The sequence below is a fragment of the Lepidochelys olivacea genome (assembly GCF_965140295.1).
Source record: "Lepidochelys olivacea isolate rLepOli2 genome assembly, chromosome: 7".
In the NCBI taxonomy this organism is placed as follows: domain Eukaryota; kingdom Metazoa; phylum Chordata; order Testudines; family Cheloniidae; genus Lepidochelys; species Lepidochelys olivacea.
In genome coordinates this window covers 111,908,538-111,980,626 of record NC_140417.1, presented here as the reverse complement: position 1 = coordinate 111,980,626, position 72,089 = coordinate 111,908,538, and the positions used below count along the sequence as shown (strand labels likewise).

Sequence of the window (72,089 nt, the reverse complement as noted above, 5' to 3'; positions counted from 1 at the left end):
TGGGATCAGAAGTAGAGAGGAGGAAGGGAGGGTCATTGTGATACTGTGGAGACAATATATTCCAAAGTGGAATCCACTTTGACAGGTCTTTATAGGGGTTCTTTACAAGAGGATGAATCCTTCATCCTAGGATTTCACATCATACTTTGTAACCAAGAGTCTTGGCAGCCATACTACATATGCCTGAAGTTACCCGTTTTAGGAGATCTCCCAGACTCTTGAGCTACAATAACATCTTGCAGGAGGGGATTATAAAACAGTGTTCTGGAGCCTTTTGGGCTCTTTGTGAGAAGGCCTTGAAGACATGACTGCCTTCATTTAGTGGGTCCTCCTCTTCCTCTCTCTCTCTTTCAGTGGATGTCCCCAAAGTTTCAGTCTTCGGCTCTCTGCTCTTCTTTCTCTACACTGTATCTCTAAGTCCTCTTATCCGTAAGCATGACTTCAAATGTCATTTTTGTACTGACAATTTTGAAAATCTCTCTCTAATGAAGACCTGCCTTCCTCCGTCCATTTCCACATCTTAGCCTATCTTTCGGACAACTCTTACTGAATGTCCAGCTGACAACTTAAGCTCAATACATCCAGAACTGAACTTTTAATCTCCCTCCACCATGCCTTCCCCTCTCCTCGATTTCTCAACCACCATCATCCTCCCAATCACACAGGCCCATAATCTGGGTATAATCATCAACTCAGCCCTCTCTAGAAGTATACACCTAAGCCATGTCCAAACCTTGCCATGTTTATCCCCATATTTCAAAAATTCAGCCTTTTCTGTCTGTCCAGACAATCAAAGCTCTTTTTCAGACCCTCATCATTTTATATCTTAACTAGAATACTCTCTGTGAAAATTTTTTTCAAAATCATAGAATCATAGAATCATAGAATATCACGGTTGGAAGGGACCTCAGGAGGTCATCTAGTCCAACCCCCTGCTCAAAGCAGGACCAATCCCCAATTAAATCATCCCAGCCAGGGCTTTGTCAAGCCTGACCTTAAAAACTTCTAAGGAAGGAGATTCTACCACCTCCCTAGGTAACGCATTCCAGTGTTTCACCACCCTCCTAGTGAAAAAGCTTTTCCTAATATCCAACCTAAACCTCCCCCACTGCAAATTGAGACCATTACTCCTTGTCCTGTCCTCTTCTACCACTGAGAATAGTGTAGAACCATCCTCTCTGGAACCACCTCTCAGGTAGTTGAAAGCAGCTATCAAATCCCCCCTCATTCTTCTCTTCCGCAGACTAAACAATCCCAGTTCCCTCAGCCTCTCCTCATAAGTCATGTGTTCCAGACCCCTAATCATTTTTGTTGCCCTCTGCTGGACTCTTTCCAATTTTTCCACATCCTTCTTGTAGTGTGGGGCCCAAAACTGGACACAGTACTCCAGATGAGGCCTCACCAATGTCAAATAGAGGGTAACAATCACGTCCCTCGATCTACTCGCTATGCCCCTACTTATACATCCCAAAATGCCATTGGCCTTCTTGGCAACAAGGGCACACTGAAGGTACTCAAATGCCTTAAGACTCAAAAAGTACTCAAGTGCCTTAAGACCTGAAGCCCACTTACTTTTAATGGGATGTCAGCTTCTGAATCACTTACATAACATTTTTTTTTACTCCTCCTCTCTGGCCTTGATACCAAACTCATTGCAATCTCATCTCTACCCCCTTAAATCCTTCTGCTAGTATCATCTTCCTGACTTGTCACTCTGACCACCTCACCTCCCTCTTTGTATCCCTCCATGGACTGTATCCACCACTGCATCAAACACAAACTTCTTGTTATTGCCTTTGAAGGCTTACCATTTAGCTCCACCAGCTTTCTGAGCCATCAGATGGCCTTCATTTTGCCAATGATGTCAGCCCTGACTGCCCACTTGGCCACTTCTCTGCACTGTCCCCCATGCTGCCCCTCCATGAATGTGAAAACCTCCTAGTCAAAATCCCTAAGGCTACCACCTTATCCTCCTCCAAGTCCCTTTGCAAAACTGACCTCTTCCATAATGCACACAGTAAACTACAACTTGATAACAGATAGGGAGGTGACAAGCTGTGATTACTGCTTTTTACTGGCTCTGAATTGCCTACACTCTATTTTTGTCACTCTTACCCACTCTGAACTCGTTTGTCTTATTGACCTACTGTATACTGTCTTTTTACTCTTTGAGAGGAGGGACTGTCATTTTCTATGTCTGTATAGCATTTAGCACAGTGGTGCCCCAACATGGCACTACAGCAATATAACTGTTCATAATAAATAATAAAGCTGAGTTTCCTCCCCCCAAGCCACAAAGGGAATTTTTCATGCCTCTATGAACTGAAGAACATCATGAGGAAAGAGAATCAGCTTCTAAATTCCATCATCTTAACCAAAAGTATTTTTAAAATTCAATAAAATAAAATAATAAACCAGAAACTTTTCAGCATAAACGTAATGCAACTTTTAAAAAGCTATTTACAGTGGGACCTATGCATCTAATATGATGGAGGGAAAGAGAAGTTTGTTCCATTACTACTCCAAATGACAAACAAAGGAATTCTGTAGTTGCATAGGACTGCGGTTTCACAATGTCCATCTATGGGATGTAGGGCTCTAGGAAATTACGTACACCATATAACTGACAATTATTGCTTTAAAAGTTTCTATGACTAGGCATGTGAGACTCTGTGGAGGCAACATCATGAAGAAAAAAAAATATTGATAGAGCTGACTGTTAGTATCAGTAGCAGATTAGTTAGCTCAATGCAAATATGATCTGAGGATTTATTGAGGACTAGCAGGTTTGGAGAATCTCTCATTTGCTATGTATAATTTAGGCCATCTTTTCACTGCAAAACCAGTGATCTGAATGTGGCAAGACAGGACTGGAGGAAATATATACAGAGTAGATCTGACCTGATTTATTAATCTGTTTTTTAATTTCTCTGACAAGATATTTTAGGAGAAAACAGGCTGAACAGTAACATATTATCATGCAGTAACACGTTTCAGGAATGACTTTAGAACTTCATCTTCCCAAATTTGTGTGAGAAAAGGCATGCCCTCAAACTGATATGCTTGGTACTGATATCTAGGCTGAGAGGAAATAAGCTGCCCCATTTCTAAGACCACCTGCTGGAGAACTGAAGAAGCAATATAGAAATAAGTTGAGGCTGTGTATCTTGTTTTCATTAATGGCCATGGTGACAGCTAAAAGAGGAGAGTAGATGACCAATATTCATTCACCCAGTGAGTCATCCAAAAATAAAAAAGCAAGACTTTTGTTTTGAGCCATAGGATCAGAAATAATATTTTTATATATGTGACCCAAGAGCTTCTTACTTCCAAATGACAACAGAGTGCGGCGGGGTTACAGGAATTTCCTGATTCCTGACACCAAAGAATGTCATGTGAGGTCTCAAATGAAAGCTGGTGTCACACTCATCATCAATATCATTGTGAAACATACAGATACTATTTCAGAGTAGCAGCCGTGTTAGTCTGTACTCGCAAAAAGAAAAGGAGGACTTGTGGCACCTTAGAGACTAACCAATTTATTTGAGCATGAGCTTTCGTGAGCTACAGCTACATCGGATGCATCTGATGAAGTGAGCTGTAGCTCACGAAAGCTTATGCTCAAATAAACTGTTTAGTCTCTAAGGTGCCACAAGTCCTCCTTTTCTTTATACAAATACTATGTAAGGAGTCATGTATCTATACTAAAAAATTATGTTCTTAAGCATGTAAGGTGGAAACAGGTCACCAAAAGGTGACATGTCTCAGACTGGTTCCCTCAGACAGGAGTTAAGAAACATGTATCTCTCTGTCAGGATGTAAATTAAACATTGTAAGCTAACAGAATTGATGTCCATTTACATATGAAGTAAAAGTTGAAGAGATATGAAGTCAACAGGAGAGCACATGGGAAAAAACAAGCCACGGGGGTTATCCTGTCCATGAGTAAAGATAATGAACTTCGGAGGTATTTCAAGAAGGCAAAGAAGACACCCTGTTATCCTGTACCTACAAAGTAAAGGACAGCATGTTTGAATTCATGAAAATGGGGTCTCAGCCAGCCTTGGTGGAAAATTCTGTAAAGAACTTTGGGTGAGATAAACTTCTTTCGGCTGGAGGTTAACCTGTTAATTAAGGTTAGTCTCTAGAAAGTGTGTTATGATTTTGTTTTATATGTAATCATGTGTTTCCAATATCCTTACTCACTATTTCTTGAATCTCAACTCTTTTATAGTGAAAACAAGAATAGGTTTATTATCAAGGTATTTACATGCTATGATGCTAAGCGAAGTGCTGATCCTGAGCTGAAACTTACGAGCTGATGTGTATTGCTCCTTTGGAAACCACAGGATAAGGGGCAAGATATTACAAATAATGATCCAAGGATGTGAGGATTCGTGTGTGCCTAGCACTACCTACACAGAGAGACTGAGACCTGCAGAGGCCTGGCAGCTAGTGCTTGTACTACCAGAAGCTGTTGATTTCAAGGAGCTGACCCACAGCAAACACAGAAAAGGCTCATTCAGGCTAAGGGCAGGTAGTGGTGAAGTGTCTCACAAACTTGGGGAGCACCACAAAGTAATCTTTAAATCACAGACTAGAAACTGTGTGGTTCAGGTCATCTTCTGGGATTTTAGGAGTCTGCATTATCTATTTGCTCCCCTGCCATACCCAAACACTTTTCTTCTTAACTGGTACTGCTATAGGCAATTAACACCTGCCTGTGACAAAGTATTAGCTGCTGGTATTCCATATAGTCATCATGTGCTAGGCCAGTGATACAGCTTTAGTGTAAACCAGCCCTCAGTCCGAGTAAGTCGACCTAAGTTACACTACCTCACTTACATAAGTTAGGGTTGACTTTCAGCAGTATCTTACTTAGGTTGACTTACAGCAGTATCTACACCACGCTGTGTCAATGGGAGATGCTCTCCTGCCGACTTACCTTATGCTTCTTGGGGAGGTGGAGTACAGAAGCTGGCAGGAGAGTGCTCTGCGATAGACTTAGGTTGTTTTCACCAGACCCGCTAAATCGACACCGCTGCATCTATCGCAGCAGTGCCGATTTAGCTGCAAGTATAGACAAGCCCTGAGGCTCATGAACTACAAGTGGCTCTTTAAAGTGTCTCCTGTGGCTCTTTGCAGCACATGACATTAAAACACTGTGATTTAATTATTAACCAATCAGAATGCTTTTACTATGTTATTAACCAATTGTAGCTGATAAAATAATAATACTTGGTCAGTCATTTTGCTGTGAGAATAATTCTTATACATGAAAATAGAAAATGAAACACTGAATTCACACTACTCTGGCTCTTCTAGGTAATGTTGATCGCTAATTTGGCTCCTGAACCACTGAGGTCTGAGTGTCACTGTGCTATGTCAGAGCAGATATTTCTGTTACAAGAGAGCAAGTTAACCCACATATGTCACCAGAGAGAATCACAACCTCCTTGGCTAAACTGAGGTAAATTAGATACACTTTCTACACTTTTCTTTTTGGGTAGGAGTCAATAAACCAAGAGCTGGGCAAAACCCAATACGTTTTTAACTGCTGTAAAATGGATTTTATAAAAGCTGAAGAATCTGAGTCACTTGGTAATAAGATCAGGTATCATTAAATGTGTTACTAGAATTCCTCAGCAGTTGCAGCTCTCTTGTGCTGCATTTTGTCTGAATGAATTGTCTTTCTGCTGAGCAAATCCACCTGAGCATTAACTTTTTTTCCAGTTAGTAACACACTGGTAGATTTAGAAAATATAATTCTGAGCAGTTTAGGATTCTTGATTTTTCTCTCTGGTTTCCTTCTTTTCCTCCTCAATCTACTGCTGAAGTACTTAACCATCAGTTAAGGTTTTCTGAGTTTTTACTGTTCTGCTCTTGCTTGATGCGCTACTTGGTAGGTGAAAATGTTTCAAAACTTTCCACCATCAGTTCTAAATTATAAACCACTACCTTAGATTCTCTGAAAGACTGATGATGTTCAATTGATTAAAGACTGAGATTTGACTCCAAGCACCAAATATCAGATTTGAATTGAAAAGTTTTGACCTACAGATTCTGGTGTTGCTTTTTTATTTGTATTATTGTATCACCTAGGAGTCCCAGCCATGGATCAAGATCTAATTGTGCTAAGCACTGTACAAAGAAAACAAAACAGTCCCTGGCACAAACATAATCTAAGTACAAGAGAAGAGGTGACAACAGATGGATACAACAGATGGAGGAGGAAAACAATGAGACAATATTGGTCAGCATAATAGGCCGCGGCTGCTTTTGTGTTTGAACTTTTCCATGACATTTTCGAAATGCTGTAAGTGAGCAGTCAAAATGGACATTGTTTGACTAAATGGATGCTGTCATAAATATAAAGGGAAGGGTAACCACTTTTCTGTATACAGTGCTATAAAATCCCTCCTGGCCAGAGGCAAAGTCCTTTTACCTGGAAAGGGTTAAGAAGCTCAGATAACCTGGTCGGCACCTGACCCAAAATGACCAATGAGGGGACAAGATACTTTCAAATCTGGAGGTGGGGACAAGTCTTTTGTCTGCCTGTGTAATACCTTTGCCAGGAACAGATCAAGGATGCAAGCCCTCCAACTCCTGTAAAGTTAGTAAGTAAGCTAGCTAGCTAGAAAATGCGTTAGGTTTTCTTTGTTTTGGCTTGTGAAATTCTCTGTGCTGGAAGAAATGTGTATTCCTGTTTTTGTGTCTCTTTGTAACTTAAGATTTTGCCTAGAGGGATTCTCTATGTTTTGAATCTGACTGCCTGTAAGATTATCTTCCATTCTGATCTTACAGAATTGTTCTCTTATCTTTTTTTGTTCCTCTAATAAAGTTCTATTTTTTAAGAATCTGATTGGGTTTTTTGGGTGTTAAAAATCCAAGGCTGGTCTGTGCTCACCTTGTTTATTCTCAAGCCTCCCCAGGAAAGGGGGTGTAAGAGCTTGGGGAAATATTTTGGGGAAATAGGAACTCCGAGTGGTCCTTTCCCTGTTCTTAGTCTAAATCAGTTGGTGATGGCAGCATACTGTTCAAAGACAAGGCGAAGTTTGTGCCTTGGGAAAGTTTTTAACCTAAGCTGGTAAAAATAACCTTAGGGGGTCTTTCATGTGGGTCCCCACATCTGTACCCTAGAGTTCAGAGTGGGGAAGGAACCCTGACAGATTCCAACAGTCTTGAGCTTTGTGGGAAGGAATCTTCATGCTGCCTGGAATAGTCATGGGCTTTGAGAATCACCTAATTTAGATTGTGATGATGGGTCAGTTGGAAGATGCCATTGTAAACGTTGAGTTTAATTTTGCACTTAAAGCAGAGGTTCTAAGAAAATTTAATCAGGACTCAAAGTGCTGTAATTTTGAAGGAAAATAGAGTATATGTTATACTGAATAATCTTTGAGAATGTCCAGGTAAATTAATTGGTTTTATATATACTCTCAACCTTAACTCCATTTTAACATAGGTTTTGTTGGGAAGTTTTACTAAATGGAATGAAATCGAAACAGTTAGAACTTTCTGTTTTCTGGATTAAGAAATGAGGGAGACATTGTCCAAAATGCAGTGAAATCAGAGGTAATCAGTACATTCCCACTCATCTATGTTTTCCATCTAGTCCAAGGGTGGGCAAACCTTTTGGTCCGAGGGCCACATCAGTGTTGCAAAACTGTATGGAGGGCTGGGTAGGGAAGGCTGTGCCTCCCCAAACAACCTGGCTCCAGCCCCCTGCCACTTCCTGCCCCCTGACTGCCCCCCTCAGAACCCTCCACACATTTAACCTCCCCTGCTCCTTGTCCCCTGACTGCCCCCTCCCAGCCCTAACAGCCCCCCCCGGACCCCACCCCCATCCAAACCCAGCCCCACTCTGTGTCCCAACTGCCCGACCCCTATCCACACCCCCGCACCCTGATGGGCCCCCCAGGACTCCCACGCCTATCCAACCACCCCCTGCTCCCTGTCCCCTGACCACCCCCTCCTGGGACCCCTTGCCCCTTATCCAACCCCCCTGCTCCCCACCCTCTTACCATGCTGCTCAGAGCAGCAAGTCTGGCAGCTGCACCGCGCAGCAGCATAGCTGCAGGGGACGGGGGACAGCGGGGGATGGACCAGGGGCTAGCCTCCCAGGCCAGGAGCACAAGGGCCGGGCAGGACGGTCCCAAGGGCCGGATGTGGCTTGCGGGTCGTAGTTTGCCCACCTCTGATCTAATCACACATGGCTTCAAACAATGGCAGATCCTCTGACCTCAGCAAATGAGAGTAATTGGATTAAATAAAGCTCTCTGAACACTTTGGAAATACATTTATTTTTACTGACAGTTTCAAGGCACATCAGTGGGGTGACATACAGATAAGGCCTCCATAAGAAAAAAATTGTATTTAAAATAGATGAGAAAAAATATAGCCTATAATACAACATTTGGTACTATAGCTATTCATGTCTGCTTCAGAACAATACTGAGAAGGGGGTCTGAAATCCTCTTGACGTTTATCAAGATCTAATATACCAAGATTATGGGTTCATGGTTTGTGGCAGGACAGATCTGAGAGTCCTTGCTAACAAAATTATATGCTCTAGATAAGAGATGCTTTGAGTTTGGTCATCAATTAAAGGACAGTTTAAGGTGCAGTATGGTCCCAGGAAGTCTTGGGTCCTGAAGGTGATCAAAACTCTTTAAACAGAGTAAAACTTGCCAACATACTGTTTCTGAAGAATTCTTTCATCACCTTTAACTCAGCTCCATGCCACCTCACAAAATTAGGATATTCTTGCACAGGGAGAATCCTGGGAGGCCAGAAGCAGCAAGCAGTAGGTATACTACCAGAGCACACTGAGCTACGTGGTAGTTATTCTCCAAGCTCTCAACATGGTCATTTTAATTAAACTAATCAAATTCTTGTAGTAGATCTGAACCTTCTCCTAAAATTAGATCATTCTCAGTCCTTGGTTGGTCAGACAGTTGTGAGTTGTTCATCCTGTCTAAAAATATCTGTCTGTTCTATCAAGTGATGCCCAATGACTGAATAATGGTTTCTCTAATATAAGTAAAGGTTGTGGCTTAGTTGTGAGGAGCTGATCTAGTTTCTTTTGGACAGTTTTAGTTTCTTGGCTACAAAGGAAGATTATCTAGAGATAATCAAAACTGAAGCATTCCAATTTTTACTCAAGGTTTCATCTGTTCTAAGGATACTTGGTTCCTGGTTTGAATCCTATCGCAGATAGAAACAAGCTGTTAAGGCTTCCCATATAATATTCATTACTGTCTCAAATTTTACATAAAACATTGGTGAATATATCCTGGAAGGTACTTTTGAAACTTTAGGTCTGCCAACAATAAGCAGGGAATCTCTGCCCAGAGATTCCTACATCCATCTCAAAGTAAGTAAAGACCACATGACAGTGCGTGTTCAGATACAGAAGTAACTCCTATTGGACGTGCCAAACTGCTAACTAATGATTTTGCCAGAATATAAATTCTACAACGAATTGACAACAGTCAAGCTGGAGAGGTTATGCACTTTATTAACCTCTCTACCCAAAAAGTGCTGAGATGTCATAAACAGCTCAGACAAAAACTTCAGTCTCATCCAGTGGAGTATGGACAGTCCAGACACTGCATTTGATCACATGTACAAATACCAAGAAGAATATATAACAGTGATTCGGGTCGGTTACTGGGGAAGGGGAAGCTTCTTGTGCACTAAGGCTGGAATTACCTTGAAGAGCAATGGTATAATTCTGCACAGATTGTCCCACCCAAACTCTTTTTAACCTGGCATGCTCAGCATAATCAAGCCATGTCTCTAATTAGACTACTCAGATACGTAAAGTTAATCATGTGCACGTATGCAGGATTTGCCCTTTCATTCTGATGTCTCTCTAGAAAGGGACAGAGTTTTTTGTTTGTTTTTTATTTGTACAGTTCTGGGAAACCCAATGGCATTTAACACACAACAGTCGCCTTTAAATTTAAAGTGCAGTCTTATTAATCATTTCATCAACTAGTTGCAAAAACAGTTATCCATAGAAACGTGATTGACTAAAATAACAGAATTTAGATGATCTGATTAAAAAAATCATTGACTTAAAACTTCTATGAAAATAATGTGTATACCTACTTAATTATACAGAGATAATAAAGATGAGGTATTCAAAAAACAGACAGAGAGAGAATATGAAACTGTCTGATTTAACTTTCAGATAGAGAGAGATGTAATGATTTCACAAGAAAGCAATACATTTGCTTTGCTATTCATTACCATTCACTTTTCTGTTACTTTCTTTCAATAATCTTTAAAAAAATAAACCAGAAAAATTATTTAGACACACTTCACACGAACAGAGAGCGGACATGCTGACGCTTCTGAAAAGAAGCAGTTGGGACACAAAGTAAATAATTGTTTATGTATCCAGAACATTTTATAATTCCAGTTTAATCTCGCTGTGATATTTTGCTCAAAATAAATTTTTTAATTGCTTTGCCTTTGCATTGAACCCCAGATGGAGCATGCAAAAAGTTATCTGTGCCCATGCAAGCCTTTGAAAATTGCATCATAAAAAAAGGAGTAATCCCTTATAAGCATAGGTTGAATACAGTTTGCAGGCTCTCTTTTAATTGCAATCACATTTTTTTAAACAGATGGAATCACAGAAACAGTATCTCCATCAATAGGGAGATTTTGATAGCATGAGTGACCACTGCCAAATCTACTCTGAGTAAGGTCTCCTGCACCCAAAAAGGAGTCATATCAAAAGGGAAAGGGCACAGTTTATGTAGACCTCAGGATTATCCTGTTGTTTCTCAGATTATCTTTTGCAATTAACAGATAGGAAAGGCCTTAACCAGCTTCCTCAGGAAGGCTAGATAAGTTTTCTAAGAGCTATTCAGATTTTTTTAAAGAGAGCTGGGGGGGAAGAACAGCTTCTAGACAAATAACTCAGATCCTTTGTATTAAGCTTACAGGTACATACTGTCTCATCCCCTACTAGGTCTCCCATAGAGAAAAGACATATTACTAAATTCAGAGGTTGACTCATCCATTGCCATTAAAAAACTTGCCTGTTTTACCTTAGTTGACCATTAAACGTTATCTTAGGTCTACAGTATTTGTGCTTTTCTGTACTTATAGAAAGAAATATATTGAATGCTGTAAATATTGATGTAAAATTTGTTACTTAAGAAGTTATAAATCAATTGGCAAATTTTTATGGGGGAAATATGGCATATTAGGCTATGAGATTAATTTGATGAAAGCCTTCAGCACAGACACAATTATTATTATAAAAAAATAGGAAATTCTTGTTTTTTGCATTCAAGTTGTTTTCATCATGCCAACTAACTCCTTTTGCTTTAATGGAAATTATGGGAAGGGTTTAAAAATTATCTAAATTAGTTCTGAATACCACTTTTGTTATGACTGTGAAAATTAAGATGTTTTATTTATTTTCTTTAACCATCTAATATGTATCATGTTGTTGGTGCATTTGAAGTATCAGAAAGAAGTTGGGCTTTATGAACTATGATAAAACATTTGAAAATCTTCTGAAATACCTTAGAGCAGAAGTACTCAAACTGTGGTCCGTGAACCACCAGTGGTCCACAAGCTCCATTCAGGTAGTTCGTGGATAGTTCCCTCTAAGGTGCGCGCCTGGGCGGCCACACATGAAACAGTGAAGGGCAACCCACCTAATTAGTGGAGCCGCACAGGCATGGCTCTACCAATTAGATGCCTGGACCCTGGAGAAGACACACATGTAAGGTGAGGTGGTGGCCTTGTGGGGAATAGGGAGTAGGTGGGAGGGGGCAGTGGGGTCAGAAGAGAGAGTGGGGGGAATTTGGGATGTGCACAGCTGTGGAGGCCAGACAAAGAGGCGACCTTTCCCAGCTCCAGGGCTGCGGCTGTCGGGGAGAGACCCCCTCCTTCCCAGCTCCAGCTCGGGGGTTGCCACGGCAGGGGAGAGAGGGCACATCCATCCCATTAGAAAGTAAGACTACTGATATTAAAATATGAGGTTTTTTGTAGAACAAAAAAAGTTAATTATTATTGAGGTGGTTTTTTTATATAGTGCTTTTATCCAAAGTGCTTTACAATAGTTAGCTAACAGTACAAACAACATTTGGAAAGATCACTACGTGGTCCACCGAGACCCTCAGCAATTTTCAATTGGTCCACGAAAAAAACAGTTTAAGAACCACTGCCTTAGAGAAGACAATGACAGATGCTGATCTAGTAATATTCTATAAAGGTTACTGTCAATTTAAATACTGAAAGCATAAAATGATTTTTATCTTGATGTATTAACATTAAATACATATTTCAAGACCCACTAGGATTTATATTTCATATAAAGTAAGGCGGGATTGTATAACCAATAGATGCTGAAAAAGAAACCAGATTTCCGGGGAAAAAACAGAGTAACATGCAACAGACAGGTAAAGAGGGATCAAAGAAATGGAATGGGGTTACAAAGGATATGGTAAAATATTTAAAGTTGCTCAATTTGAGTCATTAAACAAAATGAATATTTTCCTTAAGTCTGTTTTAATGCAAGCTTACACCACATAACAAAGGGCCCAATCCTGCAAAGTGCCGAGTATCCTTAACTCCCATTGATTTAAATGGGATTTAAGAGCTCTCAGTATCTTACAGGGTCAGAACCCACAATAACAGTATTGATGCTAATAAAAAACAAACAACAAAACAAGTGGTGAACCCATCTCTTTATGACTACCATAAGCTACAAAGAACTTAAGTTTCAAAATGATACCCTTCAGCTTTCTGGGACTTTCTTCTCTAGCCTTAAGGATAAGAACAGCCATATAGGGTCTCACCAATGGTCCATCTAGCCCCATATCCTATCTCTGACAGCAGACAGTACCAGAACTTCAGGGGGAGTGTATAAAACAGGGCAATTCTTTAGAGATCCATCCCGTCTTCCCCTTCTGGCTACTGGCAGTCAGCAGTTTAGGCTGCCCCGAGTATGAGATTACATCCCTGACCATCTTGGCTAACAGCCCTTGATAGACTTATCCTCCATGAATTTAATCTAGTTCTTTTTCGAAACCAGTTATACCTTTGGCCTTCACAACATCCCATGGCAATGTGTTCCACATGTTAATATTGTGTTGTGTGCAAGAAGTACTTGCTCTTGTTTGCATTAAACCTGCTGCCTATTAATTTCATTGGGTGACCCCTGATTTTTGTATTGTGGGAAAGGGTAAACACCACTTCTTCATTCACGTTCTCCATAACATTAATGATTTTATATAGAAATCTATCATATCTTCCTTAACTGAGTGTTTTCTAAGACGAATAGTCCTCATCTTTTTAGTCTGTCCTTGTATGGTAATTGTTCCATACCCTTGCTCATCTTTGTTGCCCTTCTATGAACTTTTTCCAGTTCCACTATATTTTTTTGAGGTAGAGCAACCCGAACTGGACACACTATTCAAGGTCTGGGCATACAATGGATTTATATAGTGGCATTGTATTTTTTGGCCCCTTCTTAATAATGCCTAACATTCTTTAGCCTTGTTGACAGCTACTATGCATTGAGTGGAAGTTTTCAGAGAACTATCCATGACAACTCCAAGATCTCTTTCTTAAGCAATAACAGGTAATTTAGAACCCATCATTATAGCGGGGTGGGGGGGGGTGTTGAATTTCATCTGCCATTTTGTCGCCCTTTCACCCAGTTTTGTGAGAGCCCCCTCTAACTCTTTGAAGTCAGCTCTGTATTTAACTATCTTAAATAATTTTGTATCATCCACTTCACTGTTCACTCTCTTTCCCAGATCATTAACGAATATGTTGACCAGCACAGCTCCCAGTGCAGCTCCTTTGGGGATGGGGACCCCACTGTTTACGTCTCTCCATTGTGAAAATGGACAGCTGATAGCTTCCTCAAACAACTGAGTCCTATCTACTGTGTACTAAAACCAAACTGTAGTTTTAGTTGTAGTTCCAGACTAACAACTAAACAAGTTTGCTGCAACACTAAACCAAAGCCTTTTTTGTTTTGCTAGTTTTTTACTACATGACAGATTAGTCATATTTTTCCTTCATTACATATGTTACTATACACATGCCAAAAAATTTCAGAGCTCTGATAAATGTTTAAAAAGGAAGGCCTCAGTTGTCAAATATCCAAATTATTAGGAAGGTTAGATTTAAGAAGTTTTAAGAGAAAAGTCTAGCAAAGAAGACAGGTGAACTACCTTTTAAATTACAAAAGCATTGGAGACATACAGTGTAAAGACCTTTTACCGAGCACAATTACCAATCAGCAAATAAAGCAGGTGCTGTATGATTATGACCAAAAGACAATAGAAGGCTTATATTTAAAAAAAAATAATCTTCACTTTATAACCCCTAGGGATGGGATCCAATGAAGACTTTCCAGATGGAATTACACAAAATCTTGGATGTGAGACTCAAACAGAGATATCACAATGCTAATAGCTGGCTTCCTTTATAAGGGACATCTGTTGAAAAGTTGTTTACATTCCTACCAAAATGCAAAAGGCTATAACTCTTACCCCAGACAATGTTAGCTTCACTGGAGGATTAAAGTCACTTCCTGGTGCTATTATTTAATATTAGCCTGTTTGCTTAAATTCAGAGATCTACTGTAGATTTTTGTTTCTCTGCAATAACTAACAATTTATTAGGTAGTGATGTCATTTTATTTACTTCAGTTTTGAAATACTGAACACTTTCAGTCTGGAAAAACAATGAGCCAAGTTCTTCACTGACACTTACATAAATCAATGAGATTACACAGGATATAAATCTGCACAATAATCTGGTCCAATTACTTCAAAGTAAAATCACAAAATGTTACTGGAAGTATAAATATTTTTCACTCTTAACAACCGCAGTAGCAATAGTTGAATTAACCAATCATTTGGACAAAACATTATTTTGCTGATTTGGCAGCACTATTTTAAACATTAACAAACAAACATGTGGGTGTTGGGCATAAAGAGCACCCTGAAATTACCATTCACAGCCACAAGATGGAGTCTGATATGACTGTATTTCTTTCCGTAGAATTTACCATTGGCCCAATCCTGCTTCTATTCAAGAAAATGGGGGTGAGGGGAGTTGGGGGAAATAACTGACGTGAATGCAAGCAGAATCAGTCCTGTATTTGTATTTGACAGTAGTACTGAACCGGCTGCTCAATCAATAGATTTGTTTGGAAGAAAATGATTTTAAAATTGTACTTCTAACTTTTCTAAGACAAAGCTAAATGAAGAACACCAGTATTTCATGTTTGTAAGGTATTTCTGCAGATGTAGGATATGCTGCATACAAGTTGTGCTTAAGCTTTTCACCCTGCAGGCCAAACACAATATTAAAATAGGTCCCTGGGCAACAGTTAAAACTTTGGAGCAGATTCTCTGCCATGTTCTAGTCCTTTTCCGTGATCAGACAACACAAAGAAAGCAGAACCTACTCACAAAGCCCCTGCTGGGGATCATCCAAGAGAAGGGGAACCTCCAATGGATTTAAAGCTGGAGCACTGACTCCTATGCATCCCACCTTGCAGTCCATAGTATAAGGGATGAAGAGGGGTATATGATTAGACCATGCTTTAACCTGTGCTGCAGAAGAAAATCAAGGAGCCAATGCATGTTGTGGGTTCTCATCTGCGCTGCTGCTGGCGGCGGCACTGCCTTCAGAGCTGGGTGCCCAGCCAGCAGCTGCTGCTCTCTGCTCTGCCTTGAGAACTGAGCGGTGGCTGCTGGCCAGGCGCCCGGGGGAAAGGGGCGCGTAAACTACTAGACACAAAGAAGGGTGGCACAATCAAATACGTTTGAGAACCACTGCCCTACAGCACCTGCTTTCAGCAGGCTGCAGCACAACAAGTGCACCTGCCTCAGTTTCCTCCAACTCCCCAGTAACTCTAGGCCAGGTCCTCCAGTCCCCTGGTCTCCAGCAGCTCTCACCTGATTCTCACACAGGCAATTCTGCTTCATCAGGTCTCTCTCTCTCTGACTCCCTGATCCTTTATAGCCCCAAGTGGTGCCCTACCCTCTTAATTGGCTGAAGTGGGAACACTGGTTCTGGCACAAGGAAACTGGATCTATGTCATTTACTGGGGCCAGAAACCCTGTGACGTATCTATTTTAGTCACTCATCCTTTTATTGGCCATCATCATTGATGAGAGATCTGTTTTACTATCTGATGCTTGTTGTGTTGTAACAATGTTGTACCAGTCATAAATGTAACTTAGTTGATGTTCCTATTTAGCACGGCTCAGTGTAAAATTAATTTTAATTTTGTTTTTTGTTTTTTAATTTTCATTTCATTTGTGCCAAAACACTGAGTTTGATCTCACATTGGTGCAACTCAGAAATGATTCCACTGAAGTCAGTGGAGTAAGTTATGCTGGGTTAAAATTTAGTTGTTCAAAACCACATTTTTTATAATGTCACACTTAAGCACCAACTCCCAGCAGCGTACAGCTGGGACTTCATCACTGAAAACAAACACAAAATAAAGTAAGTAGAATTACCATAAGGAAGAATTCGCCCTATTCTATTAAATAGGTGGGGAAGAGTGAAGGTGGAGGTAGACACAAAGAAGCAGTCAGCATGGGATTGAAGAGAGGCGGGTTAGGGGGAGAGAAGCGCTGGAATAAAAACTGCCCCCTGCCCCCACAATGTCAAGCACCTATTTCAGTAGCACTTTGTTGACCTCCAGCCACTTTAATGCACTTTGGTTTCACATTGAAATTATTCAGTATTCTGTTTCTTTCAAAAGCGTTTTAAGAGCATTAGCTGTGCCTTTTATGTAACTAAATGGACAGCTGGACTTCTTGGGTAATCAGAAGAGGGACAGGCGGTCCAAATGCTACAGGTAAACAAGAGAAAAATGACTAGGAAAAAACAAATATTAAATGTATTCAAAATAGGAGAAGAAATGTATTTATAAACTATTCCCTGCTTCTGTATTTTCTATCTTTCTACTATAATTTTTAGAAGAAGGCCATACTGCCTCACCTAGTTCTACTACAGCCTTATTTTCCTTTTACTCCCACCAAAAATAGTTTTCTATAAAGGTTATTTCTTTTAAAACAACATTTAACAGGTTCATGCCTCACAAGGCACTAGAGGCATCACAAGGCTACCAATGTGCACCTTCTTGTAGCTTCTTCCCAGAGGTGAACTCTGTCCAAGAAGACTTTTGTAAGGGGACAGTTGCCTCCTTACTAACATTCAGTGGGGGTGTTTTGGTTGGCTAGCTCCCAGTACGAAAAGGGGAATGATCTATGGAAAATCAGGACCCTGAAACAGATAGTCCCCAGGAACAGTGGGGAGAGGCCAATGCTCCAGGTCAGCCTGAATGACAAGGTGGGCAGGCTAATCAAGGAGTCAGGAGGCCAGAGAGGTCCCGTCCTCCGTGTGAGCTGGAATTGCCTGGGTCAGACAGAGTGGGGCCAACCTAAGGAGAAAGCAGGGGCCCAAGCTGAGCTGGGGAGCAGAGCTGAACCAGATCCAGAGCAGAGCTGCAGCCCCAAAGCCAGAGGCACAGCCCAGAGAGAGCAGACTTGCCCTGCGAGGAAAGCTACAGCAACCAGAGCCAGAGGGGCCAGAAAAGCAGCCCACAAAGCAGGTCAGTGCTGGGAGCAGAGTCACAGAAGCAGCCCACAGAGCAGACCTGTCCTGGGAGCAGAACTGTAGCAACCAGAGGCAGAAGGGCCAAAGAAACAGCCCATGGAGCTGGAGGCAGAGCAGCAACAGCAGCAGTCATGAGACAGAGGGGTGCAGCTGGGGTTGGAGCAGTCCTGAGCTGGCTGCGGTGAGCAGCTGGGGAGAGTGAGGGGGACCCTGGGCAGCGGGCCCAGCACAGGGAGACGCCTCAGCCAAGAGGCTCTGCAGGCCAGGTTTGGATCGTAACCCCGACAGGGCGGGGGCGACACTGGGAAGAAGGGTCCTACCACTTAGAGTGTGAGAGCGTGTGGCCACCACCAGAGCAAGCGTCCAACCCACAGCATCTCTACAGCACAGCCAGGGCCTGAGAAGGCGGCCTGGGACTTACAAGGAACAGACTGAACTGCCTTGACATTCCAGAGACACTGTTTGTGATGTTCCCTGCAACAGAGCGGGATGATGTGTTTCCTTTAACTTTCCCATTTTTCCTTATTCTTTTTAAAATTAATTGTTGATTAAATAACTTGCATTTGCTTTAAATTGTATGTAATGGTCAGTGGGTCAGAGAAGTGGCCAGTGCAGAGAGAATACCCCGGAGTGGGGACACCCTAGCCCCTGTCCTAGGTGACCACAGCAGGGTTGGGGGTCAAGCCCCCCAGGAATCCTGGGCCCAGCCTTGTTGGGGTTACGAGGACTCTGCCAGACAGGAGAGTGGAAGGGGAGTCCTCAAGGGCAGGGAGGCCACTGGGTAAAGGAAGTGGGAGCGAGGACTCAGATCCTTTCGCTAGCCCACTTCACCGCGGTAATGCAGAAGCCAGGAAAGTTCCCCACAATAGTGGGACTATTCCCCCGCTTACACTGTCATAAAACAATCAAAATAGGGAGAATGACCCACATTCTGTGTCCCCCAGCATCCTAGCATGAAAGGCAAGGAATTTCTCATGTGACATTTGGTTGGATAGAGAATATTTTTAAAGGCCAAAGACTATGGCATCTCTGTGTGGCTGTGTTCGAGACTTCTGTTACGAATAAAAAGAGGGGGTCCACAGCGTGGAACATTAGAAAAACAAAAATCCCAACCCATCCTCCCCCCTTTTTTTTCTAAAGTTATGCACATGCTTAAATGTACACAAGATCAGTACCTAATTTTAGACATGCTGCAGTGAATTAGAACAATAAACAAGGGAGAAGAGAGTAAGAGCAAGAAGCTACTCAGAGTTCATGTACATCCTGAAGGTTCCATTAACTTTTTTTTAATTTATAAATATTTATAAATATTTAGAGGATTGGGGGGCAGAGATTCCAAATTTACATTTCAGGCTATCACAATTGTTTTTGAAAAAATCTGACACTATACATTTAAAAATACATGCAATTAAATTGACAAGTGTTTTTACGCTTAGCACTACTTAGTAACAAAATCTCTTCCCCCTTTGCCCCCCCGCCCCTTTCCTACACAAATTAGAATTTGTAGAGGAAACTTTACTACTGGCACAACACCTTGATTACAAAAGGCAATTACTAATTCTGAAGTACATTAAAAAGACATGACCTGATTAGGGCATGATGATTAAAATACAGATATAGATTAAGATTAGGATGCACCGATATGACCTACAAAATAAAATTAAAGCCACCTTTGGGAAAAACCAACAAGTTACAAAAGGTCTTATTCTTTGCATGGCTCTAGTTAAACAGGAATGCATTTTACTTTTATTCTATAACATTTAGTTTGGACCCTGCAAACATTTACATACATATTTAACTTTGCACACGAGTAGTCCCACTGAACTCAATGAGACTACTATGTGGACTTAAGCATGTGTGTGTTTAGAGAACTGAGGCCCAAGTCACAGCTACCAAGCTGAACTCTAAAGACTATTTCACTTCCCCCATCCTAATTTCAAGACTTCTTTAACAGAGCCGTAAAAAGGGCTTACTGGGCATTCTCAGATATCGAGAAATGCACTATTGTTGGATTCTGGCTTCCTCTCTTATGAAGAACAGTTCCTTTCCCATAATTTGAGACTCTGGAGCCCCGCCACAAAGAGCAGCTCTTCTAATATGTGACAGGGAACACCATCCTGGCATACAGAAGCTTTCTCACAGTTTGAAACATGAAAGCCCCTGTTGCAACCATAGCAGTAAAGTCTTGAAAACGTCAAAGAATGGTTTTCATTTTATTTTCGCCTTGATCCCAGGATATTGTAGTTCTTTCTCTTGAATTTTTATAAAATAACTTGTTCGCTCACCAGGCTCAGGTAAGAAATAGCTATCTGAATTGCCAAAAGTTTCCCACTTCACTCATAGTTTCCATTTTTCCTTTGGCCTTTGGGTAGGAAGCTTCGCTACTAAAACACTTTCCTAAATTCACCCTTGTGAACTCTTCCCTCTGTTTCACTTTGCACCAATTTTAAAAAAAAATCCTTTCAGTTTTACATAAGATGGGTCAGGTTCATGTTTTCAAGTTTCATCAGAGCCTTATTTTGTTTAACAGTAGCTTGACTATAACATAACGTTTTGCTGAAGTTCTGTTTCATCCCATTAACTTTGAAATGTTGTGCAACCATGACTACCACCCCTCCCTCTATGTGTTAAGATTACCTTCTGCCCCACCCCCAATCCAATCTTCTCCACCAGCAGTTCCCCCGCTAACTCCCCCGCTCTCTCCATCCAATCTCTATTCCCTCTACTGCCCCCCAAAACCACCAGTCTCCCCTATCCAGCCACCTGTACTACTGGGCTCCTCTTTTCCCACCCCTCAACCCAGCTTCCTTCCTCTGCTCTAACCTCAGGCTTCCCCACCTGATGGGCTGGTTCTGCGGCTTCTCCTCGGCTGCACAAACCCCAGTACAGAGGTAGGAACTGAGGTGGTCAGGTGGGGAGGGGGAGTAGGTGTGACGGACTGAGCACAAGGCTGCTGCTAAAGGGGGAGGAGTCAGGCTCCGTGAAGAGCTCCCTACCCCCCTGTGAGGGGCCTCTGAAGTGGTGAATAAGCCTCCCAGGGACAGGGAAATAACCCCAAGTCCTGCCCCCCAAGGAGACAGAAATGAGCCTGGATTCGCTGTTCCAGCAAATCCTCCTCACGGAGCAGCAAGCAGAGGAGAGGCGGCGCCTCATGCACCAAGGTCAGCCACACAGCTGCCATCTCATGCCTGGTGCAGCAATGATGGCCTGTGGTCACATGACTCCCTGGCTCCCATAGAGCCCTGAAGGGCAGTGTGGTGGTTCCCCCATCTCGTGGTGGGGGTGATGGTTTCAAGCAAGGCCAGTAAATCTTGGCTGAGCCTTTCCCCTGGAGTATATAGACTCCTAGATTATAAGGCCAGAAGGGACCTTCAGAGTCTCTAGTCTCACCTGTATAATACAGGCCAGAGTTACCCAGTCACTCCTGTATTGAGCCCAATAACTCGAGTTCCTGCCTCTCTCACCACCTCCTGTTTCAATAGTTATAGTGAACTCCATAGGGCCTCAGGACAGCCCTGTGATAGACACATGTGGGCTTGCTTTGAAAGAGCCTACCTCCCTTCTCCTGTGTTTGAATACAGCAGGGTCAGGCTTGTATCATCCTCACGCACAGCCTTGCCAACAAATAATTTTTTATCACGAGAGTCATGATATTTGTTGTTATTCCTAAAGCCCCAATTCCTGGAATCATGTTATTACAAGCAAATCTCAGTGCTCGCTCGTTTTTGTTGTTGTTGTTGTTTTGTTTTGTTTTTAAAGAGTACATTTCTACCCTCCTGATGATGGAGGAAAGATTAAAAACAAACCCAAAGGCTCAAAACCAGAAGGCGAATAAAAAGGACCTGCTATTTTTTTTAATCTCATGATTTTTAAGCTGACCTCATAATATTGGTGGGGGCTAAATCATGATTTTGTAAATGCTTGGGTCTGGCAATACTGCAGTCTAGACCTGTAGTTTGAACTCTACAAAATCTGCTTTCAGGAAATGTAATTGCTTGGAGTGCAGTGGGAACTTTAGGAAGTTTGTCCAAGATTCACATAAAACCACCAGCAGATTTAGAAATAGAACCCCTGTATCTTGTCTCCCTGCCTGTTGTTTTAATCAGTAGGTCATGGTGTAGCAGAGTATCAACAAGGTACTTTACTATACAGTAAAACAGGTAACCCTTAATTTAAATCAAATTTCCAAAGATAGCTATCTGAATTATCTATGCAAAGGTCATGTTTGTCCACCCTAAAGTAGTAATTAGGCACTCGTTTGTTTGCAACTGAATGTCGATTTCCGCTTCTAGTAACTGATGGCAGTGACAGTAGCTATTATAGGAAAACCGATGTGTTTAGAAGTCTAGCAATTATATGTCTCTACTGAAGTCATCTTTCTACACCACTCTATCTTGCAAGCAACAAATTGTTAAAAGAATCTCACTTTCACAAATTGATTTCATGTGTTTAAAGTTTCATTTTGTATTGCAGTTAAATTAGACATAAACAGAAGTCATGAAAAAATTAAGCAAACAACAGAAGAACTGAATGAAGCAAAAATAAAATTAGAAACTAAGGTAGAGTAGTAATACTTATAGTATGTTAATTATTGTTATTGGTAAATGGGCTGTAATTTTAATAAATTGTTCATGAACACTTTGAAGCACTACACTTCACGTAGTGTTAATCTTATCATAGTGTTTGCTTTATGTATGTATTTGTAGGCATTTCTATAGTGCTCATCGCCATAGTATCTGAACACGTCACAAGAGCATCGGCCTGCCATTTTGATCCTAGTCCTATAAGGCTCACCATTCAGACTGACCCCTGAGATTGCATGGAGCCCCAGGGGCCTCAGTAGGATTCCAGATGGGCTCAGGGGTCTAATCTGGTTCCTTTTACAAGCTTGGGGTCTTGATGTAGAAGGTAGAACACTCCTTCCTTCTCCTTTATTACCACTCTAAGATACATGGAGTTCGTTCACATACGCGCTTCACTGTCCACTTCCATTCAATGACGGCCGTATCTAGAGTGCACTGAAGTAAATTACAAGAGTCCCAGAATTGACTTTAGTGAGCTTTGGATCAGGCCTTAAGAGTTTCCACCTCATCCACACATCAGCAATTCTATTTGTGTTACTCACCGTCTAGCATGTACAAAGAGTGCACTTATAGTTTGGCTAGTGCCATTGTAGACAGAACCACCTTTCTAGCCAGACCAGTTAGTATTCTACCACTCACTCTTTTACATTTTCTAATCCCTTTTTCCATATAGTAGATGTGGAGCCTTGTTTTGAGACATGTACTCCCTCTTTATACTCTCAGTTTTGTCAGTACTAATAATTGTGGGTGAAATTGATGTTCGACACCCACTTGTTTGTGCCTGTAAATAAGGTCTAAATGATGTCACCTGTGCTCTTAAATATCTGCACCTACAAAATTGTAGGTGCATAGTAAGGAGGCAGACAGAGGCTCCTTTTAGAGTCAGGCCTATGCTATCTCTAGTATTCTACCTATAAAATAACAGAAATATGTTAGAGATAAATCTTGCAATCTTCTGGATTGTGCTTTGTGCCCCTTTTGACTTTTACTACCAGACTCCTAATTTTACCAACACTTATTATACTACTAATTCATTTGGTGAGGTGAATTAATGGTTTGGTGGTAATACCTATCTCTTCAAAAATTTAGGCTGTTGTGTGGTTTGCCAGTGCATTTGTTCTACATATGCACTTCAATGCTACTTTGACAGGTGCTATAGAAACCCCTAAAATAGATTAAGGTATGTTAGAGGGGGGAAAAGAATCCACAGAATTGTTTAGAAATATTTACTAGTTACAAATTTAGATCTTGATTCTGCAAACAGTTAAACATATGCATGTCAACAGCCCCATTGACTTCAATGGGACTAATGTGCATAACGGTTTCATAGATCAGAACCCAATATGGATCTACAATAGGAAGTGGTCTTTAATCAATACAAGGTTGGAATGTGTGATATTTGCTAGGTAACCAACCCCCTGTAGTCCTGCTTATAAAATTAATTTATGAGAATCACAATTTTATTTGTAAAAAGAAAAGGAGTACTTGTGGCACCTTAGAGACTAACAAATTTATTTGAGCATAAGCTTTCGTGAGCTACAGCTCACTTCATCGGATGCATTCACTAATTTGTTACTGATTAATTCTGGTTTATAATTGTGGTTTGTATGGTAGGTATCAGAGGACTCAAAAGTAAAACAATTGCTGTACATGACTACTGGAGAAAGGTGAAGATGCAATCCTAATTGATTCCATTGTCTTTTATACATCAAAAATTAATTATATTCTTACCAATGTGTACAATAGTAGATTTTACTTGCTTGTTTAGTTTGAAATTAATTCATTTATCAAAAGGAGATGATGCAGGCAATAAAGGAAATGCCAAAATGCATTATTTCAATCAAATAATATTTCAATATAAAGATTATACATTGACTAGTGAGATTATTTACATTGTCAATTATTTTTCAATACCTAAAATTTAGCTTATTCTACAAATTCTCAATGTATCTACTGCAATTAATATAATCAAACTACTACTAAGAAATAATATAATACTAAAGTCCTCCTTCAAATAACTGTATGTCATTTCTTCCCTCTCCCCCGGCTGCATCCCAACCCAAGCCTAAATAAGTAGATGAGCCTTAGAGTTCAAAAATGTTTTGACATCTATTTCACAGAGACTGCTTGTGGTCAAGGGAATGCTCATAGGAAATATTAATTTTTTTCTGTTCTGTAAAACCAGGTAGCATGTAATTAGAACTTGATTTATAGCATTTTGCCTTTCATGGCTCAATGATTTCTTTAAAAAAATTTACTGCAAAGTAATAGATTATGAAGGCACTTTGGGGTTGGAGAAACTACAATATGCCTGGTTATATTCAGTAATATAAACACAGAAGCACAATATTAGTAACTTGCTTTGAATCAGTACTTAACAATAAATTATCCCAAAGCTCTTGATATTGGAGGAACAAGCTCCCTGACACCTTCACTAAAATATGGTTGGTATGTGAGGAGAAAATCTGGCCCATTGTTTTCTTTTCTAAATTCTCCTAATTTTGCCCGAGCTACATTACTGTTGACACTACCACCATTCTCTCTGTTATTCAGGCATATCATCTTGACAGTACCCTTTCTCAACCTGTTTATGTAGACAGTTTCTAAATCTTGTTACTTCTTCTTCCATAATATCTCTAATATTTGGCCTTTTCTTGCCATCCACACCACTGAAACTATCATATAGACTCTCACCATATTTCCTCTTGACTACTGCAATCCCATACTCTGTGGGCTTCCTGACAGCCACTTTGCTCCCTTGTCATCCCCTCTCTTTGAGTCCCTTCATTGGCTCCACTCACCATCACATCAGATACAAGCTTCTGGTGCTTGCCTTTAATATCCTTCAATAACTTAGTTGCTCCCTACTTATCTGCTCCTGTATCTTATCATATTCTTTCCCCCTATGCTTGCTTAGTTTTAAATTTCCAACCATGGTTGTGCTGCAAAATCTGGAAGAATTCTCCTTGAGTGGTATGCACAAATTAGTTGAGCAGCCTACCTCATCAGTTGAAGTACTGTTTAAAAAAATTAAATCCAAAAATACAAATGTGTGCAGAAGGAAGGTTTTTAGTTTATTTGGGGTTTTATAGTAGAACTGTCTTCAGCCCAAAGCTTGGTCCCTTCATTACTCTCCTCTGCCTGATAGTTCTCACAGTCAAACTGGGAAAATTTATGAGACCATTAATCCCTACTTCATCGTCAATAGTAGAAGAGGCACAGGGTAATAGCTAGCATAAATAGCTCTCTATGGCTAACCACAGACATTCAGAGAAGAGCACAATAACTTTGGGGTTTTGTCCCTTTGAAGTTAATCTATGCCTGACTTAATGATATCTGGTTAGATAGAGAAAAACTCACCCCTATGTTAAGCTATTTAAAAGATTGTATGCTCTGTTGAGTCTCTCTCCATTCCAAATGAAAAATTTTCTGGCTAAAAATGAGAGTTAAGGACTCCATTCTCTATATTGGGAACAGCACTGAGTTTAGCCTCTAAAGAGGAGAGACTGCTATGAAGAATTGTGTTTAGATTGCAAGCTAAAGAGAAAAGGAGACCCATTAAGCTTCCATGGTCCAGCAGCTATGCAGACTTTTTTTTCTGGATAGGGCACTTTATGTGCAAGACCTATCCATCATGTGTACTTATTTTTATCACCAATAATCTTTTCTTCTCTTTGAAGGTTCAACAGCTGTCTGAAAAGCTCTTCTACTTACAACTTTTGAAGAAACGTGAAGACATCTTAGAGAAAAAGAAAGTTGAACTTATGAATCAAAGGAGTATTTTTCTCAAAATCTTTGTATGTTTCCAGTTATACTATTTAGGGGAGTTCAGTTTTACAAAATACTGTATGACTACAGTCAGATTTATATTTTGAAAAAAACTGGACACTAATTAAGTATGAAAATCTGAATGATTAAAATTTGTTTTGGTTCTAACAAATTAGAACACAAAAATTCAGACTCTCACTCCAAACTTTAATCCATGATTTTAGATAATCTACCTCCTGGATTACCTTTAAAAACTTTTCAGTTGTCTTTACAATTTAGTAGTATTACTGCAGTGTCTAGCATATTCCCCTTCTGACATATAGGACAGAATAGGAATACTGTAAATATTATAGTAATGCTACTTAGCAATAAAGGCAAAATTCCTATCCTCTGATGGAACGTGAATTTGATATCAGCTGTATCCAGTTAGATTTGATACATGGGTTATCTCTTCTTGTTTACAAGGGAATTCACTTTTTACTTAAATTAGTATTCAGATAAGAGCTTTGAATGGAATTTAATCTTGTAATTGACTATATGAATGTATTTTTCTATGAGTTAAAGTTTTCCTTGAAAAAGCAAATACTTTAAATTTGGGACCTACTTCTAAAAGGCACTGAGAAACTCCATATTCCAGACTCCCTAACAGAGTCAGCTCTCTTAGGCTATATTTTGGGAGCTTAAATAGTGCAGTGGCCTTGTCCTGGACTTCTGCAAAGGGATGAATTTCACCCTTAATGAGCAATTTAAAGAACCAAAAATAATGGCCATTTTGTGCCATTGATTTTAAGCAGAACTCTCCATTGATTTCAACACATGCTTAAAAATTGATAGCATAATGTGGCCTCTAACACTAATGATACAGCACTATTATTATAGAACACACTCCTTTCATTTTGTCACAAGAGCAAAACAGTAAGATTAATGCAACAGAAGTAATGATGGAGAGCTAGACCATTTCCCTGTTTTTCCAGGTTACAAAATAGAATACATACTGATTTTACATAGTTATAAGGGGACAAAACTGTATTTCACCTCGATTATTTTAACAAGGATTCTATTTTTCTCTATGTATTTTTTTCCCACCTTTTTAGTCAGATACAAAGAGGAAAATGATTGAAGAAGAGGAGAATTTTATTAAGGAAATCACAGATTTTAACAATGAGTATGGACTAACATGTAACAGAGAGCTTTTGATTAGGAAAAAAGTCAAGACTGAAATATGTGATTTAGAAACTAAGGCAAATATTTTGAAAAACGGTATGTCTTATGTCAAACTATTTTATCTTGGATTGCTAGAGAATACAAATGACTAAAACATAACTGAGTAAAGCAATAGCTTTAAACCTATTGTCTTCCTAGCTGGATATTTCTCTTCGGGCTAGATTGTAAGACATGATCTGCCCTGAATAAGGGACAGTGTGTTGGTGTGGCTATATTGCCCAGTACACTCTCTCCCACTCATTTGTGCTATGCAGGGAAGTACAAGCTCTGCGATACCTGCATCTACTCCTGCACAGCTATCCAGGAGGTCATAGCCAACAGAGAAGTATAGGGGGGTGCACGTTGCATTACCATGTTAAATGGACCACATAAATCCTCAATGATTATTGACCACCTAGCTCTGAATCCTACAAGCCCTCCTAAATTCAACGGGAGTTACATGCACAGGTGCCTCATGAGATTGGTCCTTTATAGTTATTGTCTCAAACAGGATCCTATGACCCTTTGAGCTCAAATACAGAATATAAGATCATAGCAGGTAGTCTAACCACGGCATTTCCTGTTCCTCTTCCTTGCTGACTGGGCAATCATTCTTTGTGCTAGCCACAGACCACACGAGTAACAAAGGCAATGGCTACTTGGACCGTTTCAGTTCCTATTTCTCCAGGTGAACCCAACTCACCCATCTGGCGATAAAGTCCAGAGTTCCAGGAACATGAATAGCCAACAGGGGTAAAAAAATTTCTCTGCAGACAGTTTGACTTGACAGACTTAATTCATCATGCACCTGTTCCTTGTATTCCCTCTTTGTAGATACATATAATTCTAATAGAGTTGTCCATATGTAATTTCTTGTACACCAGGTTTTATAAGTCTAATTGTATTTTTAGCCTAATGTCCTTTTAGAATATCCAAAGACGGTTACAAGTAATTAAAGAGTATTTAAGATTATACCATCAAGATTAAAACTGTAATACATTTTAACTTAAAATATATTTCTTCTTAGAAATGGAGTCAATGGAACATGAAAATGTTCAGTTAAATGCACTCCAGCTGCAGAAGAATGAATTAAAGCAGGATTTATTTACTCTCCAGAGCAAACTCAAAGGTATTTAATGTGTTTGATAATCACTTATTATGATAATCATTTGTGATTTGACAAACATATTTGACAAATAGTTCCCCTCAGATATTTTTTCAGAAGTATGATTGTCCCAATGACTATTCATTGTCTTAATGAAAGATATGAACTGTTACTTAGAATGACAATGGATAGTCACGGGGACAGGGAAAGAGAGTTAGAATGGATGTATAGCTTGGTATTTAGGGACTCGCCTGTGGGGAGGGACACCCAAGTCCCTTCTCCAGTGATAATTTTTTAAAAGTAGAACACAGCTTCAAGAGAAGAGATTGAAAAAAAACGCATACTAGAATATCCATAGCCCAGTGATAGTAGTGCACTACTCTTCTGAAATGTGGGAGACCCCAACTAAAATCTCTTCTCCACATCAGGCAGTGGGAAGAATTGAACCTAGGTCTCCCACATCCCAGGGGAGTGCCCTTATCACTGCGGTAAAACACATACATTTATAAAAATTTTCAAACTTAGATTCACCAAACAATTTTTTTAAATGTCGTTTTTGGTTTGACCGAAAACTTTTTCTTGAAAACCAAAAAAAGCCATTGTTCATCTAGCTTTAATGATAAGCTGTTTATCCTGCTAATCTTTTCAGATATAATACTGCATTGATTTAGAATGAGGACATGAGATATATATATTTGTGTGTGTGTAACTTGATTTATGAAAGAACCAACAAAAGGTGACAAAGTAAAAGTTTTTATCCGTGTGCCGGTGGTGCATATCTGAAATAAAATAAAGCAGGAGCATCGGATAACTCAGGATAATCTGGGGTCTGAACCTGCTCTCACGGAAGTCAAAACAGTAGGTGTTACCATTGTCTTCTGTGGAAGCAGGATAGGGGCCATAAAAGACAAATTTGAGGCTTATAAATTTGAACCAGTGGTGTCACTCTCTTCCAGACTATTTTTATCATTTATGGATAGATTGATAGTAATTTAGTTATCTACCCTCTCCCTCATTTCCTTTCGCTTTTTGTCTTCGTTATTCCTTTCTCCAACCTCACCTTCCTTTTCACCTCTTCTCTCTTTATAATACTGAAACAATCTTTCTCCAAAGTACTTTGGTGTTTGAAATACAGCTCTGATCCATGTATACTGTAACACCTCTTGATAGCCTGTCATCTAGACTATTATATACTAGGATCTAGTAATAAAATGGGTTTATTTGTGTGACATTTCAAATAGAGCAGAGTTCAGTGGATCCAACTTTTGTCCCATTTTGTTTAACACTGCAGTCCATTCACCATCATAATTATTTACTGTACTACGGTAGTGCCTAGGAGAGCTAGTTATAGACTAAACGAAAAGGAGTACTAGTGGCACCTTAGAGACCAACCAATTTATTTGAGCATAAGCTTTTGTGAGCTACAGCTCACTTCATCGGATGCATTTAGTGGATGAAGTGAGCTGTAGCTCACGAAAGCTTATGCTCAAATAAATTGGTTAGTCTCTAAGGTGCCACTAGTACTCCTTTTCTTTTTGCGAATACAGACTAACACGGCTGCTACTCTGAAACCAGTCATAGACTAGGAGGCCACTGTGGTAAGTGCTGTGCAAACTCAGAACAAAGAGATGATGTCTGTCCCAAAGAACTTACCACATAAGAGTATTTGTATTCTGCCATGGGGAGGTGTGATTGAAGCATATACAGACAGATATGAAATCAAAGCTAGCTTGAGTAACAGCAGCAGCATTGGTGTCTGCACAAGCTACTCCTGCCTGCCAGAACCCTGCATACATCCTCGAGCAGTCACCGACCGTGCGGCTGCAACTTCACTACTACTGTTGCTCAAGCTATCGTTGATGAGTTTTAAGGAGGGTTTTGGAGGAAGATAATGATGTAGATTTCCCCCTCCCAACTGCGAGGAACTGCATGTAATAAGGAATGAAGGGCTTGTTTAAAAATTGTACAAGTTGGTGATGGCATCATGGGGCGACTGGAGGTGGGAGTCAACATCTCAATACCGACTGAGAGATAACTAGGGTGGAGATGGGCTATGAAGGGCCTTGAAAGTTAAGACAGGCACCTTATGTTTCATGTAATAGAGAAGGGGGAGCCAGAGGAGGGATGCAAAGACAGGAGTGATAGGGTCAAAGTGACGGGACAGAAAAATGATCTTGGCAGCAGCATTTGGAACGGAGACGAGCAGGGCAAGACTACATTTGTCGAGGCCAGAGAAAAATCTGAAAGAATCACCAAGATTTAGTCAGCCTGGACGTGAGGACCTACAAAGAGGGCCAAGTCAAAGATGATGCCCGTGACATAGGTCTGAGTGACAGGCAGGATGGCAATGTTGTCCACAATGATTGAGAAAAGAGGTATTAGGAAGGCTCGGAGGAATGGGCAGGAGATAAGAAGCTGAGTTTTAGACATGTTGATCTTAAGCTGATGACTAGACATCGGTGAGCAGATGTCAGAGAGACAGGCCAAGATTTTAGATTGGACAAAGGGAGATAGGCCTGGAGCCAAAAGATAGATCTGTGAGTCATCAACATAGAGATGGTTGAATTTGTGTTTACAGATGAGATTACTGTGTAGGTGTAGGTGAAATAAGGTGTAGACAGAGAAGAGAAAGTGACCAAGGACAGAGCCCTGTGACACCCCCACTGAAAGTTGAAGGGGTGAGGAAGAGGATCCTCTGAAGGACCAGTTAGAGAGTAGGAGGAAAATCAGGAGAGAAAAAAGTCATGGAAAGAAAAGGCGGACAAGATTTCAAGAAAAAAAAAACCAGCTGACTATGTTAAAGGCAGCTGACATGTCAAGGAGGATGAGGATGAAGTACCGGTTCTGAGATTTGGCCAAAATAGTATAATAAAGCCAATCTTTTATTTTTATTAAATCTACAAAGCTTTCGGTATAAAATAGAAATAACCAGAATGTATGTGTATTGTTTACATAATGCATATGTAATAGTAGTTGGGGAATTAGGGAAGAAATGCCATAAATGGTTCTTTCTGAGTTAAAATTTTAATGTACAGATACTATAAGCATCCTGCAGATTTTGCAATTGCTTGAAAGATTACAATTGTATGGTAACTACAACTGTAAAATATTTTAATTTCATGTACTGTGATCTAATATTTTCACCTTCATAGCAGTTTCCACAATAATTAGAATGTGTGAACTTATAAAATGCAGGCTATATGTGAATACAGATGATTAATATATATTAGTAAGGACATTGTTATTTTATTTTTAGATACTAAAGAACAACTACATGAAGCTGAAGACATTACAAAATGTTTAGAAGCAGAAAAAGTCAAAGTTAGTGAAAAGCCTCAGACTGACATTGAATGTTTAAGGTAATGACCATCAGTTGTGTAGTTTAGTTTTCAAACTTAAACTTTGCCTTTACGATTTTGGATCATTCCTGTAACATCATGGTAGCTACACTGGGCCTACTTTTAACTTTTTCTGCATACTATTCCCTTTGAAGTCTGAAAAAATAATTAGTGTGTGTTACAGAACAAATCCTGTTGCCCTTACTTATGACATCCAGTTAAGTCAAAGACTTTGCTCCTCGTTGTCTGGCTATACCAAAAAGAAGGACAGGAGACACTTGATATGGATTTAATCAGGCCACAACTTTATTATTAGATGTCTGGGACTACCCAGCAGATAAAAGTGTACAGTGCAGGCAACCACCTATTTATTCCGTAATTACCCAGGGGGCTTCCACCAGCTCCCCCTCTTTTTCCAGCCAGGTCCCTCAAGCACATCTTTTGCCAGAACCTTACCATAAACGCTCCCTCATAGACAGGTTAAGGTGGGCTATAAGAAAGGGGGGTTGGCTCCCTGCTGTTCCAACCATAGGAGCCCCAAACTCCCTGCCCCGTTCCATTCCTTTAACCAGCACTTCCTTTTTAAGTCCTTTACCAGGCCATTTATCTGCTCACTGGATGCCTTCCCTATCGAGTACCTGCACTGAACATCTGCCCCACACTTACAAAATAAGTTGTGACATATAGCCTACCACCTTTTCTGCTCACCATAATAGGCCTTCCCTGACACCCACTGTGGGGAAGGCGAAAACCCCCCCACTCCACTGAAGCCAATATGATGGTGAGGGAAAAATTCCTTCCCAGCCCCGGTAAAAAGCAGGGACTAGCACAATGCCCACAGCAGGTTCAAACTCCACCTGACCATCTCACGTCAAGGGGAGGGAGGGTGGGTGCTGCCTTACCTGCTGTGCTGTTTCAGCCTACAGAATGGAATGGTGATCCTTGTTCCTCTGCACCAGTTGTGCAGTGGTCTGAGGACACTGGAGTCACAAAAATTTAAATTTGATCTACTTTCCCTGATCACTGCCACCCTCCCCAAGTGCGATTGTCTTCGAATGAAGCTACTGTGGAGTCACGCCTCTGGTGCATAAAAGGTGCATCAGCATCCCTGTATGGCTGGTTCTCTCATGGACTAAGTAAAATGGAGGACCATGTACTCATTTTCTGCTCTATGTGAGTACTTGATCTTCCATCTTACTCACTTTCTGGAAAAAAAAAGGGACTTCCCGGTTCTGGAAATTGACATCTATCTTAGTTTGCCTAAATGTGACATTTACCCTTTTATGCAAATATAAATTCTGCAATATCTTTCAAGGAGAAACCATGACTTTTCAATACAAAAATATTGAAGACATGTTAATATAATGTTTTCTGAGCTTGATGAAATTGTCCTTGGGCGTAAGAACCCTTTAACAAAGCAAAGAAAGGACTTCTTTGTAGCAGAGCTCATCTGAAGTTTTCTTTTCCCCATAGAAATTTATGATGAAAATGAAGTAACATTTGTCATCATCAAAATCTTCCACGGAAATTTGACTTTTCAGCTGAAAACTGAAAGATTGCAGCTATACTCTTTCAATTAAAAACGTTTCCAGGAAAATTTTGCTTGTCAAAAACCCAATTTTCTGTTGAAAAACAGTTTTCATAGAAAATCAACCACAACCCTATTTCCTAACCCTTTCAACCCTTGAGAATTAATTAATTTGGAAAGCTACATACAGGGGCAAAAGACTTTTGTACAACATGTACACACCAGACACAATGTAAATAGTAATAGTATCTGCTGGTCCATAAGGGAATGTGTTAGACTTCATTCTTTTACATTATTAATTCCATGGTGATGCATTAGCTTTTCTGATGTATGGGGTTGTCATCTTCCTTCTAAATAATACACTTCTCAGAGTAATTTAGTGCTGTAACATCACTTAATATTCAACCTAGCATAATTAGTTTTCTTGGAAAATCTGTCTGCATTGAAAGTCAGGAACCACCAAGAATTAGAATTATGGACTCACTGAAAGACATTGTGCAAATCATTTAACCTGTGCCTCAGTTTCCCCATTTGTAAATAAGGGTAATAAGCAAATGAGGGGTCTTCTGAGGTTCAATCAATGTTTGTAAAGTGTTTGTAAGAACTTTGGATGGAAGGCACTATAGAAGATAAAATATATTAAATAGTCATGAATACTAATCAATGAAGCATCCTAAAGAAATCAAATCAACAAGAAATATGATAAGATTTGCTGGTTAATTGATCATAAAATAAAAATCTATGTTGCAATAAGTTTATATTAATTAGCTACTGGCTGCATAGTGTTTAGAAGATATATAAAGTACTACGACTACTAAAATAGTAACCGTTTGCTTTTCTATGACTTAGGAAATCCTTTAAAAAACCTACTACAGTTACATAAAATCTGTTTTAGCATTTCACACTTAAACGCCGCTCTGCGCAAAGTGAGTCCAAAGTTGTTTAAGATAGTTTGGCTTACATCTTCATCTTGGCTCTTTAGCATGTAGTTGCAACAACTTGGACTCATTACACGTTTACCAGTGTGTTTCTTACAACCCTGACATATTACAACTTAATTGGGCCAACTGAGCTAAGATAGAAAGGGAATCAAAGATGGTTTAATTTACATTCTATTAATATAAATATGGAGCCATAAGAGAGCAGTGTTGAAAGAAAAGCAACTAACAGGAGGGTGTTAAAGAGTAAATTACTTTAGCTTACGCTATTTTGGATTCACCCACTCACCTCTACATTTGGGCCTCTAAGAGGAAATACGGAAGGAGAAAAAAGAGTGGATGTTATAGCTCAAGTTATGAATTATTGGCTAAGTTGCTAATTATTAAGCTACCTTGATTACTTGCTTTCGATTCTATAGTTGCATGTTAAGAATGACTCTTTCTGGCTCTTCCTTCAAAATAAATAAGCTATTTTAGATTAACAACTCTCAACACTGAATGAAGGAAGCTTAATTTCAATACACCTGACACAAAGCTGACTCAGCAAGAAAATAAATGCACTTCCACATTAGTTGATGGGCTGACTAAAACCTGACATTTTGTTGTCATTGTTCAGTTTAGAAGAAAAATACTAATTAAAAACTTCTTGTCTTGGAAAAAATTTACTACAAAGGATTAGAAAAAGATTAACAAACTAAATGACTATTATATTTCTTAGTTCATTATTGAAATTTAACTTGTATATTCCTTCAAATGTTGATTTAGACAAAATCTGTTAAGTGTCATTCTGACACAGCTGTACTCTTTACAGGAGGTACACTATTTTTTTCCCCAAACACAGGCAGTCAAAAATTTCTGACCATTAATTCTGTATCATTTTCAAATGAAATATTTTATAAAGAGGTCATTGTCTTGATAAAGCCAATCCTACAAATCCTAGGCAGGCATGCCCTTGCACCTGCATGGAACCCTACTGAAGTCAAATGCCCCAAAAGTGTGTTTTTCAGGCATGTGAGTTCAGCCAAGTGAGCTTAACATGACTGAAAAGCTCTGTTAAGATACTAACATTTCTGAAGCAGTGTTATTTGCCTTCAAACTTGCTAGTCCACATCTTAGAGATTTTCAGTCATGTTAAGCTAATGTGATTTAACTAACATGATTGGGGGGGAAAAAAAAAAAAAAAACTTTTTTGGCCTTCAAGATAGGGCTTGAAAACAGGGTGCTGCCTATGCAGAATCCATTGTAGGAATGGAGCCTTTGTTTCTAAATAGTATTTAGAAACAATATTTAGTATACAAAGGATGATATTTTGACAAGAATAATGGGTAACATACGTAGATTTGCCTACAAAATGAAAGAATCAAAACATTTTTGTTTACCTTTTACAGACAGTGAAACCACACTACTCTGTAAATGGTAAAAATACAGATTTTTTAGTGCCTCATTAGAAAAGGGAAGAAAAGGAGACACAGACGGCATCAATAAACCTGATATATGTAGCTCCCAGTCTGTCCTCTAAGTCTGTTATTGTATCACATACTTAGGCCCAGCTCAAAAATCAATATTAAAAGTAGCTGGCAAAGGAAGAATCTTCATTACAATTAAGTATATATCTTAAAGTATATTACATTTCAGCTGAAAAGTATAGCAAGGTAATTCAAATTACAGTGACTCATCTTGGAGCTCAGCAAAATGCTCTGTAACATGTCGATGGTTTAATAAAATCTCTCCAAAATCCCTCCAATTATCACACACAGTCAGGAAAAAAACCCACTCATTGGTGATTCAGGCAGCTGATGGAGCTGCTGTAGATGAGCAGATGCTCCACAACATGCCTGAGATATAGGAACCAGCCACACGCAATTTAAATAAAAAGCACTGATGTGGTTATAGCAAAATAGTAGCTTCCAACACTTACAAGTTTTCCCAAAAAAGGCTGGAATTTCTCATGCTCAAAGATAAGTTTTGGGAAAATTTGTTAAATTTTTGTTAAAATTTCTTTTGGCTTTTTCTGAGATATTAGGAACACTGAAACAAAATAGTGTTCTCCAAATGCAGTATTTTCATGAATCCTCACCCATGGGTATGTGCCTCAAAGGAATGCCTCTGACTCAGAATTCAAAAATCATCAATACACATTGGGGGCAAGAGGCACTCAACTTCCTGTTGATTAGATACAACTACCAGAATTGCCAACAATAGTCTTTTCATTGTGCACCACCGATGGTAGTGGGTCTGTTGCCAGATGCTGCTGCTGCTACCGTCTGTTTACTCTTTATCTCCAATAAATAATATTTTTTCTGAGCCTTCAGAAACTGAAGCATGTATCATGTATGCGTTAAATTAGTTCCATCGTACACCTCAATCACCTCACCTGCACTCTGCCCATCAGTTAACCTCCACAGGAACTACTATGAATATTCAAAACCCTTCAGCAGCTTCTGGTGGACAAACAATTTACAGGTTTCAAGAAATGCCTTGAGTGTTGCTGGAAGATCTAGCTCACTGACTGGCAACACTCTTGGCCTAACATGCCTCAGAGTAAGAATTAACTGAAATTTTCCTGCTGAAGAACAATGTTTTATCAAAAATTAAGTTTTCTGTGGCAAAATATCTTTTGATTAAATATTTCATTTTTTCTATGTGAAATTTCAAAATGAAATTAAACAATTGTTTTTTCTTGAATTGAATTTTAGATTTGTTTAATTTTTTCAAAATCTAATAATTTTCAGTATTTTCAATTATTGCTTTTCCCATTTTCTCTCCCTTTTTTGCTACTGGAGGCAACAGAATGAACAAGTTTAGGGTTTTGGTTTGCTTTTTTTTTCTTCCACATTTTTTAAAATGTATTCTTTTTCCATTCTAAACTTTCCAAAATGTCCTCCACTTTGGAAAATTACATGCAGCAAAAGGAAAAATGAAACATTTATTTTGCTACTTAGTAACTTTTTCAAAGTGGATGAAGTTTTGAAGAGTCACAGAGTGGAAAAAGGAAAGTGAATGAGTGTGAGAAGACAAATCTGGACACTATTCCTAGTACTGCACTCAGTGGCAAAAAGGAGAAAAGAAAAGAAAATTCATACATTTTGAAAATTACAAAAAAAATTACAAAAAAATGCTGGTAAAGTGAAAAATTGTTCCATTTGAAAACTTTGCAATCAGAAACAACTTCAAAATTTGAAATATTGGTAACTGGCTTTCCAGTGAGCCATGCCTCAGCTGGCTTCAAAGATCTTCTCCAGAATTTCAGAGTAACAGCCGTGTTAGTCTGTATTCGCAAAAAGAAAAGGAGGAGTACTTGTGGCAACTTAGAAACTAACCAATTTATTTGAGCATGAGCTTTCGTGAGCTACAGCTCACTTCATCGGATGCATACCGTGGAAACTGCAGCAGACTTTATTTATACACAGAGAATATGAAACAATACCTCCTCCCACCCCACTGTCCTGCTGGTAATAGCTTATCTAAAGTGATCATCAGGTTGGGTCATTTCCAGCACAAATCCAGGTTTTCTCACCCTCCACCCCCCCACACAAATTCACTCTCCTGCTGGTGATAGTGCATCCAAAGTGATAACTCTTTACACAATGTGCATGATAATAAAGTTGGGCCATTTCCTGCACAAATCCAGGTTCTCTCACCCCCTCACCCCCCTCCCAAAAACCACACACACAAACTCACTCTCCTGCTGGTAATAGCCTAATTAATACTAAATTAATTGGATACTATTAATTTAGGCGTATTAATTTAGGCTTAAATAGAGACTGGGAGTGGCTAAGTCATTATGCAAGGTAGCCTATTTCCCCTTGTTTTTTCCTCCCCCCCCCCCCCGATGTTCTGGTTTAACTTGGATTTAAACTTGGAGAGTGGTCAGTTTGGATGAGCTATTACCAGCAGGAGAGTGAGTTTGTGTGTGTATGGGGGTGGGGGGGGTGTGAGAAAACCTGGATTTGTGCTGGAAATGGCCCACCTTGATTATCATGCACATTGTAGGGAGAGTGGTCACTTTGGATGAGCTATTACCAGCAGGATAGTGAGTTTGTGTGTGTGGTTTTTGGGAGGGGGGTGAGAGAACCTGGATTTGTGCAAGAAATGGCCCAACTTGATTATCATGCACATTGTGTAAAGAGTTGTCACTTTGGATGGGCTATCACCAGCAGGAGAGTGAATTTGTGTGGGGGGTGGAGGGTGAGAAAACCTGGATTTGTGCTGGAAATGACCCAACCTGATGATCACTTTAGATAAGCTATTACCAGCAGGACAGTGGGGTGGGAGGAGGTATTGTTTCATATTCTCTGTGTGTATATAAAGTCTGCTGCAGTTTCCACGGTATGCATCCGATGAAGTGAGCTGTAGCTCACGAAAGCTCATGCTCAAATAAATTGGTTAGTCTCTAAGGTGCCACAAGTACTCCTTTTCTTTCTTCTCCAGAATGTCATCCCAAATTGTTACCATTCTAGGGTGAATGCTTCACATGCCTGTCAGCTTCCCTGGAGTCTCTCAATGACTCTGATGCAAAATTGGCCTGATGGCCTTTAAGTAGACATCTTCATGACAAAAAGTCTAAAGTGACTGAAAATTGCTACAAACAATTTCAAAATGATTTTCATTCCAAGGGTTTTAAAAGAAAAACTTTAATTTTCTGGAAAAAAAAATTACCAAAAAATTTCAAAATGATTTTAAGTTTTTGGTTTTCATTTTAATTTTATTTATCCTCTTTCATTTTTATTTCCCGCCCCCATGTACACACTTTCTCCCCCTTTTCCCATTTTTCCACTGAAAAAAGGGAAAAGCAAAACAAAGGAGGGAAAAGCTAACAAAAATTGTTTTTATAAAAAAGACTGAAAATGTCAAAACAAGAATATTTTTATTTAAAAAACGATATATAACACTCCAATAACTTCCTGGTGTCACTCACAGATCATTACAACTAGTATGTTGCATGCCTCATAGAGTGACCACTATTCTGCTGGATATATCATCAGGTAAAAAAACAAGAGCATGCCTTTGCTCCTACCCCAAAATTACTTACAACTCATGCACAGAAGTCTCTCTCTTTCTCTCCGAAGTGCCTTCTCTGCTTCAAAGCAGCCTCAAAAAAATCAACAGTCTCAATGAATTGGATGCATATTCAAGGCAACAGTTAGAGTAAAACTGAGCTTTTTCAAAGGGGAGTTGCCTTTAAATCATGAGATACCTAGAATGGGTGATTAAAATGGGTATCTGCTACCTATAGTTTGCATTTAACTCTCAGATGCCAAATACTCCGCTCCTCATGTTTCTCAAACATGAAATCCTAACTCAGAGTTAAGTAGAGAGGGGCCTCTAACTGGTACTAATACATTCTTGAGTTCAGGGTTTGCCTCTGTTATATTCTATTTAATTATTTACCATGGTTATTATTATTTAACTTGTTTTACACTTTTACTTTAGAACTGTGTGTTGCCACACATCAAACAGGCTAAAAGGATTTTTAATTAAAAGGTGATTCTGAGAAGGCTGGGGCAGTTTCTAATTGAAACCAGTCCATTATATAAGAGAATGTAGAGGATAAATTATGTCTTTGAAGCTTGAAATTCCATACTATTTAAGAAGCCTGGAAACAGAAACAAAATGCACAGTCAGTTTACATTATTTAATAGTTTGGGGCTTTGTTTACTTACCTAATTAGAAAAGAACTAGTACTGCTTCTTATGCTTCATATTACAGGAAAAGAAACCTCATTACTGAAACCATGAAGGAGCAAATGATGCCTTCTTTCACATAATTCATACAAGAAATATGTCCACTAGAGCTGAACAAATGCTTCATATTAATAGTGGATTGCCTAAGGCCTGATTCTGGTGGTTTTGAGAAAATATTTGCAATTAAATTTTATGTTAAATTTTATAAGCAGGAAATATCAATCTCTGGAGTAATATGTGATGCAAAATGGGTTTCTTTAATGAAAATCTGCTCATTGATTTCCGAACACTTTTTTATGGCACTGCCCAGTAAGGCTATTATAGTTAGAATTGTGTCATGGTTTCCATTATGAACCCCAATTTCTGGGGTTTATAATTCAGATATAAAATTTGCTATAGGGTAAATGTTGACATCTAAAGTCTGCTTGGGAGCAATTTTCTTTATGCAAGTAGAAACATAGGAAATTTGGATTGAAACAACCATTGATTCATCTATGATTTCCTCTGCCTTTCAGCAGGTATAACCATAAATGCTATCAGTCCCCAGATACTTATCCATTTCAGCTTTGAAGTCTGAGGTTTGTAGCTTTAACCACTCCCTTCCTTAAAAAGAGACCCCAATAGGAGTTATGAAGGATTATTTAGGTATTGGGAAGAAATGTGCCCCTCAGACAGGCAGCAACTTAACTGAAATTAAACATTTGTTAAATATTGTGTTAGTATGTGACAAACTCTTTCACCTAGCCCAGAGTTTAACCAATGGTATATTAAATTACATTAATAATCTTGATGTATTTATACTGTAATTCTTAAATCTGTGATTGTTTCTATTTGTGCAGTGCCTTAAATACATTGCCTGGGAGCTTTATAAATACTATGAGCCAAATCCTTGGTAGGTGTAATCTGTTATAGCTCCATTAAAATCAACTACTCAACAAGCCTTGGAGAGGAAAAGCCCATCCCGCAAACTTCTCCTTAATTCATGTCCATGAGTTGGACTATTATCCTGCAATGAGAAAAGTTATGTTGTTTATGGTCAAATTCACCAACATGCCAAAGGCCAGCACAAAGCCAACATGTCATTTAAGACCCAGTTAAGACACTCAAATTACCCGGGATGTAAGTGGTGCTTAGGCCTTCTGCAGGCTCTGTGAACAGCGGTGAATTTCACCCTTGTCTGACCACTGAATATTTATCTTTCAAACACTATTTCCCTCATGTAATATTTCTTAAGATTTGTCATAGGGTATTCCAGTCATACCTAAATTACATTTTGTAACCATTCTCCAGACATTTTCTAAGAATTTAATATATTTTTAAAGATAACTGGATGGATACTGCTCACATATTCTGTCCTAATTAGTACTTTATATACAATGGAACCAGCACTTAGATTCTCAAGTGACAGGCACGTAACCTATCTAATCTGAGGTAAGGTATTTCTATCTCTTTTGATTTACATCTTGAGTAGCCTTGCTGAAGTCAGTGTGGCTAGTCACTTAGGGTACCTCTACACTGCAACTGGGTGCGAGCCTCCAAACTCGGGTAGACAGCCTTGACCTAGCAGTGTAAACATTGTAGCTTGTGCTCTGAAGCCTAGGGGGACAGGTAAACATGAGAGCCCAACCTGCAGTGTCCACACTGCTATTTTTATTTGCTAGCTCAAGCCCCACTAGTATTAATTTGTCTTCCTGGTGATGGGAGGTTCACTCCTGGCAGTAGTGTATAGACATACTCTTAGGGCCTGATCCAACTCCCATTTACTCCAGTGGGCATTAGATTGGATCCTCAATAAGGTACCACTCAATGTGAGGAAAAGCCTGCAGAATCAGGTGCTCAGTGAGACTGAGTTGGTGATCGCTTTTTGATGATTTTCAGCATAAAATAAAACAACTGAATTGTTTTGTGTAGCGCTTACACAAATTCAGGTGAGTAAAGACGACATACTTGAAGGGGGATAATAGAATTTTATATAAATATTGGCTTATTTGGAAAGTAAGTGGTTAACCTAATAATTCTCTGAATACTCATCTACATTATTGGAGCAAGAATCTTGTGGCCCAACTTTATATTTTATTTTCTTTGTTTTTAAAGAACTGTTGTCATTATGCTGGGGGAGGGGGAAATGTCCTATTATGCCTTGTTCTGGTGAGAAGTACGCCTTACTTCTAAAAGTGACTGAGAATGTCAGGATAATATATTTCCATAGATTTGCACATCTAATTTGACAGTGAAAAGATTGGTATGAAGGTCCTTCTGATCTGATTACTAAAATGAGAAAGCTAAATCTACTTCCAGGTTAAGCATTATTTTGAATATTTCCATTGTCTCTGTATTCTTTCTGGTAAAACTTCATCATTTATTCACTAACTCAGGCGTCTCCACAGCATTGATTGTGTAGCCTATAACCTAACAGACATCTCCTGTTTTGTGAGTATAATATTCCTGGCACATACTGTAATTATTTAGTTTCTAAATAAGAAAGAAGGAAGACTTGAAAGCAGAATCAATTGATTAATGTAAAATTAACCTCTCCGTTTGAATGAGAATGACTTACCACTGCCCCCCAAACTCTGAGAAATGTAAATGTCTCCACCTGACTATTTAAAAGTTTTAGAAAAACTTTTAAAATAAAATGCATAAGTAATTATTTAATTAGTGCTTGACAGTTTTAAAGCACTTCACAGATAGCAATTAGTTAATTCTCATAATAGCTCCGAGAGGCAGATAAGCAAATATGGGTGAAATTATTGCTTGGGTCTCAGTTATTTTACCCTCAGTACTGGTGCCACAAAGCGAGTTGGGACTCCTCACATGAATCACAGCCATGGTATCATTTGTAGCTCAAGACCTGCACCCAGACTATCAGACACATCAATTTCACCTGACTCCAGAAGACAAGAATAGCAGTGTTCACTTTGAAAGCAATCAGTGCCTGCCTATTCCCATGTTAAACAAACTATGCTTTTGTTTTTATTAAACAAATTAGGCTTTTAATATCAAGCTAACAGAGGAAAATACAGAAAGTAATAAATTAGGAGCAAAGACAATGAAGTTACTCTCAGTGGTTTGAGCATTGGCCTGCTAAACCCAGGGTTGTGAGTTCAATCCTTGAGGAGGCCGTTTGGGATCTGGGGCAAAAATTGGGGATTGGTCCTGCTTTGAGCAGGTGGTTGGACTAGATGACCTCCTGAGGTCCCTTCCAACCCTAATATGATTTTCTATGATTCTATGAGGAATAGCCTCAGTTAAATGGGCCAGAGTTGTAGACAAATCTTTAGGGGGGAGGAATAGCTCAGTGGTTTGAGAATTGGCCTGCTAAACCCCGGGGTTGTGAGTTCAATCCTTGAGGGGGCCCATTGAGGGATCTGGGGCAAAAATTGGGGATTGGGGGTCCTGCTTTGAGCAGGGGGTTGGACTAGATGACCTCCTGAGGTCCCTTCCAACCCGGATATTCTACGAAATCAATGTAACCAAGATCAGAATCTGAGGCTTAGACCTTTAAATGTACCACTTCTCCCTTCTAAAGGATCTGTGAGCTATACATTACATTTTATTACAGTGCAGTACATATTACCTCTTAGAGCAGTGCCTCCCAAACTCTGAGCCTTGGCTCTCAAAAGGAGCCTTGAAGGATTCACGGGGAAGCCATAAGTGTTTATGGGAAAAAAAATAGTAGATATGCCCATTTTATTTTCTAATTAAGAGACTATTAAACTGAGTTTAAAAATTTCCTGTACCTTATCTATGGTTCTGTAGCGTATGCTGCTGCTCCCACTGAGGCTGGGAGCTCCTGTGCCCTCTGCTCCTTCAGGAGGCCTTCAGCAGAGAGACTTCCTCCTGGGGGAAGCGTTCAGCAGGAAGTCTCTGCTGAAGGCCTCTTGCTGGAGTGGTAGGCAAAGAGACTTCCAGTGCCTGCAGCAGCACCAGCACTACCAGATGGTGAAAGAGGGCTGAGGAAGAACCCAGCCAACTCCCAAGAGGAGGAGAAGGGTGGTAGTGGTCGGGGACTTCCTCCTAAGCGGGACAGAGTCACCATCTGCCATCCAGACCGGGAATCCTGAGAAGCGTGCTGCTTGCCTGAAGCTAGAATTCAGGATGTGACTGAAAGTCTGCCAAGACTCATCAAGCACTGGGACCTCTACCCCTTCCTGCTTATGCAAATGGGCACCAACAATACTGCCAAGAATGACCTGGAGCAGATCAGTACAGACTATGTGGGCTCTGGGAAAAAGGATCAATGAATTTGGAGTGCAAGTTGTGTTCTCGTTCCTCCTCCATATTGAAAGAAAAGGCCCAGGAAAGGATCGACGAATCGTGGAAGTCAATGCTCGGCTACGCAGGTGGTGTTGGCAAGAGGGCTTTAGCTTCTTTGACAACAAGCTGATGTTCCAGGAAAGAGGATTACCATGCTGGGATGGGCTCCATCTATCAAATACTGGGAAAAGCATCTTTGGATATTGTCTGGTTAACCTGATGAGAGCTTTAAACTAGGTCCTATCAGGGATGGTGACAAAAATCTGTCCGATGAGGATCTAGGCTCAAGTAAAAAAGAAAAGGGGAAGGGGCTAATTTCTGGAGAAGAGACTAGAAATCACAACTGCGTTAAAAAGGCAAAAAGAAAAGCAACAGGGCAGTCTGCAAAATATCTTCGACGCCTATATACAAATACAAGGAGTATGGAGAACATGGTATATGAAGAAGATTATGACTTAATGGGCATTACAGACACTGTGGGGACAACTCCCATGATTAGAGTACCAGCACTGAGGGAGATAGCTTGTTCCTAAAGGATAGGTTTGGGAATAAAAGGAGTAGAGTGTTGCGCTGTACATCAAGAATGTATACACTTGCTCCAAGCCTCAAGGGGAAGTGAGAGACAGACCTACAAAGTCTCTGGGTGAAGATAACAAGGGAAAAGAACAGTAGCAATGTTATGGTGGGGGTCTATTATAGGCCACAAAGTCAGGTGAATGAGTCATTCTACAAGCAGGTAACAAGATTAGCTAACACACGAGTTAGTATTAATGGGGGATTTTAACGTCCCCGAGATCTGCTGGAAGACTATTACAGCAAAACATTATACGTCCTGCAAATTCTTACCATGGGTAGAGGACAGTTTTCCGATTCAGAAAGTTGAGGAAACAACTAGGGGGTCAACCATTTTGGATCCGGTTTTGACAAACAGGAATGAATTAGTAGCGAATATGAAGGTGGTTGGGAACTTGGGAGGTAGTGATCATGATCTGATAGAATTCAAGATCCTATGGAAAGGAGGACATGAGAACAGCAAAACAAAGACACTGGACTTCAGAAAGGCAGATTTCAACTGACTCAGAGAAATAGTAGGCAAGGTCCCATGGAAAGGCCAATTAGGAAGACAAGGAGTCAAAGGGGGCTGTCTCAACATCAAGCTATTCTGATGCAGAGGAAGGATAAAAAGAGCCACTGGCTGCACAAGGAGCTTTTCAGCTATCTAAAAATCAAAAGTGATACATACAGGAAATGGAAGAAGGGGCACGTCACCAAGGAAGTATACATGGGAATAGCGTGAGCACATAGGGACAAAATCAGGAAAGCCAAGGCAAAGAATGAGTCACAGCTGGCAAGAAATTCTAGAGACAACAACAAGAAGGGGCTCTCAAAATATACCAGGCAAAAAAGAAAGACCAAGGACAGTGTGGGTCCGCTGCTCAGTGCAGAAGGTGAGCTGGTAATGGAAGATGATAGGAGACATAGCTGCTCAGTGCCTACTTTGCTTCAGTCTTCTCACAAAAAATAACATATGACTGGACGACAAGTGAAGTTACCATAGACAAAGGGGAAAGGATGCAGATTGAGATAAGTAAAGAGATCTTCTGACCAATCTGAATGAATTCAAATCAGCGGGGCAGGATGCTATTCACCTGAGGGTACTGAAGGAATTCGCTGAAGAAATCTCAGAGCCACTGGCAATAATCTTTACAAACTCATGGATGACAGCAGAGGTCCTGGAAGAGTGAAGAAGGGCTAATGTAATGCCCCATCTTTAGAAAGGGGATAAAAGAGGAGCTGGGGAACTACAGACCAGGCAGTCTGACTTCAATACCTGGGAAGCTACTAGAGCAATCTATAAAACATTCAATTTGTGAATACGTGGAAGATGAAGCAGCAGCCAGCATGGATCAACCAGGAACAAATCAGGCGAAACCAGGCTGATTTCCTTCTTTGACAGGCTAACTGATTTGGTGGATGGGGAAAATGCGGTGGACATAATAGACCTGGACTTCAGCAAGGCTTTTTACAGAGTCCCACATGACATTCTGATAAGTAAGCTGGAGAAATGCAGGCTCGGTGGAACTACCATTAAATGAATACATAATTGGTTAAACAACCTCAAACAAAGAGTAACTATTACTGGAATTATGTCAGATTGGAGGAAGGTCTCAAGTGGGGTTCCACAGGGATCTGTTCTGGGTCCAGTGTTGTTTAACATCTTTATTAGTGACCTGGATGTAGGTAGAAAGAGCATATGTCAAGGTTCCTCCCCCACTCTGAACTCTAGGGTACAGATGTGGGGACCTGCATGAAAAACCTCCTAAGCTTATCTTTACCAGCTTAGGTCAAAACTTCCCCAAGGTACAAAATATTACACCCGTTGTCCTTGGACTGGCCGCTACCACCACCAAACTAATACTGGTTACTGGGGAAGAGCTGTTTGGACGCATCTTTCCCCCCCAAATACTTCCCAAAACCTTGCACCCCACTTCCTGGACAAGGTTTGGTAAAAAGCCTCACCAATTTGCCTAGGTGACTACAGACCCAGACCCTTGGATCTTGGATCTTAAGAACAATGAACAATCCTCCCAACACTTGCACCCCCCCTTTCCTGGGAAATGTTGGATAAAAAGCCTCACCAATTTGCATAGGTGACCACAGACCCAAACCCTTGGATCTGAGAACAATGAAAAAGCATTCAGTTTTTTACAAGAAGACTTTTAATAAAAAATAGAAGTAAATAGAAATAAAGAAATCCCCCCCTGTAAAATCAGGATGGTAGATATCTTACAGGGTAATTAGATTCAAAAACATAGAGAACCCCTCTAGGCAAAACCTTAAGTTACAAAAAAGATACACAGACAGAAATAGTTATTCTATTCAGCACAATTCTTTTCTCAGCCATTTAAAGAAATCATAATCTAACACATACCTAGCTAGATTACTTACTAAAAGTTCTAAGGCTCCATTCCTGGTCTATCCCTGGCAGAAACCAGCATACAGACAGACACAGACCCTTTGTTTCTCTCCCTCCTCCCAGCTTTTGAAAGTATCTTGTCTCCTCATTGGTCATTTTGGTCAGGTGCCAGCGAGGTTACCTTTAGCTTCTTAACCCTTTACAGGTGAGAGGAGCTTTCCCCTGGCCAGGAGGGATTTCAAAGGGGTTTACCCTTCCCTTTATATTTATGACAGCATACTTATCAAGTTTGCAGATGACACAAAACTAGAGGGGGTTGCCAATACTTTGAAGAATAGAGTTAAAATTCAGAGGGATCTTGATAAGCTGGGCTATAGACAACAAAATGAAATTCAACAAAGACAAATGTAAAGTGCTACACATAGGGAAGAAAAAAACAAAATGGTGGAAAACTGGCTTGGTAGCAGCACTGCTGAGAAGGATCTGGGAGTTGTGGTGGATCACAACCTCACATGAGTCAGTAGTGTGATGCTGTTGCAAAAAAAGCAAATGTAAGTTTAGGTTGCATTAACAGAGGCATAGCATGCAAGTCACAGGAGGTGACAGTATCACTCTACTCGCTACTGGTTAGGCCTCAGCTCTGGTCACCAATATATGTAGAAAGGATGTAGAGAAACTGGAAAGAATCCAGAGGTGAGCAACAAAGATGATCAAAGAGAAGGAATGCAAGCCATATGAGCAAAGGCTGAAGGAACTGGGTATGTTTAGTTTGGAAAAGAAGAGACATGGTGGGATAAGATAGTGGTCTTCAGATACTTGAAAAATTGCCATAAAATAGATTGAGAAAAGTTGTTGTCTTTTGCCATAGAGGGCAGGCCAAGAGGCAGTGGGTTCAATCTACAGCATAGCAAATTTAGATTAAATCTCAGGAAAAACTTCCTAACTGTAAGAACAGTAGGACAAAGGAACAGACTCCCTCACGAAGTTGTGGAAGCTTATTCACTGGAGATTTTCAAAGGAGGCTGGATAGCCATCTGTCTTGGTTGGTTTAGACACAACAAATCCTGCATTTTGGGAGGGGGTTAGACTAGATGACCTTTGTGGTCCTTTCTAACCCTATGGTTCTATAATTGAAGTGCATCTTATCCTTATAATGGAATGATTTTTATCGAGTATGAATCCTACATGTAGCAAATGTTTGGCTGAAGATGATGATTATTTTAATAAATTTAAACTGAAAAAGGAAGAAAAGTAGATAATATGATGACAGTTACAGTATGTTTGGATTTTTGTGTCTTGATATTACTGTGGAAAGTCCACAGACACAATGTGTAATTTGTTTTCAAGTGTTAATAAATGAAAATCTGAGGTCAGAGAAAATACAGAGACATTTAGAAAATAAATACCTGGAATTTGTACACAAGAGCCACAATTTTTTTCTTTTGGAAACAAGAAGAATGAAAGTGTTTAAAAAAAAATTGTGCCTAAAGAAGCAATCATTCCTCAAAAAGCCTTAGAAGCATCTTACGTTGTAGCCAAGTGAATTGCAAAATGCAAAACAAGCACACACTGTTGGCAAGAGCCTTTTTCTTCCAGCAGCCACAGATGTGTAGAATTATGATTGGGGAACAAACAGCCATGGCATTGAAAACCATTCCGATGTCAAATAATTCTACCCCTTGGCACACTGATGATCGCACAGAAAACGGCCAAGACCAGTTGTAAGTACAAGTTAAGAACCCACAAACATAGCCAACATAGTTCAGCTTCTGCGTTATATGAAATTTGTCACAGCAGGTACAATAATTGAACTTTCATTTTGCAAAAAAGCCCAACTCAAACAACAAGTGAGAAAATATGCAAGATCAGTGATAAATTCATAGTGGATGACGATCTTAAATCAGGCTGTGTGCGGAGGAGGCTGTGTGGGGAGGAGGCTGCAGCCATGACTGGAAAGAATAGGGATTTTGCAGCATGATTAAAGAAAGTGACACCAGCATCAATTTGGACATTCTGTATGATTCATCACCAAGCTTTGGCATTGAAGAATTTGCAGACTGAAGTATATAAGGCTCTCAATATGGTTATTAAAATTGTTAATTTTATAAAATCCTGGGCAGTGATCACCAGGGATCCTAGACATCCGTCTGCCATGGAAAAACATAGAATTTGCATTTTTTGCAGAGAATCTTTAGTTTTTACATTTTGTGAAAAAATAAAAACACATACAGTAGTACCTCATTTAGCTGAGCCGCCATTATCCGGCTCTCCATATTAAACACCCTGGGGCTGATGGCGGGAGCCCTGCTATCCCGGGGCTCAGCTGTCAGCCCCAGCTTGGTTAATACGGAGAGCCAGATAATGGAGGCTCAGACAAACAGAGTTCTACTGTATCAATAACATTGTGTTCAACTGATACCTATATATATTGTGGCTAGGGAAACTGAAATTCAATATTTAATTTTAATCACAGAAAAAACGTGGATTTTTATGTTTCTTATGGAGATTTTTTTTAAAAAAATCACAGAAAACTAGAGTGTTTGGTGATCACACACTCTTTTAGTATGTTTTGTGAACAGATGGGCACTGACCACATTCAAGTTTTGTTTCATAGCAAAGTCAGGTGGTTTTGAATTGTGTGATGAAATCAGAATTTTCCTCCTTGGGGAAAACAGACCTTGCAGATTACATATGTAATTGGACTTTTTTATTACATTGGGTTAGCCAGTGGACATATTAGCAAATTGAATGCACTGAACCTAACACTTCAAGGTAGGCATGCAAATATACTAAATATGAAAGAGAAAATCTGGGGATTAATGAAGAAAGTTTGTCTTTGAAGATGCCACATTGAAAAGGGAGTTAGCGAGAGGTTTCCAATATTATCAGACTTTTAAAAAGAACAAAGTGAAAGTAATCGAAATGGAATTAACGACCCAATATTAACTCATTTGTCTGGACTGTATTCCCACTTTGATGAATATTTTCCTGAAGTTGAACACGACTCTCCAGATCGATTGCATTTGAAAGCCATTCTTGGTAACAGCTGACTCACTTCTAACCTTAGATATCTCAGCTCAAGAAAATCACTTAGAATTGTCGAGTGTTAAAAACTGTCGTCAAATTTTCAAATCTGACAAATCAGGAATTCTGGATTTCTGTTAGGGGAGAGTACAAAGAACTCAGTGATAAAGCTATGAAAGTGCTGCTTCCATTTGGTTTAAGTTATTTCTGTGTGTCTGCGTTTTCAGCAGTTGTTTCCAGGAAAACTAAACACAGAAATCATTTAAACTTGGAAAACAACTAATACCTGGCACTATCAGAGATTCAACCAAGCATTGCGCAACTATGCAGTTCAGAACAGCCTGTTTTTTCCACTAAAATGTTAGGCTCTGTCCAAAGACACCATGAAAAAAACCTCCATAGTTTCAAATTATAGGTTTAAAAACCCAGATTAGATTAGATTATATAATTAAACAAACTGTGTATAGTTAAAGTCACAAACACCATCCAAACTCTAGAGTCCATCTTGATTCTAGTATCCTGTGTCAAGAAAAAAAAAAAGAAAAACAAAAGGCACTTGATATAGGGAGCCACCAAATTTTAAAATATCTGTAAGGGAACTGCAGTACTAAAAAGTTTGTGGACCACAGCTGTAGACCATCTTTAAAACTCTCTTTTATATCTTCCTTTTCTGTCAGAACACATGTATGTATGCAGTTCGTTTCCAAAGAAATGCTTCTGTAAGCTTCTGTAACCCTTCTCTAAACAGAGAGACCTCACACATCATATACAGCTCAAATTTATCCCTTTCTGCAGTTTGCCTTTTTTGGTACCTTAATGGGGAAAAATGAAACAAACTTCAGTCTCTGTTATTAAATCCATCCATTCTAACTCTGTGTCCCAAATAAGCTAATTCTATCAACTCAAGGTTACACTTTTTCTTTCACGGTTAGCAAAGCCATTTTTATGAGAAGCATCACTGCCGCATGTGGAAGAGATGCTCTGCCCATGTTAGGCTGGCTAAAGAAACATCATCTATATATACATAGTAGGCTAATTCACCAATATCCTCTAACACCCAATATATGAAACACTTAAAGGTTATCAGTTTCTCTCTTTCAACATCAGCAGTGCGCAAGGCTACTGCTGTAAGGGACTAGCTGGCATATTTCACTAGCACCAGGAGATACCTCTTGCCTTTTTGTCTGCCTATATAGTAGACTCAAAATATCCATCATGACCCTTTGATATTGTTCTTCTGTTATAGGAAGTGGACTTAACCGAACTTTGCAGTTCTCTTCTGTTTCTCTACCTGCTAGCACCCATAACAGGGCTTACAGTATAATTTTACGCTTCATGTACATCAGGCCACTAAAAGTTTGGGATTAGCTTATCTCTTGGTCCATTAAGTGTCTAACTAAGTAAATATAATGGGTGATGCACAGTAGTTTGGACTGGTACCTTTGACAGGACTAATTGCCTGCTTATTTCCTAAACTTTAATATTCCCCATGGGAACCCACCCCCTTTAGAGAGGATTATTCACTTGTGAATAGCTCTCTTTGCTTCTGTGAGAGCTGCACAGACTCTAGTTATCTGATGAACAGTGCATCTGTTGTTCTGGTCATGGCCTCTTAGGCCACTCTGGAGACAGTATTAGGTAAGTCAAATCCCTCTCAATGGCTCCATCCAGTCTACAGGAATATTTGGAGCGGACATTTCCTCTGAATCAGGATCAGCCACAATTCAGAATTTTGTTGACAAGAATCTGCTTTATTAACTGCTTCTGTGCCAGAGGTTAACTCAGTCACAGGTTCTGTGTTTGTAGGGGCTGCCTTTTGAGCTTGATGCTGAGTGACAATTAGACAGTTTTGTCCTTGTGACTGTCAATGTTCCTTCCCCACTCTGAACGCTAGGGTACAGATGTGGGGACCTGCATGAAAAACCTCCTAAGCTTATCTTTACCAGCTTAGGTCAAAACTTCCCCAAGGTACAAAATATTCCACCCTTTGTCCTTGGATTGGCCGCTACCACCACCAAACAAATACTGGTTACTGGGGAAGAGGTGTTTGGAAACGCCTTTCCCCCAAATACTTCCCAAAACCTTGCACCCCACTTCCTGGACAAGGTTTGGTAAAAAGCCTCACCAATTTGCCTAGGTGACTACAGACCCAGACCCTTGGATCTTAAGAACAATGAACAATCCTCCCAACACTTGCACCCCCCCATTTCCTGGGAAATGTTGGATAAAAAGCCTCACCAATTTGCATAGGTGACCACAGACCCAAACCCTTGGATCTGAGAACAATGAAAAAGCATTCAGTTTTCTTACAAGAAGACTTTTAATAGAAATAGAAGTAAATAGAAGTAAAGAAATCACCTCTGTAAAATCAGGATGGTAGATCCCTTACAGGGTAATTAGATTCAAAACATAGAGAATCCCTCTAGGCAAAACCTTAAATTACAAAAAAGATACACAGACAGAAATAGTTATTCTATTCAGCACAATTCTTTTCTCAGCCATTTAAAGAAATCATAATCTAACACATACCTAGCTAGATTACTTACTAAAAGTTCTAAGACTCCATTCCTGGTCTATCCCCGGCAGAAACAGCATATAGACAGCCACACAGACCCCTTTGTTTCTCTCCCTCCTCCCAGCTTTTGAAAGTATCTTGTCTCCTCATTGGTCATTTTGGTCAGGTGCCAGCAAGGTTACCTTTAGCTTCTTAACCCTTTACAGGTGAGAGGAGCTTTCCCCTGGCCAGGAGGGATTTCAAAGGGGTTTACCCTTCCCTTAATAATTATGACAGTGACCAATTTCATTCTCCATAACATCCCTCCTGGAAACTCAATGTGAAGACCTAGGGCCCTTCAGTTTAAGAAAGTTTTAACACAGGGGTTCCCAGACTCTGAACCGTTGTTGGCTTGCAGAGCACTTTCTGGTGGTCCACACAGTGAGGTGGCTGGTCACAAGGTGCTGGCACCTCCTTATTTCCAGCTGCTAATGCATATCGCAATCTAGCTACAAACACTTTTAAAAATTAAAGATACTTTTAATACTACTATTTTTCCAGGTAAGCAATTGCCGCAGTGGCCATAGGACTATCATGTGACATAGAATGGAAGGAGAAATGGGGCACAGCACAGTGAACAGGAGGGGAGGTATAATCAGAGACTCACTCTATTGAAATTGAGCCACACTGTGGAGGAGTTTGAGAACCCCTGACATATGCTATTGATATTGCAAAGGAGAGGACAGCATGGAACAAACATAACACAGAGGAGAGACAGCAGCGATAACTATGGAGGCAACAGAAGTGGGAACCTGTGGAGGGCCTGGATCAATTATTCAAATCCATGTATTAAAAGAAAGACAAATTTTTAATTATGAGGTTATAATCCTCTCAGAGTTTATGATATCACCACACCCAGCAATAGACTTATAGCCCTATAATTCACATTTGTCTGTTACAGCACTTATTCTGGATATATTTTCTTCAAACCCAGAGATTGTTATTTTCTAAAGTTCTTCTCATCACTACCACAACTGCCAGTGATGAATAATCTCCAGGAGTTATGCAGTGTTGAACATGCAGGTCTATCATAACTGCAAATCTAGCTCTTGATCACGCAATCAGATCTGTGCAGGGAGGATAAGGTCTGCGAACGCTGAGCAGATTGCAGGCTTGGACCAAATTTGAATGAAACAGTAAGTAATACAATTGACTAGCCTTGGATATGACTTTTGTTTTTTTAATTGAAACAGAATAAAAAAAGAACTGGAAATTTACAAAGAAGATGACTTGGAAAATGTTTGTGAAGCTCTTCAAACAGAAATTGAATTTCTGCAGATGGTATGCTATTTTTATTGAGCGCTCCTAATTTCCATTAATTTTAGGCCCACCATTTGCAAACTGCCAAGAGCCCCATTTTTCACTGAAAAAGGAAAGTCAGAAAAAAATTACCTGTTAAGACTGAGAAATTTTCAGCAAAAGATGCAGGGATTTAGTTGTAGGGCCACCATTAATATTAGCCTCTTGAATGCTGAACAGACCATGGAGGATGAGCTACATTGATCCTAGAGAGCAACCTTTATTTAAATAGACATGTTGCAATTGGGCCACAGAGGAGGACAACTCTCATGTACTTACTGAATGTTGTAAACTCATAGGGTTCTTTATGGAAACCGACTAGAGAAGACTGCATATTTTCTTCTAAATATCAACCTTTTCTTCAATTTTCATAACTGTTAGTTTGTGTTACATTAGCTTTATTTATTCAGCACTTGTGAATTTGTGAATTTTACTACTCTTAATATTAGTTTTTTAAAAGTAGGGGACAAACACATTGCAGGTAAATACTTTAAGGGTCTCATTTTCAGGAGTGAAGGGGTTTTGGTTGATGTATTTTGGAGTCTGGTCTAGCTACTGTTTGATGATACAACTGCCACTAGGGGGAAAAAATGTGGCATCAGTGACAAGATATGGTTTATTTGGATGTATGTACATTGGTTTTAATGAACAGTAAAAATGTTTGTGCCAGAGTAGTTTATTGCATAACGCTTTATTTGGAAGGATGGTAACCTTGAACCTCATTCATTAACTTTATCATGAGCAAGTAAAACAAAGTTTTGTAAAATGCAAACTTCTACTTTTTTGATTTCTCAGAGGTCTAAAACAGATCTAAAATGTACACTCTCAAGCAAGGCCGGGAATAATAATGCTGGCAGATGCTCATATACTATGATGACAGGGGCCACATAAATACACAGAGTGAGATTAAACTCTCAAAATGAGATGCCTAACAGAAATGCTCAACTTTAAATATAGCAATGTAGCTATACTAATCTTAAAGCTGATTGAGGTGGTTTGGGAACGTTACATACTTCACTATGTATAGGATGTTGTATATGATGTGTAAACAAAATAAATTTCATTTGGTATCCTGGTACATTACATATGATACAAAGAAATTCAGTCTTCTTAAAATTCAAGGGCAAGATTTTGGCATTAGGCCACTGTGGGTATGTCTTCATTGAAGTTAAACATCTGTGGCTGTCCCGCATCAGCTGGCTACAGAGCTGTTTAATTACAGTGTATATGTTAGGCTTGGGTTGGAGCCTGGACTCTGGGACCCCATTAGGGGACATCCTTCTGGGACCCCATAGCCCAAGCCAGTTGACACAGGACAGCCACAGGTGTTTAATTGCTATGTAGACATACCCATGTGTTGGGGACAAGGGAACAGGAGCTGTGCAAAAACAATAGTTCGCAAAAAAAAAAGGAGTACTTGTGGCACCTTAGAGACTAACCAATTTATTTGAGCATAAGCTTTTGTGAGCTACAGCTCACTTCATCGGATGCATCGAATGCTCAAATAAATTGTTTAGTCTCTAAGGTGCCACAAGTACTCCTTTTCTTTTTGCGAACACAGACTAACATGGCTGATACTCTGAAAATAGTTCCCAAAGGTATTGTACCCAAGACAGGCATGTTGTTTTTGACTCCTGTGAAAGAGCACACACAGCAACAATATCTAGTATACCTCTTTAAAGAGAGTGGTGAATACTCCTGGCCACATACTAGCCCAAGTCAGCTGACATATGGCGGAGGTTGTGACCATGTCCTTGCCCTTTTAAGTTATTTATAAAGAATAGTCTCACAATTAGGATTTGTTTCATATATTTCAAATTAACATGCATGTATCTTTCTTTTTTGCAGAAATTATCACAAAAGTCTTCAGGCAAATAAATAATTTACAGAAGATTGATTTAAATGTCACAGAAACCAGTCTTTGCAGTACTTTAGCTACACACATTTTAGTAAGCCTTTGTTGTTATGCTATCACCCTTCATATTTCTTGTTGGGAAAACAAAGATTCTCCTTTTGCTGTTTATTAATGTGGGCATTTGGTTACTTCAAAAATAATATTTTTCCTGTTTTGGCAGTGATCCCATTCTCATATTCAACAGGCATCCCTGCCTAGGCTGTTCCTTTACCATCTCTGAATATGGCACACAAGCCAGTACAGATACAGTAGAGTCCATAACTAACTCCATTCTGAGTGTACCATTTTCCCTGTGTATCCACTTTCATCATATTCCTCCTCTTACTAGGAAAGGTAATAGCCTGGGTCTCCTCTAAGACAGACACTTATGCTGCCAGCAGGAGATATTTACATGCCATATGGTTATTTATACCTTAAAAGCTCAATTGTGCAAGCTTCATAAAGCAGGCCATAACCCAGAAGTACAAAGATGAAAGTACAAAATAACTTCTATAGAGTGGCAGCAATCACAAAGCCACTCTGCTAGTAGGTACATGTTTTCTAATCCACCCCCCCACCATCACTACCTTAATTCTCATCAGTTAACATTACAGACTAAATCCTATTTTCATATATAAGTAACTGGGCTGTTTGATGAGGATTTCCTTGGGGTTTAAGTTTAAGAAATCCTCCCCCACCCAATGCTGTATGATCCATGATTGCCACTTCAGCCTCAGGGCTGCAGGTCCATTGCCCAGGGTACTCCACAGATGTGGAGGAATCCAGGGGAGTGATGGGGAGGGTGGATCTATTTGTCCCCAGTGAAATACTGTATCCAAGCTCCACAACCCATATTTTCTTACAGTTTTTGAAAATTGACCCCCCCCCCCCCTTGTGTCTGAGATGGAGGGAGAGAGTTTGATAGCAGTTTTGTCCGTGTATGGATTGCAGAATTGGTCCCAAAACATATTCTAAAACCACTTAGTCTTATAAAATAGGAATTATTACCATTACCAATAACTATTGCTGTTAAAGTTGATGATGACAGTTGACTTCATAATTAATATTAAAGTGTTTTTTCATGGGAATCCTTTTAGGCCTTGATTCAGCACAACACTTAAGTATAAGCTTAACTTTAAGCATATCAGTAGTCGCAGTGACTTCAATAAAACTAGTTGCCTATTTAAAGTTACGCGAGTGCTCCAGTCCTTTGCTGAACTGAGTCAAATTAAGAGGTGTTGTATAAGGAGATATAAGTTATGTCAGAGAACCTCAAGGTGGCTAAAATGGTGTAATTTACATGGTATGGAACTGGAAGAAAGTGAAAATTACATAAATCTGGGCCTTCTCTGTACTGGGATTAGGATTTTCCTGCCTTGTTTATTCAGATAATGTCATTGTCATTGATTGTACTAGCCATGAGAATCAACTGACTAGGATTTGACTCCTAATCTGGTGAAAACCTGTTATTAATATTCAATCTCAGTATGCATGTGTTTAAATTGTTCATTTACAAGTGTTCCTTGTGTCTTTTTTCCAATGGTATTATTTACGGGTAGCTATTCAGCCCAAACATGTAAAGTATACATGTAATAGATGTTAAATAAAAAAAGTATTTGAATAGCGTATGAATAAAATTCAAATGAGTGATATGAGCAGTATTATCCAATTAAAAATATTAGCAAAAGTTGGATTTTTTGTCTACATGAACCTGAGGAGAACATGGTGAGGCCTTTAGTGCCAATGCTAACGAAAGAAAAGCTGAGGTGAGGATTTCCTAGTTTGACGGCAAGGTCTAACATGATAAATAATTTTGCTGTTAGTTCAGCTAAAGACAATTAGAGATACAGACAACTATTTTACAGCCTTTACTCAGGCAAAACACTTCAGGGTGTTTTCCCTTAGAAATGACTGTAGGATTACGCATTTAAAAGACATTTAGTATCCCCATTTCCCCCAGATGACAATGGAATAAACAAAAAAAATCACAGCCAAAAGAGAGAGTCAACAACAGAGGCTCCTAATCTTGTGTCCATTGAAGTAGATGGTGATACAGTAGTATAATTGACTACACTGAGTGCAGGATCAGGTAGGTCTAATCCAGGGGTTCTCAAACTGGGGGTCAGGACCCCTCAGGGTGGGTGCGAGGTTATTATATGGGGAGGTCGCAAGCTGTCAGCCTCCACCCCAAACTCTGCTTTGCATCCAGTTATACATAATGGTGTTAAATATATTTAAAAGTGTTTTTAATTTATAAGGGGGGGGATGTCACACTCACAGGCTTGCTATGTGAAAAGGGTCACCAGTACAAAAGTTAGAGAGCCACTGGTCTAATCATTCATGGCAAGTGTGAAGAGGTACACTCACCACGGGTAGCACCTCCTATCTCTACATTTGGAGATCAGCTTTTACCAACTCTGGCCTCCCCCTTCTGTCGGTTACTCATGCTGTGACTCCCCCCACAACTCGGAACGCTCCCTCTTCCTGACTCGGCCCTCTGGCCAGGCCACTGTGGGTATGTCTACACAGTAATTACAAATCCGCAGCTGGCCCTGTAGACCTTTGGGCTTGGGCTGGAGCCTAGACTCTAGGACCCTGTGAGATGGTAGGGCCCCAGAGCTAGGGCTACAGCCTGAGCCCAAACCTCTACTGTGCAATTAAACAACCCCACAGCCCAACCCCCATGAGCCTGAGTCAGCTGGCACAGGCCAGCTGCAGGTGTCTAATTGCAATGTAGACATACACTTAATAGTCCTCCCCTTCCACTGTAACAAAGTCCCTGTGGGCCAGCTAGTGTTTCCAACAATCCTGTGCCACTTCCCAATGGCTGGTAAGGGAACCCAGCCCATTCTCTACACTGGGTTCTAGCCCAGGGACCCTATAACATGCAGTTAAGTTCTGCTCAGTCCCACTCCTTGCTGCTGCTTCCCTGGGCTTCTTCCTACGCAGCACTCTCAGGCTTTCTTTCCCCCATAATTCTTCTAGGATTGACCCTTCTTCCAAGTCTCATTCTCCCTTTTGGATTTTCTGCTCACTCACACCAGCCAGCCTCCTGCTCTAAAATTCCTGGCTTTATAGGAAGGAACCTGCTCCTACCCAGCTGGGCTTCATGTTCACTTAAGCCTGGTTCTCCCTCCAGGTGCAGCCTCTCAAGCCCACATTAACCCTTTCAGGGCCTGTGTGGGGTGCACACTCCCATCACAGCATGTTTGGCAATGATATAAATAGCAGTAGTTCTACTTTTTCTGATCAGCATGCTCTAGCATATTCTCAGTTAAAATACAAATGACAGCTGGTCAGCTAACCAAATTCCTATAAATCTCATCACATTAGCTGGGGATTTGTCAACCTCTTGTTGGTGGGATATTATACATTGTATTTTTGTTTGGTTTTTTCTAAATTGCTAATTCCGTTTTTATTTTAGATGTAAGGCCAAGGCAAATAGCCTTCTCTGTGGCAATATGTGCAATATACCATACACAGAAAAGCAATTAAGTTTAACACCATCTTCTGCTATCAAAAGGTAACTGGTTACCGGGCCAGAAATAAAAATTCTAAGGCCCAAACAGTCAAAAGTAGCCACTTGGCACCCCAGTTTTGGAGTTGCTAACTTGAGATGCCTTGGGTCTGATTCTCAGAGATGCTGAACCACACATTTGCATCCATTGATTTCAGCTGGAATTATGGGTCTTTCTTTTACACATGATGTCATAAATGTAAAGGGGAGGGTAAACCCCTTTAAAATCCCTCCTGGCCAGAGGAAAAATCCTCTCACCTGTAAAGGGTTAAGAAGCTAAAGGTAACCTTGCTGGCACCTGACCAAAATGACCAATGAGGAGACAAGATACTTTCAAAAGCTGGGAGGAGGGAGAAAAACAAAGGGTCTGTGTCTGTATGATGCTTTATTGGGGACAGAACAGGAATAGAGTCTTAGAACTTAGTAAGTAATCTAGCTAGGTATGTGTTAGATTATGATTCCTTTAAATGGCTGAGAAAATAGCAGTGCTGAATAGAATGAATATTCCTGTCTGTGTATCTCTTTTGTAATTTAAGGTTTTGCCTAGAGGGATTCTCTATGTTTTGAATCTAATTACCCTGTAAGGTATCTACCATCCTGATTTTACTGAGGGGATTCCTTTACTTCTATTTCTATTAAAAGTCTTCTTGTAAGAAAACTGAATGCTTTTTCATTGTTCTCAGATCCAAGGGTTTGGGTCTGTGGTCACCTATGCAAATTGGTGAGGATTTTTACCAAACCTTCCCTAGGAAGTGGGGTGCAAGGATTGGGAGGATTTTGGGGGGAAAGATGGGTCCAAACTCTGTTTTTTCAGGAACCCAGATAAAGTTTGGTGGTGGCAGTGGAAATCCAAGGGCAAAGGTAAAATTAATTTGTACCTTGGGGAAGTTTTAACCTAAGCTGGTAAAAGTAAGCTTAGGAGGTTTTTATGCAGGTCCTCACATCTGTACCCTAGAGTTCAGAGTGGGGAAGGAACCTTGACACATGAGCTAGCAATACTATTTTCATCGATTCTCAAAAACACTAAAATTCTACTTACGTTCTTGTTAAAGGGTACTAAATGCATCACATTTCATTCATTTTCATTTTTTTAAAATATCAAACAGGTTCAGAGGAATATTTACAACCCCCAACCACTTGTGATTTTTCATCCACTCCTGTAAATTGATTACCAGTTACCAGCAGTCTCTACTGTTGCTATAATCTCACCTACAGGGCAAACCTGTCGGTCACTCATGCTTCAAAAGTAGGCTGAGTTGTTCAAACTTTATTTAAAAACCTGATGTGGGAGCTGCTTCATTTCTTCCAATTCATCGTTTTAAGTGTTTAAAGTCCTAAGCAACTTATTTGGAAAAGGGTGTCATGATAGTGCTCTATGTCTTTATGTATGTAAAAAAAATTCTAGAAGTTGATATTTAAGAATTTAGTTACTGGGTTTTGCAGAATCAATAAAACTTCTTGATGTTGGGCACTGCAAATGGGTTTCACTATGCAGCTCTTTACATCAGCTCTTAACAGAGGGCAAGAGGGCTGCAGGCTTTGCTTGCCTTTACAGTTCAAAAATGCTGTAATTTACTTAAATATTAGTGTAAAAAAAGAGAACAGGGTAGATGAAAGCACACTAATAAACTGTAGTGTGCTTCAGCAGTGTCCACACGAACAGTCAGTGGGTAGCAGGGTGGTACAGGATAGATTTACACCCCAATTTGCTGAAAACTAAATGTTTGTGTAAACAGGCCCAAAACTTCCAAGCAGGATGGAATGTATAAAGATATTTCAGACAAATCAAACTAAATACAGTAAACAGACACACTGAAAGTGAGGCTTGTTCTTGTTTGAGATCAGGATTTTACAGTCATTAAATTCTTCTTTCTATGGTTCATAAATTCTTGTTAGTGTAGAGTAGAAAATTTGGGCAGTCCTGGTTATCATTCACAATAGGAGGTTTTGTAAAAGGAAAACTTTAGTGCCATCTGCTGGTCTGTACCCTACAACACAACTTAAACAGGATATCAAACAGGCTTAATTTTTTATTACACTTTTTCATTTAATATAAAATGTTTTCTCTCTCGTACAATCATTTTTATTTCATCACTTTTAATCAGATACTTCATATTAAAACTTGTACATCTTTAATTTCCCTTTCTAAATTTTACAGGCACTGATATTAGATGTACTTCCGGGAATAACGTGAAACAACATATAGTAGGTGTGTTCTAGCAACACTCTGTCCCTATGAAGAATGGGCATTCTTATTTTATAAGAAAATTATCAGAGCCTATATGAAGATCAAGTTTCATATCAACAACATTCCAAAATATATCACACTGCATTCATGAGTTTGCACTGTACAATGAAACAAAGCCAAGGGACATGTTGAATAGGGTATGGGCAGCCTAATGACATCTCTTGAGCTAATGGTTCCATTCCAGAGACCAGACAGGGCAATGAAGGGGCCTCATCAGGTAAAAAAAAAAAAAAAAAAAAAAAAAGGAAAAAAAATCACCCTCCATATCTTCCCCCAAAACTAAACAAAGAGAGCCTCCTTCACTTAAATTGCAGTGGGTCCCGAGTAACTGCAGATGATCATCTGCATGCACACTCTGTAATTTTTTTAAGCCAGTTCAGACTTTCCCATTCCCAGTTGAATACAGAGGAATGGGCATGATTCCAGTCTTTAATCCATAATAAGATCAGTGGCAGTGAATGAAGACTAGTCATGGCTAGAAATGTGAGGAATACAGTTATAAGAACTTTCCTCCTCACTTCAAGTGGTTTTGAAGCTCTCTGGTGCAAAGAGTTAAGTTTCTTTTTTGTGACCTGCAGAAGGCTGGGTTTCCTCCTGAAAAATCTTACTGCGAAGCCTGGCCTTCATGGGCTTGTGATGCTCAGAAAGACAGACTGAGCTCTTCTGATTCATCAGCACAGTTTGATTTTTCCATTAGTGAAAAAAGCCTGTCTTGATGCACAGGAAGGAGTATTTCAAATAAATCTTTAAAAATCAGATCACAGTCATGAACACTTTAAAATTTTGCCCTTGTCAAAAAAAAAAGTATATTTTTCTTGAAATATTCATTTTCCTGTTAAGATTCTTCCCTTGATCAAGCCAATATGAGACCATTTTGACTCTGTATGTGATGAGAGAGATTACACAAACTATTTGCAATTTTTTTCCATTTACTGCTACATGACATTCACATGTTGAAAATATTCATTAATGGCCTGATCCTGCATTTCTTTCTTAGGCACAACTTTCATAGACTGTAATGAGGGTACTGAGTGAGTTAGAGCTGCAGGATCTGTCCTTCACTATGTCTGTACTGTATATAGAGTAATGTCTTTCTGAAATAAAACTGACAATACAATAAATATCAGCTAAGCCATAACTTTTTGCTGCCCATCTGCAGACTGCTACATTCATGTACTTGAAATCCACCATACTGCCATCACCATTTAATCAGTTAGGGCACATGTCACATATTTCAAGATAAACTGCAGCACAATGCTGTTTCTGTAATCTCCAGTTTAAAGGACAAATTCCTCACAACATGAAGATGTTAAGTGCACCTCAGCTCTAGTACTCCACAGTCACTTCACCTAATAGGAGGCTGTATTTGAAATGTGTATAGCTCAGAACCCCGATGGAAAATTCCAGGAATTGGATACTGACGTTTGTTGATAATAAGAGTTCCCTGTATCATAGCAGGTAACTGTACAGTTTGTCTGCTAACTCTCTGCAAGCTCACTGAAATACATGGAATTACACAGTTTACACATCAGTGATGGACTTGGCCCTACATACCCCTCTGTTCCAAACCAGGAATATTTACAGGTTTTACTATCTTAGAGTTCTTCTCAGGTAGCATTCGCAAAGAGAGCTCATCTTTCTCCTACTTTCCCTGTTAAAGGTCTATGGGCTGGATCATCTTCTCTGCCTCCACAAGTCTGGTGGTTCTAATTGAGGGGTGTATAGGAAGGGCTAGGTCTGGGGGACTGTTGAACTCTTCCTAAAGTGCACTGCTGAGACTGAGCTCTCCCTAAGGTGAGCTCTCCAACAGTGGCCTATGCCAGATGCTTCAAAGAGAATGAACAGAACTTGGCAATTATCGAGTGATCCACTCCTGTTGTCCAGTCCCAGCATCTGGCAGTTAGAGGTTTAGGGACACCCAGAGCATGCATTCCTGACCATCTTGGCTAACAGCCACTGATGGAACTATCTTCCATGAACTTCTTATTCTTTTTTGAATCCAGTTATGCTTTTGGCCTTCGCAACATCCCCTGGCAACAACTTCCACAGGTTGACCGTCTGTTGTGTGAAGAATTACTTTCTTTTGCTTGTTTTTAAACCTCCTGCCTATCAATTTCATTGGTGACCCTTGCTTCTTGTGAAGGGATAAACAACACTTTCTTCTTCACCTTCTCCCCACCATTCAAGATTTTATTGACCTTTAGCATATCCCCCTTGGTCGTCTCCTTTCCAAGCAGAACAGCCCCAGTCTTTTTAATCTCTCCTCATATGGAAGCTGTTCCATACCCTTAATCATTTTTGTTGCCCTTCTCTGTGCCTTTCCATTTCTAATATATCTTTTTTGAGATGGGGCCATCAGGACTACACACAGTATTCAAGCTGTGGGCATACCATGGTTTTATATAGTGGTATTATGATATTTACTGTCTTATTATCTATCCCTTTCCTAAATGTCCCTAATATTCTGTTAGCTTTTTTGACTGCTGCTGCACAGAGAGGATTTTTCAGAGAACTATCCACAATGACACCAAGATCTCCTTCTTGAGTGGTAACAATTAATTTAGACCCCCCCCCATCATTGTGTATATATAGTTGGGTTTACGTTTTCCAATGTGCATTACTTTGCATTTATCAACACTGAATTTCATCTGCCATTTTGTTGCCCAGTCACCCAGTTTTGTGAGATCCCTTTGTAACTCTTCGCAACCTGCTTTGGACTTAACTATCTTGAGTAATTTTATATCATCTGCAAACTCCTCACAGTTTACTCCTTTTACTAGATCATTTATGAATATGTGGAACAGAACTGGTCCCAATACAGATTCCTGGGGAATACTGCTATTTACCCTCTATGTTCTGAAAACTTATTATTTATTCCTACTTTTTGTTTCCTATCTTTTAGCCAGTTACTGATTTATGAGAGGACCATCTCTCTTACCCCATTATTGCTTAGTTTGCTGAAGAGCCTTTTGTGAGGGAACCTTTTTCAAAGGACTTCTGAAAGCCCAAGTACATCATATCAACTTGCTCACCCTTGTCCATGTTTGTTGACCCTCTCAAAGAATTCTAATAGATTGGTGATGCATGATTTCCCTTTACAAAAGCCACGTTGACTCTTCCTCAACCAATCATGTTCATCTATGCATCTGATAATTCTGTTCTTTACTATAGTTTCAAATAATTTGCTGGTACTGAAGTTAGGCTTACCAGCCTGTAACTGCCAGGATCACTTCTGGAGCCTTTTTTTAAAAAAATTGGTGTCACACTTGGTACAGAAGCTGAGTTAAATGATAGGTTATATACCACACAGCTAGTAGTTCTGCAATTTTATATTGAGTTCCTTCAGAATTCGAACTCTTGGGTGAATACTATCTGGTCCTGGTGACTTATCACTATTTTATTTACGAACTTGAACCAAAACCTCCCCTACTGTCATCTCAATCTGGGACAGTTCCTCAGATTTGCCACCTAAAAAGAATGGCTCAGGTGTGGGACTCTCCCTCACGTCGCCTGCAGTGAAGACTGATGCAAAGAATTCATTTATCTGCTTTGCAATGGCCTTGTTTTCCCGTAGTGCTCCTTTCCCGTAGAGCTCCCCTCAATTGTCCAGTGGCTCCACTGATTGTTTGGCAGGCTTCCTGCTTCGGATGTACTTAATTTTTTTTATTTTTTTGGTTTATATGAGTTTTTTGTTAATTGAATTTCTAATTCTTTTTTGACCTGTACTTTTATGCTTCACTTGCCCGAGTTTATGCTCCTTTCTATTTTACTCATTAGGATTTGAATTCCAATTTTTAAGGGATGCCATTTTACCTCTAGCTGCCCGCTTTTACTCTGTTTAGCCATGGTGGCACATTTCGGTCCTCTTACTTTGTTTTTTTTATTATTATTATTATTGATTGGGGGTATACATTAAATTTGAGCATCTATTATGGTGTTTTTTAAAAGTTTCCATGCAGTTTGGTGAGCTCACAATGAGTTACGTGCGAGGTGGAATACAATGATATTTCTCCATTGTTGACATCAACTGTCAATTCACATGTCTACTGTGGCCATTGGGATGCATATACAGTACTTCTACTTGAAGCACATAGGCTAGAATCAAGACAAACAGATGCAAAGACAAATTAATACAAACATCATAGAAGAGTCTGTGGACCTCATGACAGTCATTTCAAGAAAACAAAAGTATAGGTCAATAGAATCCTGAACATGACCCTACAAGCATATCAAAGTACGTAACTAAAATGCTGTCATGCACAATATTATCACTAAACTACTGAGCACTAAATCAGTGACACCTGTCACATTCACAAGCCATTATGGCTTTCCCATGAACTACCAACCCATAGATTTATCCTGTAATAGGTGTAGTATAATGTCTCCATCTGGAGACTTATATCGTTTATAGTAGCATTAGGCAAGGGATATATATTGGTTGTATAGACAACCCATGAAATGTGTGAAAACCTGGGTAAATAAATGTTTCAGGTTTAGTGGTGTCTCATTAAATAACCTCTACTCCTAGTCAAGATTCCCCTGTTTATGCATCCAAGGATCACATTAGCCCTTTGGCCATATTGTCATGTCTGCGACCTCATGTTCAGCTGACTATCCACCACAAGCCCCAAATCTTTTTTAGACACACCGCTTCTCAGGAGAGTCCCCAGTATGGCCAATATTCTTTGTTTCTAGAAGTATACATTTACATTTAGCCATATTAAACACATACTGTCTGCTTGTGCTTATCAAAAGATCCAGCTCCCTCTGAATCAGGAACCCGTCCTCTTCATTATGTACCACTCCCCCAACTTGTGTGTTGTCTGCAAACTTTATCAGTGATGATGTTATGTGTTTTTCCAGATCACTGATAAATATTAAATACTGTAGGGCCAAAAAACATATCCCTGCAGGACCCCAGCAGACACACACCCTCTCAATGAGGATTCTCCATTTACAATTTTATTTTGAAACCTATCAGCTAGCTAGTTTTTAATCCATTTAGTGCATGCCATGTAAATTTTGTATCATTCTAGGTTGTTGGTTTTTTAATCAAAATGTCATGTGGTACCTTACAGATGTCCCAGTATATTACATTATTGTCTTTATCAACTAAACATGTAATCTCATCAAAAAGAGATATCAAGTTAGTTTGACAGGATCTGTTTTCCATAAAACCACGTTGATTGGCATGAATTATATTCCATTCCTTTAAGTCTTCATCAATTGAGCCTGTATCAGCTGCTCCATTATCTTCACCAGGATCAATGTCAGACTGACAGACCTATAATTACCTGAGTCTTCCTGTTTTCTCTTTTTAAACACTGGCAAAACATAAGGTTTTTTCCAGTCTTCTCAAACGTCCCCAGACTTACTGAGGACCAAAATACATGATCCAGTGAGCTCTTCATCCAGCAATGTTAAAACTCTTGCATAAAAATTATACTGACCTGCTGATTTTAAAATGTCTAATTTAAGTAGCTGCTGTTTTAACATCCTCCTAGGAGGAGAGGATGTGGGGGACCAGAGGTAGATGAAGGAGGTGAGGGAAACTCAAAAGTGGAGCCAAAGAGAGAGGGGAGGGGAAAGTCAAGAGTGGGAAAATGGTGGATTTTAAAGGGAGGAGCAAGAAGCTTTATGACATATGCCCGCCTAGACTCTATGCAGTGAAGAAAATACAGCAGTCATGTGCAGTAGATCACTGAGTTTTCATAGGGACAAACATTCAGTGATTTCCAGAAAGCTTATGCCATTGTATGCACAAAATGCATTTGTGGTTGTACATCTAGTATATATTTGCAATTAGTGAGATTGTGTATGCAGATCAAGAACTGTATGTGCAAACAGTTATTTAGACACATTTTTATGCAGTTACTTGACTGTGAAATTTTAATGGCTGTGTGCAAGATATTTTGCATAAATAATTGTATGCCAACCTCATTGAAAACCTGACCTTCAGTCTGCTAGCCAGAATACAGTATTAGCAATCATATGCCAAATTACACTCTTTACAGAGGAAATTGATAACATTGACCTAATCCACATAGGCTGCCAATTTCCTCATCTCTGGCAGAAACACATACTGGATGATAGGAAGATGACCTATTTCTAATATGTTCACAAGCAAGGATATGGTGAATACTATTTCCAGACTGCTTCAACACGTGCCTGGACAGGTGGGTGGTTTGCGTAATTCTGCTGCACGGTAATTAGATTTTGAGTATTTAACAGGCAGAAGAGTTCTGGATTTTTTGCACATGAAGATTCAGTAGATGCCTTTGTCCCCAAAAGGTCCTGAAAATGCTCCTCTGATCTCATCCCCTTCCCTAAAACAGCAGACACTCAACTCCTAAGTGACAGACTGACAGTGCTGCTGGTATTACAATGGCTGAGTACATCTACTTCTACCTTGATGTCTGAGAGCTTAAAATAGTCCTATTATTTTATCGCTAGTCAGTAAAAGGGAGTAGATATCTCCAACTCTCACCCGCAGACTGTAGAGTGAGAGAATCTGCAGGCAATGCTGGAAGACCGTAACAGGAGTATTCTTAGGGTCAGTGGAGAATGCGGCATATGGAGCAGCCTTTAGTTAAATACCTACAAATCATGGAACCATCAAACCATATTGACTTCTTTCCCCCAATGTTATTTTTAAAGACATGGTGTCACAAAACTCAACTGTTCCAAAGTAACTTTACTTCCATTGTTGTCATGGGAAAGAGGTTTCTCATCACTGGGAAGAAGTGCTCACTTTGAAGGCCAGAGATTTTTACAGGATCTGCACCTCTTTAACCTTAATCAAACCTTGCCTGTAAATGCTAAACATTGCTTCTGGCAATAGTCAGAGTAATACACAGGTATCAACACTGGCAATAAGCATATCTGCTATAGTTCAGTCATTCAGAGGAAACCATTAGTGATACAGATTTTACATTTTTGTATAATCCTATCTGCAATGTAATTTAGACAACGGTAGGTGGTGGTATAAACATGTACCTCATTGGAGGCATGACTATAACAGTGAAAATTAGACCTAACCAACAGTTCTGAAAAAGTCTTAAATGAGCTGTTTGGCCCCAACTCCCTTGCTCAGAGGACCTACACAACTGTGCCTAGCAGTTTGCCATGTATTGCTCATCGATCCCAACATTCGGTAAGGATATTCTGTGAGTTGATATATCATCATCCAGCAGGCTTTCTGTATGGGCACACATCTTCTAACAGTGTCTAATAAATGCTTTTATAGGGGCCTATATGGATCTGTTTTATGACATACTAAGCAAAGCGTTGGGTCTATGAGCTGGGATGTAATTTAAAGGTAGGTATTTACATGTATCTATGGCTGGTATATGATTGTCTGTTCCTATAACATGCTGCAAATACTAACATAATTTAACAGGTAGCACATGCTATATTGTTATTACCACATTTCCATATATAAAATTTTCTTGTCGCCTCGCCAGAGATGCTTGGTGGTATGACATCGGCATATCATACTGAAATCAGGAAGTTTCATCTTCTTTAATTGTCCCTAGCCCCACATGGCATAATTGTGGCTCTTCCCGTTGTGAACGAGAGGGCCTACAGCAGGGGTGGGTAAACTTTTTGGCCTGAGGGCCACATCGGGGTTCCGAAACTGTATGGAGGGCCGGGCAGGGAAGGCTGTGCCTCCCAAAACAGCCAGGCCCCTGCCCCCTATCTGCCCCCTCGCACTTCCTGTCCCTGACTGCCCCCTTCAGAACGCCTGACCCATCCAACCCCTCCTGCTCCTTGTCCCCTGACCTCCCCCGCCCCTAACCACCACCCCGGGACCCTACCCCCTATCCAACCCCCCCCAATCCCCTGACTGCCCCAACCCCTATCCACAACCCTGCCCCCTGACAGCCCCCCCCCCAAACCTCTGCCTCATCCAACCACCCCCTGCTCCCTGTCCCCTGACCGCACTCTCCTGGGACCCCCTGCCCCTTATCCAACCCTTCCCCCCCCCCGCTCTCCACCCCCTTACCATGCCGCTCAGAGCACCAGAACTGGCAGCCGCAGCACCTGGCCTCAGCCAGCCATGCCACCGTGCAGTCTAGAGCACCAGGGCAGGCCGGCGGCTCTTGCAGTCACGCTGCCTGGCAGGAGCTTGCAGCCCCGCCACCCAGAACGCTGGCGGCACGGTGAGCTGAGGCTGCAGGGGAGGGGGGGCAGCAGGGGAGGAGCTGGGGGCTAGCCTCCCCGCCCAGGAGCTCAAGGGCCAGGCAGGAGGGTCCCACAGGCCAGATATGGCCCGCAGGCCGCAGTCTGCCCACCTCTGGCCTACACACTTCTACCACATTCTGTTCCGTTTTGGAAGGTGCCACGCTTTGCTGGCTGTTGAGTGGCATCCGTCTGCAATCCCGTCTGAGCCAAACACAATGCAGTATCCGTAGAATGACTACAAACTCCACGACAGTTGGCTCTCCCATATTTTTAGTAACAATAAATCACAAGAAATGTTGTGGCCAAGCACTCTTGGAGCAAGACCATTAAGTCAGTGGTTGCGGGGCAGTCAGCAGTCACGTGTGAAGGAAGCAAAATGTCATCAGGTAAATGCTGGAGGCTAGGTGTGCCCCTGTTACTGCAATGGAGTACTGAGGATGTGAGCGATGGAAACTGGCATTTCCTCTGTAATTATTTATATAAAACCTCAAAGTCTATTAAGCACTGACCATACATGAAGAAATATCGCTGCCCCAAAATACTCAAAAGCTAAATAGACAATGGGATGCAGCCCAAGATTTTTTTTTCCTTCAGCTCAGTTTTGAACCCTTTAAAACTATGCCTCCTTTTTTACTTTACCTATTTGTTTGATTAACCTTTGTCTTTTAGTTGTTTAATTCATCTGTCTAGGTACTCATGTGTCTCACTTCATCACAGTATCTCTGAGCACCTCCCAAATGCTCCCAGTACCTGCTAAAGTTATTAGGTCACTCATGCAACTCAGATTCCTCCATGTCTAATTTACCAACAAATTCAGTAGTCCATTGGCTTGTGGGAGTCTAGAGACTCAGTGAAATAGCACAGATTTGCCTCTCCCTGTTAACTACTTCCTCCATTCCGCAATCATTGGCTTGTCTGCAGTAGCCATGGATTCTGGCACTGCAGCAGAAGCGGGGGGAATCCTGAGTTGTGAGGTTACTATAAAGTTCAGCAGGAAGCATCCTCTTCATCTCCTCCAGTAGTTAAACCCATGACCTATTCTGTAAACATCTAGGCTATCAAGATTCATAACTATGCTACTCAATGCTAGGTGTGATTGATAGAGCTGTGATTATTAGTGTTAGTTATTTGTATTATAGTAGTACCTATTACTGAGTCACCTGTAAAAAGGATGACATGTGAACAAACTTGTCAGCTGCTGCTCTGTGATTTCCAAATGCTATGAAAACTCATCACAGTACTGGAAGTCTGCTGATAGGATGACGTGGGAACTGGTTCTTGTCAGGAATCATCACCACACTATGTTATGTATGCACCTTTCTACAATGCACATAGGTGGTACTAGGGTGTATTGCTACAATTCTAAAAGGGTGTGGTGAAATGAATCATACAGTTTAACAGCTTAATATGAAGCTGTACAATGAGGTTTTTTTAAATCCCTTTGCCTGTGTTACATTCCCTACTACTATACAAAAGACAATAGTATCTCATCAGAAAGCATCCTGGGGACATTCAGCTAATGAAGGAAGTCAAGATACATGTTGTTCACAAAGGATTTTACATTCACTTTCTTCAGGAGGATGCTTACCAGGAGATTTATCATCTGCATCAGTCTCATGGTCAGTATTAAGCACACCTGCTTGGGCTCCAGGTAACCATCAGGCAAATACTCTATACCAGGGGTTCTTAACCTTTTTCTTTACGCCCCACCCCCAACTATGCTATAAAAACTCCACTGCCCACCTGTGTCACAGTAACTGGTTTTCTGCATATAAAAGGCAGGGCCGGTGTTCGGGGGTAGCAAGCAGGGCAATTGCTGGGGCCTCATGCCACAGGGGCCCCCGCAAAGCTACATTTCTCAGGCTTCAGCTTCAGCCGCAGGTGACGACACTCAGGGGCCAGGCTTCTACCCCATGCAACAGGGCTTTGGCTTTTGACCCCAGCAAGTCTAATGCTGGCTCTGCTTGGCAACCTCCTTGAAACCTGCTTGCAGCTCCCCCAGGGGGCCTTGGACCCCTGGTTGAGATCCACTTCTCTATACTACCCCACACACATGTGAAGGGAGGGCAACTAATCTAGTTATCCAATGTGCAGCAAACAAGCAATACAAGGCTGGTAAACATAGCAATACTCCCCATATAAAAAAATCTGTAAATTAAGGATATTAATGTTATTCAGCAGCACTCAAAAGTGAGCTAGTGCCTCACAGGACATATAAAATGACCTACCTGCTTTAAAGAGTTTACAGTCTAATTTCAGGCAACCAAGGGAGGCAAGTACACTGCAGGGTGGGAATGAAGGAGGAAGGACAAGAGTAACAGCAGTAAGAATACATGGTTCCTCAGAAAAGGCACAGGGTGGTGGCACTTAAAATACAAATTAAAATTGAAAAATGTTTTGCGGGTGTCATGATAGAAATG

The 72,089-nt window shown here is 40.1% G+C and overlaps 1 protein-coding gene across 1 annotated transcript; it reads left to right on the top strand.

Annotated features, from left to right (window-relative positions):
- Positions 1–20,709: 20,709 nt before the first annotated feature.
- On the top strand, positions 20,710–55,704 carry CCDC172 (coiled-coil domain containing 172; the record flags this gene model as incomplete). Its single annotated transcript, XM_084634895.1, has 8 exons — positions 20,710–20,789; positions 22,102–22,187; positions 25,892–26,008; positions 27,074–27,239; positions 28,210–28,311; positions 31,544–31,646; positions 53,721–53,808; positions 55,675–55,704. The coding sequence occupies exons 1-8, from the start codon at positions 20,711–20,713 to the stop codon at positions 55,702–55,704; spliced, it is 771 nt and encodes a 256-aa protein (XP_084491021.1). The 5' UTR covers position 20,710.
- Between the last annotated feature and the right edge of the window lie 16,385 nt (positions 55,705–72,089).